The following is a 71,327-nucleotide window of genomic DNA, read 5'->3' as shown; positions in this document are numbered from 1 at the left end:
TATAGGAGAAATCGAGAGGGCAGAGTTTGAGTTCAGAAGAGATCTGAAAATATACAGCAAGAACAAAAATAGGGCCAGATAGCACAGTGGGTAAAATGTTTGCCTTGCACAAGGCCAACCCAGGTTGGATCCCTGGCACCCCATATGATCCCCCCCAAGCACTGCCAGAAATGCACAGAGCAGGAATAAGCCCTGAGCACAGCCACCCCTGCCCTCCCCAAGAAAGAGGAGGGAATTCTTTCTACAAATGGCCACTGATTTCATACCATGCCGAATCTACAGATGATTTTGTTTATGAACTCAGGTTTCCTAAAGTTAATTTGAATAAGCTATAACTCTCTGCTAAAGAGACTGTCCTGGAGCATTTGTTTCTGTGTCTGTTTTGGGGCCACACCCGGTGGACCCTGGTGCTGACTCCTGGCTCTGTACTCAGGGATCAGTCCTGGCAGTCTCGGGGGTCATAGGAGGTGCTGGGGATCACATCCAGGTTGGTCACATTCAGGGCTTGCTTGTTACCCGCTGTACTATCTCCGCCGAAGCATTTTTAACGCCTGGAGTTTTCACAGTCATTTCATTGTTCTCCAACTTTCACATCCTCTCTCTCCCAAGGACAGTGGCTTCCTGAATGATTGTTAATGATGGTTTTCTTTATTATATTTTAGACCATTTAGCAAAGTTTATTGATTTATACTTCCTTGTAATTAGTTGAAGTGATTAAAATAGCTTTTATGGCCCTCTAGAGATTGACTTTTTAAAGTATCAACATTTCCCCCAAATTGTGTGTGTTAAAACATGGTTAAATACTGCTTGAATTCAGTACTAAACCATCATTGGTGAAGCTGTGATTTTATATGGATTTGCTTTCTCTTTTTTTCTGTTTACATGATGCTATCATCCAATTACTTGGCAGCCAATAATAATAACAGCAGCCAACTTTCACTGCGTCGTTAGAATAAGCCAAACATTATACTATGTCTTAATGCATTATTTCATTTAATCCTCTTAGCAACCTTATGAGGCAGGGACTATTTAACTATGTAACTGACTAATTGAAACTTGGAGCTAAGTCACTCAGCTGATAATAGAAATCAGAAATTTGAACCTAGAGCCACTGTCACTTCGAAACTTCTTCTTTTAACCACCAAACTCCACTACTCACTATTTAGTAAGCTAAGGTAAGACCCTCTCGCCCCCAATTTACAGAGAAGTGAATTGGAAGTTCTTTAACTGGTATTATTTAAAAGGTACAAAAGACTCATTTTCAACAAAATTAACCTCTCCCTAACCTCACCTGAAACTAAGATTTCATTAGCAGAGTTCCTTTGCTGATGCAAAGGAAAGAGAAATGCTCCAAGATGATGCTACTTGAAGGAGCTTATTTAAGAGCTAAAAATTATAGTCTTAGAAAGAAATACAAGGGCTAGAGCAATAGCATGTCAAGTAGGATCTTTGCTTTGCATGTCCAACCCAGGTTTAATCACTGTGCCCCATGTGGTCCTGGGAAAACTACCAGGAGTGATCCCTGAACACAGAGCCAGAAGTAAGCCTTGAGCACTGCTGGGTGTGGCAAAAAAAGAAAAAGAAAAAGGAAAACACAGGAGTGAATCTTTATGGCATGACATTAGGCAAAGATTCTCTCTCTCTTTTTTTTAATTAGGAGTACTGCTATTTATTCGGCCATTGATTAAACTGGTTGTATTGTTCATGAACTTCACATTTACTTCTTAAAATTTTTTAAAAATTGATTATCTGTGAGATAGACTATTACAAAGCTGTTCATAGTTGGGTTTCAGTCATAAAATGATCCAGCACCCATCCATCCACCAGTGTACATTTCCCTCCACCAATGTCCAGGCTTTCCCCACCACCATCCCAACTCCCCACCTCCACCCCCAGCTTCCCCTATGAGAGGCACTTTACTTATTGCTCTCTCTCTCTCCTTTTCCTTTTAGGCAAAGCTTCTTAAACACAAGACCACAAGCACAAGGAACAAAAGAAAAAAAGAGATAAATGGGACTTTATCAAAATTATAAGCTTTCTGTGCTTCATACAATATCATCAGAAAGGGAGAAGGCAACTTAGAGAAAAAAGAGAAACTATTTACAAATCAGTTACCTGGTAAGGAGTTTCTAAGAGTTCTTCAAGTTATAAGAGTTCTTCAGAATATGTGAATAACTCTTACAACTTGATAATAAAAATGCACAAATGATTTGCATAGACATTTTTCCAAAGAAGATAGAAAAATGTCCAATAAATGCACGGAAAGATGCCTAACATAGTGATTCATGGAGAAAATGCAATTCAAGAGCCATGATGAACCCACTTCACTTCGCAGACCATTTCATGCTCACTGGGATGACTATTACCAGGAAGACTGATGATAACAGCATTAGTAAAGACAAGAGGGAAATTAGAACTCTTGTACATGGCTGGTGGGAGTGGAAAGCCAGGTAGAGTTTGGCAGGTCTTCACAAAATTAAACACAAAACGTTCCTATTACCTAGAATTTCTAGTTAGGAATTAGTTATATACCCCAAAGCACTGAAATAGGTACTCAAAAAATTATTTTTTTTCAAATACATATTTTTATACAAGTGTTCACAGAAGACACAAAAGTCAAAATAGTCAAAATAACCCAAGTGGCTGGATAAATATATAAGAAAATGTGGTACCGACATGGAATAGATTATTATTTATTATTATTTAGCTGTTAGAAGGACTGAAGTACTGACTCACGCTATAATATGGATGAATCTTGAAAATGCTATGCCACGTGAAAAAAGCCAGGCAGAAAGCCACATGGTTCATGATACAAATTCCACATTCAATGTTTACAAAATATCCAGTATCGACAAATCCAGAGACAAAAATCAATATGATGGTTTTCAGGTAGGGAAAGGATGATTTGGAGAGACAGTTTCATGAGTACAGGGTTTTCTTATAAGTGATGAAAATATTTTGGGACTAAATGGAAGTGGCAGTTACACAAAAGGTTTTAAATGTCATTGAAATGTCATTTTGAAAATGGTTAATTTTATGGTACATGAATTTCATTCCAACAACAAAATTAATCAAAATAAAATTTATCAAAAGGTATATAAGATCATATGCCAGAAAGCTCAAAATATTGCTGAGAGAAATTTGAAATATATGAAAATCTTGAGAAATACATTGAATTCATTATTTTTAAGATGTTAGTTCTATCCAAGTGTATTTATAGAGTCAATGCAACTTTAATCAAACTCCCAGAATAAATTTAGAAGAACCTGGCAAGATGGCTCTATAATTATTATTTTTTGTTTGTTTGGGCCACACCCAGAGATGCTCAGACTTACTCCTGGCTCTAATTGCTATATTCTTTTAGCAATTTTCATTTCTTTTTTACTCAAATTCTATTTTATTAAAGTGCATGAGTTACAAGTTATTTGGGGCTGAAGTGGTAGCACAGCAGTAGGGCATTTGCCTTGCTTGCAGCCAGCCCGGCCGAGCTGGGTTCGATTCCTCCACCCCTCTCGGAGAGCCCGACAAGCTACTGAGAGTAACTCTCCCGGACGGCAAAAGCCTGGCAAGCTCCCCATGACATATTCGATATGCCAAACACAGTAACAAGAAGCCTCACAATGGAGACGTTACTGGGCCCACTCGAGCAAAAATCGATGAACATCCGGAGGAAGGCTGGAGTGATAGCACAGTGAGTAGGGCATTTGCCTTGCAAGCAGCCAACATGGCCGATCCGAGTTCGATTCCTTCACCCCTCTCCAGAGCCCGGCAAGCTACCAAGAGTATCTCGCCCGCATACCTGTGAAGTATTCGGTATGCCAAACACAGTAACAATTGTCACAATGGAGACATTACTGGGCCCACTCTAGCAAATCAATGAACAATGGGAGGACAGTGACAGTGACAAGCTATTCATTGTTGTTTTTTTTTTTTTTTACCAACAGTGTTCCAACACCAATCCCACCACCAGTGTCTAGTTCCCTCCAACAGTGTTCCCAAATTCCCTCTCCTACCCCAGCCCCAGCCCCAGCCTGCCATCCCGACAGGCACCTTTTAAGTCTGGTTATTAAAATTTGGGTCTCTGCCTTTCCCCCACCCCCCACGGCACTGTGACCACCGCCTCAGAGCCTATTGGACAGCTAAGTATGAGCTGGCAGTGATGGGGTAACTGCGGCCTCATGGGATGGAATGTGGAAACTGCACATCCTTCCCGCCCCACCAAGACCTCTAGTTGCCCCCCACGAGTGGCTCTCCAGCATGGCCACGGCCCCAGAGGCACACAGACCTAATTCAGTATTTCTGACTCTATGGTTCTGATCTATTTCTTAACACCACTGATGTACATGAGTCCTGAGTCCCTTCCCTCTCACCCTAATTGCTTCTCATCTATCTCTTCTTCCCTGCCCCTTCTCTCCATTTCTTTTCTTCTCCTTACACTCTGGGGCCAAAGATGATCTAGACATCGTGTACCCCTGCCTTCTTATTTCCTTTTTGGTTCACACCCAGTGATGCTCAGGGGTTTCTCCTGGCTCTACACTCAGGAATTACTCCTGGCAGTGCTCGGGGGACCATATGGGATGCCAGGAATTGAACTCGGGTTAGTCACATGCAAAGGCAAACACCCTACCCACTGTACTATGGCTCTGGCCCCACACCTCTGCTTTAAACCATTGCATTTCCTCATCTAATTACTCTAAATTCTCATTTTCCTGAAGGAACTTGAATAGGTCGCCATAAACAAAAGCCACAGACTAATGCTTAACACCTATCTAAGTTGATTTACCTTTTTAAAACAATTTTTATAATTTAGGGACTCTGTGATTTACAATCGTGTCCATGTTAGATTTTCAGGCATGCAATGTTCCACCCCAATTCCATTACCAGTGTCAACTTCCTTCCACCATTCCCCTGGTTCTCTCCTCCCACCCAGCCTGTCTCCTTGCATGTCGTATTTATCCTTGTTACCTCGCATTTGCCTCTTCTTAACTACCCGCACCATTCCTCTCCTTCCTTGGCCTTTTCATTATTAAAATCCAAGGCCAAGAGTTTGCCCCACTTAACTCTGTTGTGTTTCTTAGCTGAGTAACTATAAATCACAGACAAGTGAGAGCATTCAGTATTTGACCATCTTCTGACTTATTTCACTTAACATAACATTCTCAAGTTTTATCCAAATGGCAGCAAATTGCATGATTTCAATCTTCCTTGCAGCTTTCTAGTAGTCTACTGTGTTTGTGTATCACACCTTCATTATCCACTCCTCTGTTAGATACCCGGGTTAATCCCATAACCCCAGGTATTGCCTTAAAGTGCTGCAAAGAATACTGGTGTACATGTACCCTTTCAAAGAAATGTTTTTGAATACTGGGGGTCATACCAGGAAGTTGTTTAAATACATAAGAGAAAAAGATACTACCTATGTTTCCTGCTAAAGGAGAAGAGTGTTCAACGAAAATCATGTGGTTTTTCTAAAGAAAAGGAAACTGCTTCTATAATACAGTGAATTTTCAGGGCCCTGAGAGTGTCCACTTCTTTCTAACACCTCTAACTCTTCTTCCTGATTTCTACTGGTCTCCATAACTATCCCCCACCCCTGCTCACTTTCTTATGTATGTGGAGTAGATTCAGAATAATAACGTCATATTTGTAAGAAGAGATAATTTCTTTTATAAAAGATGGGGGTGTTCGGGTCACACATGGCTGTGTACAGAGCTTGCTTCTGGCTCTGTGCTCAAGATTATTGCTGAGAGAGCTTAAGAAAACCTGATATGGGAGCTGGAGCGATAGCATGGCGGGCAGGGTGTTTTCCTTGCACGCGTCTGACATGGGTTCAATTCCCAGCATCCCATATGGTCCCCTGAGCACCTCCAGGAGTAATTCCTGAGTGCGGAGCCAGGAGTTAACCCTCTGCATCGCCGGGTGTGATCCAAAAAGAAAATAAAAGCAAAAAGAAAAGAAAAGAAAAGAAAAAGAAAAAGATAAAGAAAACCTGGTATGGTGCCCAGGATTGAACTGGCATTGATCTGATGCAAGGCAAGTGTTTTAAACCCTGTCCAAAATATCCCGCCTCTAAAAATCTTTTTAAAGGGCTGGAGAGAGAGAGAGAGAGAGAGAGAGAGAGAGAGAGAGAGAGAGAGAGAGAGAGAGAGAGAGAGAGAGGAGAGAGTTCAATGGACTGGGTGCATGCTTTGTATGCAGGAGGACATAATTTTGTTGTTTTGGGGAAATATCCAGTGGTGCTTAGAACTTACTCCTCACTGTGCTCAGGGAACATTCCTAGCAAGGCTATATGCGATATGAAGGATTGAACTCAAGTTAGCCACATGTAAAGCAAGCACATTACCCATTGTGTTATCTCCCTGGCCCCAGGAAATAGGGATTTAATCCCTGATACTATACCTGAACACCTTCTGATGTGACTCAAAAATAAAATTTAAGAAAAATTTAAATAAAAAAATCTTTTAAAAATACTTTTTTCTTTATGCTCGTTTGCCTTTTTTCTCAAAAACCTTATTTTACCCATACCATTAATAGTTTGATTATTTGCAGAAGTTTAGGGCCAAAATCATTTCTTTCCAAAACCCTGAAAGAAGTGCACTGTTGTCTTCTAGTACTAATCAGTTTCTTTATAGATAAATTTTCCTCCCTGAAGCTTTTAGAATTTTCACTTTAATAGGATTTGAAATTTAAGACTTAATAAGTTTTGAAATTTCATGATGATGTGATATTTTTAAACCATTTAACCTACTCAGTACCCAGTACATTTTCAGGGGAGAGGCTATTTGTGGGGGAGGAGTTGTATTTCTTGTTACCATTTTTATTGAAGTTCCGGGATTTACTGTATCTTCGTTATACTTTCCATGCACATATATTCCGACCCCACACCCATCACCAGAGAGCTCCCTTTCTCCCATCAGTGGCCCCATAAGCCCTTCACACCACTCACCTCCCAGATAAGCTCAATTCCATAGACAAAATCTACAGTTTGATGACTTTGCCTGGTCATCATTCCCTTACTATGTTTCTTTATAACCCACATATGAGAGATAATATTTTTTAAAAAATTTATTGTAGAGGCGGTGACAACTACACAACCTAGATGAATAAAGCTAAGCTGTGATATCACAAAATTATAAGTCAGTGATATGGTGATAAAAATGGTTTTGCAAAGACTCTATATATCTTTCTTTGGGAAAAAATTGTGTGTAGTATCAGAGACTTAATACAGGGCCTTTAAAGACACAAGGCATGTGCCTTACTATTGAGCCAAATTTTAGGTCCTAGTCCCCAGGACCTAAAATTTTAATTTTTTTAAATTATTACTCTGTGACCTTATAAAACCCCTATATTTCTGTTTTATTTTATTTTTTTCTGTCTTAAGGCCATTTCCTCAACTTTATTTTCCAGTGCACACTTTTAGAGGACTCTATATTTTCTTTTTTTTTTTGGTTTCATTTACAATATTTGCTTTATTAGTTATATTTTAGGAACTGGAATAGTATTTATTATATTGAGGTAACATATAAAATATAATTATAAAATAAACAAACCTCTAAATTTTTTAAAATTTCTTGGAAGGCATTAGGATGAATTTACTTATCCTGCACATATTCTGTCTTTCTTTCTTTTTTTTTTCCCTTTATTTTATTTTATTTTTTTTTAAAGTTGTAGATTTACAATTTTTTGTGCTTTGGTTTCAATTATACAATGATCAGATACCCATCCCTCCACCAGTGCCCATTTTCCACCACCATGGATAATATCCCTCCCACCCCCATCCCCCCATCCCCCCTGTCTCTGTGGCAGGGCAATCCCCTGTGTTCTCTCTCTCCTTTTGGGTGTTGTGGTCTGCAAAAGAGACATTGAGTGGCACACATGTTCAGTCCATAGTCTACTTTCTACATGCATCTCCCCTCCTGGGAGGATCCTCCAAACATCCTTTATTTGGTGCTCCCTTCTCTATCTGAACTGCCCTTTCCTCTAGGATACCCGGCTGGCCTCTAAGTTATGGAGTAATCCTCCTGGTGCTGATCTCAGCTATTCTTGGGTATTAATCTCATACTTTGTTACTTTATATCCCCCAGATGAATGCAATCTTTCTATGTCTATCCCTCTCTTTCTGACTCATTTCGCTTAGCATGATACTTTCCATATTGTACCACTTGTATGTAAAGTTCATGACTTCATCTTTTCTAACAGCTACATAGTACTCCATTGTGTAGATGTACCAAAGTTTCTTTAACCAGTCATCTGTTCTTGGGCATTCAGGTTTCTTCCAGTTTCTGGCTATTGTAAAGAGTGCTGCAATGAACAAACAAGTGCAGATGTCGCTTCGACTATACATTTTTGCCTCTCTGGGATATATTCCCAGGAGTGGTATTGCTGGGTCAAATGGGAGCTCAATTTCTAATTTTTTGAGAATCGTCCATACTGTTTTCCAGAAGGGCTGAACCAGTGGACATTCCCACCAACAGTGAAGGAGTGTCCCTTTCTCGCCACATCCACGCCAGCATCGGTTGCTTTTGTTCTTTTGAATGTGGGCCAGTCTCTGAGGTGTGAGATGGTATCTCATTGTGGTTTTGATCTGCATCTCCCTGATGATTAATGATGTAGAGCATTTTCTCATGTGCTTTTTTGCCATTCGGATTTCTTCTTTGAGAAAGTTTCTGTTCATTTCATTGCCCCATTTTTGGATGGGGTTGGATGTTTTCTTCTTGTGGAGTTTAACCAGTATTTTGTATATCCTGGATATCAACCCCTTGTCAGATGTGTATTCGGTGAATATCCTTTCCCATTCTGTAGACTGTCTTTGTATTTTGGTCACTGTTTCTTTGGAGGTGCAGAAGCTTCTTAGTTTAAGATAGTCCCATTTATCTATCTCTGTTTTCACTTGCTTGGCCAGTGGCGTGGCATCTTTGAAGATACCATTAGCTTCAATGTCATGGAGGGTTTGCCAACTTTATCTTCAATGTACCTTATGGTTTCTGGTCTGATGTTGAGGTCTTTAATCCATTTTGATCTTACTTTTGTACATGGTGTTAGGCAGAGTTCTGAGCCTATTTTTTTGCATGTAGCCGTCCAGTGATGCCAACACAATTTATTAAAGAGGCTTTCCTTACTCCACTTTACATTACTTGCACCTTTATCAAAGATTAGATGAGCATATGATTGAGGGGAGATGTCAGTGTATTCAACCCTGTTCCATTGTTCTGCAGTTCTGCCTTTGTTCCAGTACCATGCTGTTTTAATTATTACTGCTTTGTAGTACAGTTTGAAGTTCGGGAGGTTGATTCCTCCCATTTTCTTTTTCCCAAGAATTGCTTTAGCTATTCGTGGGGGCTTATTGTTCCATATAAATTTCAGGAGTGTTTGCTCCATTTCTTTGAAGAATTTCATGGGTATCCTTATAGGGATTGCATTGAATTTATACAATGCTTTCGGTAGTATTGCCATTTTGACAATGTTAAGTCTCCCGACCCATGAGCAGGGGATATCTTTCGATTTCCTCATGGAGGACTCTATATTTTCAATATTAAAAATGTAACCAACAGAATTAGTCCCCCTGCAAAAAAAATTAACCCTCAGTTTAAATGCCTCTCAAATCATTTTTATTATCCCTAATTAGTCTTCTTCCTTTCTAAGTTCTCTTTTCCCTCTGAGGATAATTTTGCTGATTTTTTCATCTTACTCTTACCTTTTCATACTAGGTTGGAGCGATAGCACAGTGGGTAGGGTGTTTCCCGTACATGCAGCCTACCTGGCCAACCCGAGTTCGATTCCTCTGCCCCTCTCAGAAAGTCCAGCAAGCTACCGAGAGTATCTTGCCCGCGTGGCAAAGCCTGGCAAGCTACCTGTCATGTATTCAATATGCCAAACAAAGTAACAACAAAGTCCCACAATGGAGACGTTATTGGGCCCACTCGAGCAAATCGATGAACAACAGGAGGACAGTACAGTGCTACAGTGCTACTCTTACCTTTTCATATTGCTGGTTTTCATTTTATGTTCGGATGCCTATTTATATTTAATGATAATCAAGTTGAGTGTATCATTCTATACATGGTGTGGAGAGAACTGTCTAACTGGAAGTCCTAGGTGACAAGAAGTAGGGGATTGTAGGATGACATTGCTTTGTCCTTCCTCCACAAGGAGCTTAGGTTTATCTGGTTACACCCATCACAGTGCTCCTGAGGCATTTCCATTCCATTTTGTTTATAGTCGAAAGGTTGGTGGTTTCTGATCACCCAGGGATGCCAGATGTGTAAACTCAAAAAGGGGGCACAGCACAGCAGCGGTGGCTCTATCACTCCCGCTGCCCACATTCGGTAGTCTCACCCTTCTTCCCTCACCCTGGGGAGGTCGATGGCGATGGGCAGGCAAGGAAAGGAACGAGGGCCAGGCTGGTAGGTCTTAGTCACAGTTTATTCCAATCCTCTCTCCATCCACACCAGTCTCTCTTCTCTGCCTCTGCCTCCCCTGCTTCTTCCTCCCCCATGCTACTTCATTCTCCTTCTCCATACCCCTTTATCCTCCTTCTCTGGAGTCTAGATTCTGATCCCTCTTTATCTTCCTTCTGACCCCCCAGCCCACTCTTACAGTACAGTTAAATCCCAAAGCACAAGGGGTTGGGGTAACAATTACACATAGGTGCGGTCATAATCAATAGGGGTAGAATTCTTTCCCTTAGGGAAAGTCGCTCCTAGGACAGATCCTCGCTCAGCAGGACAACCCACCCTAGAGCAGAATCCCATGGGTGTGTTTCTCCTCTCCTTGTCCGACAAGCATATAAGCATATATAATATAAATCATTTTGTATGGATACAGTAAGAAATATCTTAAACTTATAGAATTGCTCTCCTAGGGCCATCTCGATCTCAGACTACGGTGCTCAGGCCAGATAGTCTTTCCCACCCCTAGTAGGATCCTAGTCTCGTCGTTACTTTTGGATCATGACAGCATTTGTCTATGATCAAACTCTTAACTTATAGTTAAGAATCGTGGCACTTTGGCCTGGCCCATTTCGATGCCAGGGTAGCTCACCGCTTGCCTTGAGTCCATTCAGTCTCTCATCGGGACCCTGCTTTTGGGGTGTTAGGAACTAAGGGTAACTGAGGCTTAAGTCGAGAAAGCAGATGCCCCGGAGTGAATAATATTCAAAGCCAATTAAATCCTAAGTTACAAAGCATAATGCTAACGGTCTTCCTGTACCCATACAAAAAGGGCATTGCTTTAAAGTAAACTGTTCATAAGGCAAAAGGAGAGGAGAAAGGCAATATTTCACTCATACATATAAAATCATAGATTTCTGAGGAATCTAACCTTACAAATTAACAGAGTCTAATTAGGGGGAAAACTGATTAACTGGTTGGGGAGGAGAGCATAGGGAAGAATTTACAGATAAACACAATGGAATGGAAATGCCTCAGGAGCACTGTAATGGGTGTAATCAGATAAACCTAAGCTCCTTGTGAAGGAAGGACAAAGCAATGTCATCCTACAGGGGATCAAGAGCTTAACTGTATCTTCAACTATAGATATAGATCAGAAGTCAAGCCCACAGCCTCCCAAATATCAGAGAAACAGCAGCACTAGCCCAAGCTACAGTATAATAATCTCTGAACAGCCAGGGGAGGTCCCAGCAGCTCTCCTTCTAGCTGCCGGGGTTCGGGGGGCCCCGGGCAGCTTGCTCAGCGTGGGCAGCCTGGGTCATGGGGCAGACAGTGGACAAAACAAGGGCCAAGCTGTTTGATTGATCAGATACCGTTTATTCCATCTCCCATCTCATGCGCTCTTTTTTCCTAGCCCCTCATTCCTGGGTCCCATCTCCCTGGATTCTCCTCCTCCCCACTTGTCTCTCCACCCCTACTTGTCTCTCTCCCCCTTGCCCTCTGGGCCCAAGGTAGACTGGTCTGGTAGCAAAATCAACATAAGGAAGCCCTTCCTGAGTGCCCACCAGGTTCAAAGGAAACACCACCCAGGAGGTATTCCAAAGCCCTTCCTGACTGCCTAAGCAAAATACCTCTCCTTTCCTCAGTCCAATAACTCTATCCAACATCTGAATACTAGTTATTTTTGTATGGACACAGTAAGAGATACATTGAGACTTGTAGGGCAGCTCTGCCGGGAACATCTTGTCACAGACTCAGACTACAGAGCTCAGGCCAGATTAATCATTCCTAATCCTACCAGGGTCCAAATCTAGCTATTACTTTTTGGATCATGACAGTATTTGTCCATGACAAAGTTCTTAACTTATAGTTAAGCATTATGGCACTTTGGCCAGGTCCATCTTGATGCCAGGGTAGCACATAGCTTACCGCTTGCCCTGGTTCCATCCAGTCTCTCATCAGGACCCTGCTTTTGGGGGCGCTAGGAAGTAAGAGCAGCTGAGGTTTAGGTCGAGAGAACAGATGCCCAGGAGGAAAATAACACTGAGAGTCACATTACAAAAGCATAGCATATACTGTCTTCTTGTGTCCATACAAAAAACATTGCTCTGAATAAACTATGCAAAGGACTTAGGGAGAAGGGGAAAACAATATTTACAAGTAAACAGAGTACAAAGTTTACAAACAAACACAGAGGAATGGGAGTACTGTGATTTGAGCAACCCAATAAACCTAAAGCCACCTGAGGCTGTTCAGGAAGGACAAAACAATGTTATCCTACAACAGGAGGTGCCTCAGCCCTTTGAACACAGTGTCCTCAGAGAAAAGTCCTGTCCAGGGGCCATGAAGACTGTGTGCCATGCTGTCTAAGAGCATGGGATTAGGGACTGGGAAAGATGTTTCACAGACAGATTGGGATTGGGGACTGGGAAAGCTGTTTCACAGACAGATTGTCAGTATACCAGGTTTTAGTGCTGCTACTGCTTCCTGATTCTGAAGCAGGAGGCTTTGTCAGTCTTCAAATGGTAACTTCCCTTTCCCTCTTGCCTCATTCATGACTTTCTTTGTGGCTTTGTCCGTTGAATGCCACCCATACCCACGCATCCGTATACATACACATGTATATTGACATATGCATTCACATCTATAGTCTTCCAGAGTTTATCAGAGTTGCTAATGTTCCTGCCTAACTTTACTATGACAAAGATATTTCTCTTTTTTGTTTTGTTTTATTTTATATTAGGTTTTTTTTTTTTTTTTTTTTTTTTTTTTTTTTTTTTTTACTTTTAGACCGCACTCAACTGTACTCTGGGCTTATTCCTGGTTCTCTGTTCAAGGATCACTTCTGATGATGCTGGAGGAACCATATACAGTAACGGGGACTGAACTGGGTCAGCTGCATGCAAGACAAAGCACCAAATCTGCAGCCTATCTCTCTGGCTCCTCTATTTCCTTTTATGAATTTCTTTTATAATTCAATGAAGTCTCAGGAATGAATGAAGAGAAATGCATTCTATTGGATTGACCTACTGCATAAGACATCCAATTGTTGTTCAAGGTCATGAATATCTTAGTTCAGTACATTCTCATTGAGTCAAACATAAATCAATGAATGAAGATTGAAAGAATGATATGCAGTTGAGTAAGTTACTTCTCTAGTCTTTTTCTATTTCTCTGGTCTTTTTCTATTCTGCTTTTATTTACTACGTGAAATTTTGAAAATAAAACTAGTCAGTTATATGTAGCCATTTAGGATTAATCCCCTTTAAAAATAGATATTGTGACTCATTCTTATTTTGTAAGGAAACTTTCCATTTCCAAGAGCCCTATTTCCAGAAATACTTCATAATGCACAAGCTTTCAGCTTGCAAATGGTTTCATTTGAGTCCATACCAGGAATAGCTTGTATGAATCCATAAACATGAATGAGGCTCTTGTGGGATTTTCCTATTTTGGTCCAATGCTTACCTCAAATAGAACCCATTTGGGTGAATTCTGCTGCCATAAACCCATTTAAATTCAAGGTTGCCATTGTGAATAACAGGATTAAAAGCTAACATACATCAGTCATCATTGATTCATATCTCAGACATAGACAATGAAAATATATATTAAAATATATGAGAATTAAAATGTTAAAAACCAACCATTTATTTTTATCATTCTTCAAGATGAGTTGTAAATTTTTAATAAACAACAGGCATAATCCTTATCCTTAAAACTATTTTTTAATGAATGCAGGAATAGAAATGCTGAGATTTTAAAATAGGAATAGAAAGGCAACAGTCCCTACTCATTGAATAATTATTATAAGATCTAACTGGGAAAAATATTTTCCTTACCACTTACCTGCTATTTTTCACTGAGTCAGTGGAAATTTTTAGCATGTTTAAATAGTAACTATTTTCTTTAATCAGCATCATTTTTGTTTGCATCTTTTACTGACAGTTCAAGCATGTGGGTGGTCACTGCTACTGTCACTGTCCTCCCGTTGTTCATTGATTTGCTCGAGCGGGCCCAGTAATGTTTCCATTGTGAAACTTGTTGTTACTGTGTTTGGCACATCAAATATGTCACGGGCAGCTTACCAGGCTTTGCCGTGTGGGCGAGATACTCTCAGTAGCTTGCCAGGCTCTCCAAGAGGGGCAGAAAAATTGAACATGGGTAGGCCACGTCGTCTGCGTGCAAGGCAAACACCTTACCCTCTGTGTTATCGCTCCAGTCCCATGTGGGTGGTATTCAAGTCAAACAGGACTGTGGGGACATAATCAGCAAAATTTGTAATATGGAGGGAGTTCTACAGGACAACTGGTCCAGTTTTCTCAAAAAAAAAAAAAAAGCACTATAGCACTGTTCTCCCATTGTTCATCAAGTTGCTCAAGCAGGCCCAGTAAAGTGTCCATTGTGAGACTTGTTGTTACTGTGTTTGGCATATCAAATATGTCATGGGTAGCTTGCCAGGCTTTGCCATGGGGGTGAGATACTCTCGGTAGCTTGCCAGGCTCTCTGAGAGGGGGGAAAGAATTGACCCTGGGTCAGCCGGGTTGGCCGCATGCAAGGCAAACACCCTATAGATGTGCTATCGCTCCAGCCCAAATAAAAAATGCAGGGGCTGGGCTTGCCTTGCATGTTGCTGATTTGGACTCAATCTCTAGCATCTCCTCCAAACAAAAGTATTGTAGAACAATCACCCCCAAAATCCAGTGACTTAACACAGCACCCATTTATTCTCATGGTCTGTGGTTGGAGAAGGGTTTCCTGATCAAGCCTGGGCCTGATTAAACTGGCTTGATTATGCTCCAAATTTCTCTCACTCTGTCCTAGAATTGGTGAACTAGCTCAGAAACACTTTTTGTCACAGCAATGTAAGAGGCACAAGAAAGAAAGCAGAAACAGGGGCGGGGAGACATGGCATGTTTTGCATGTGAGAGGTCTTGATTTGACCCCCAGGACTGCCATGAGTAGTCCTCAAACAAACAAAAAGCAGAAACATTAAAGGCCTTTGGATGTCTGGACTCAGATTTGGCACAGTTATACTCCCTCATACAATTGGCCAAAGCAAATCCATATAAGTGAATTTGATATCAAAGATCAGCAAGATGACAAGACATAGGCGTTCCTACAGAGAAGAATAAAAATTTCAGTTTAAGACCCAGGGTGATAGTAAGAGATAAAAGCATTTGCCTTGGACATGGTCAACCCTGGTGGGGCTGGAGCGATGGGACAGTGGGTGGGGCTTTTGCCTTACACGTGGCTGACCTGAGTTCGATTCCCAGCATCCCGTATGGTCCCCCAAGCACCGCCAGCAGTAACTCCTGAGCGCAGAGCCAGGAGGAACCACTGAGCATCATCAGGTGTGACCCAAAAGCCAAAAAAAAAAAAAAACCAACAAAACAAACAAACAAACAAACAAAAAAACAAGCCATTTTAACCCTGGTTCAATCTCTGGCATTGAACAGAAAACATATGGTTCCCTCAGTACAACCAGAAGTGATCCCTGAGTATAGATCAAGAAGCAAGCTCTGACCACCACCAGATATGGCCCAAATCTCACCCCTCAATTATTGTTTTTCATTTTAATCGTTGATTGCCTCGAGCAGGCCCCAGTAACGTCTCTTTCATCCTAGCCCTGAGATTATATTCATGGCTCTTTAGGAGAATGAGACCCATCATTGTTACTGGTATTTGGCATATTTGGTACGCCACGGGGAGTTTGCCAGACTCTGCCCTGTGGGCAGGCTACATTTGATAGCCTGCAAGTTTGTCCAAAGTAGGAATGAGATAATAAGATGTCATAATAAAAAATTCTGATAAGATGTCGCGGCCGCGGATGTGGCCGCACGGTTCCGGGATCTGAATTTTATAGTCTCTGAGTCTTGGCCGCTGATGGGATTACACGGCGCCAGGGGGCCAGGTGGTGGGTGTGACCCCCGCCTGCTGGAATTTGGAGGATCTGGATGGAAGATGCTCGACTCCAATCCGAGTAGGCTTGGAGGTCTCGGCCCCGGAACCCGCGTGGCTTTGTCCCACTGCCAGTACCTTCATGTGTGCGGAGAGTGGTCTCAGCATGGTGGTGGCTGGTCCTGGAGGTCTTCGGCTGCCGGAGCCCCAGTCGGGGCGGGAAGGAAAGCTCAACCCGTTCCCCTCCAAGGGGTCCCGGCGAGGGACACCCAGGCGTGGGGGCAAAAGACTATTTTTTTTAGTTTTATACAATTTCTTCGAAGTCCTACTGCCCCAGTCCATGCAGGGGAATTTTAACTTCCAAAGGTCAGTGTAAATGTTGTGTCTACCCTACGCACAATTTCTTTGATTCCTGTCAAAGGAATAAAAACTGGACTTCAGCAAGATGGTCAAAGATGTTCCCTCTCTCAGTCTTAAGAGAAATGAGAGAAAATAGAAGCAAATGATGACACATCTGTGTCTGAAACTGAAAAACCAGTTTCTTTTTCAATAGTAGCATCTGATAGGCTGTTTAACATGAGTGCCTGCACACGTCTCTCACATCAGCTCAGAGGTAATCGAGCAGCTGTTCTATTTCTTTTTTTTTCTTCTTGGGGTGAAGGGGAATTTGGTATTTGGGCTCCACCCAGCAGTGCTCAGGATCACTCCTGTCAGAGTTCTGGAGACCGTAAGTGGTGCCTGAGATTGAATCTGGTTGCTGTGTGCTTGGCAAAGATAGGCACTATCTCCCAGGCCCCTGCAATTCTAGTTGTAAATGGCCTGTAATCAGCCTTTTTTCTCCTAAACTACTAAGATGCAAAATATGCATTTTACCTTTTTCTTTGGTCAAATTGTCCCCTTCCCTTTCCTTTGTGTCTGGAGATTTTATTTTTGTTTGTGTTTTGTTTTGCTTTAGATATTGAAGTCACACCTGACTGCTCAGAGCTTACTGGTGGTTCAGGGGTCCCTCCTCAAGGTGCTTGGGGACCAATGAGGGAGGGGAAGGAGATTAAACTGGGATTGGCCTTGTGCAAGGCAAGCACCTTTAACCCCTGTGCTTTCTCTCCAAACCCTGTTGCTGTTATTTTGTGATGACTGGGGCATCACTCTTAGTTGTGGTGCCCACTGGGTGTTGCTGTGATGCTCACCCACACAGTGATTGCAGGGACATCTTACTCCTTCCCAAAGTGCTCAGATATCTTTTCTAGTTGCGATGCTCACTAGCGGTTGCCCACTTTAGTTGTGGTGCGTCACATGTTCGTGGCTGCAGTGCTCAGATCACACATTGCTGGGATTCAATTGGAGATGGTCTGACACCTGGAATTGTCAAAGTAATGAGTCAGGCTTGCGAAGCAAGTGCTGCTAGTTTCTAAGCTATCCCGCAGGCTCACAGGCAGAAAGACAGACTTTTGTTAACAGTGCTGGGGAATAAAACCCACACTACCAACACAGTGTCTCGCCTCACACATGCAAATCAAGTGTTCTACTGCTAAGCTATATACCCAGCCTGCTACATCTGGTTTGGTTTGGTTTGTGTTGGGGAAAAGCATACCAAGCAGTAGTCTGGGTTACTCCTGGCCTGGTGCTCAGGAGACTTTCCTGTAGTCCCACATACAGAGCCTGCACTCCAGCACTTCCAACTTCCAGACAATAGTTTTCACTGAGACAGCATTTAATAAATCTTTAAGGAATGTTCAGACTTCTGCCCATCCTTAAGTAAGGACATCAGAGGAACCGTGTTTTCTTAGGATATCATCTGCTGTTATCAGCTTACACTGCAAGCCTGGCTTTTTGACAAATAATGAATCAGACAAGTTGGTACTAGTACTTGCATACTATCTTATATTTTAAGCTCTTTTTGCTAGATCTAGAGATTTGGGGGAGGAGGGGCTGAAGGAGCCTCTGAGATCATAATCACCTAATTTTGTAGATGAACTCACAGAGGCCCAGAGAGATTAACCCGATTCTTTGAACAATGAAAGAACCAGATCGCTTGAGTTGTCACCCAGGGGGAAGCAACGCAAAGCAGTAACGGTGAGCGGCTTTAATTTTCAGCCGCCACCCCCCCCCCCCCCCCGCCCCATCTGGGCATCCTCAATGACTACATTCAGGATCCGAGTCAATTTGTTATTCTCCGTACTCTCAACATCTGAATCAGAGGTCCCCAAACATATTGGTTACCTGCTCCCTTTTCAGAAAAATTGAAAAAAATCACTCAGCGTGATTCCACCTTCTTTAAGTGAACAAGCAGAAAGTGCTCCTAGTTGCACAGAAGGACCCTATCCCCAGGGTTTTTTGCCTGCCCAGGACTTTGGGGAGCACTGGTCGAACACAATTCCCATATACTCCAGTTGGCTCCTGGTACTGTACTCCCTTAATATGCAGACAAGCTAGCAAAAGCAGGCCCTCTGCTCTGCCAGCCTGTGCTTCGGGGATGACCTCTGGAGTATGGTCTGTCCCCCAACCCCATGTGTGAAGCCTGCTTCATCTCTGTCCACTCACCAGAACAACTTTTCTTCTCTTGCCAGTGTCTGAAGCTGCAAGGTCTGCACAAATTGCAGGGCTGATGGGTATATGTGTGTGTGTGTGTGTGTGTGTGTTTTGGGCCACATCTAGCTGTGCTCAGGGGCTTACTCCTGACTCTGTGCTCAGGGATCATGCCTGGCAGGGCTTGAGCCTGGGTCAGCATATACAAGGCGAGCACCTAAACCCTATACTATCTCTCCAGCACCTATGCACTGTTGTTTTTATTTTCTTGATCTTTCCATGTCTCTCCCTACCTGACTTGCACTAAGGGTTAATTTTTAAGTTGTTGTTTAAGTATGTCAGTATCTCAGTTGGAGTGATACATTTCCTTTTCCTGTCATCACGTCATCACTAACTTGTGTGTGTGTGTGGATGTGTTCCCCCCCATCCCCCGCCAGTTTTTTCAGGCATTCAATGTTACAACACCAAACTCACCATCAATGAGTCAGAGAGAGAGAGACAGACATAGAATGAACTCCACTCATTTGTGGAATATAAAGTAACAGGATGGGAGACTAACACCCAAGGATAATAGAGATAAGGGCCAGGAAGATGGATCCTTTGCTTGGAAGCTGACCTCACATGCAGGGGAAAAGGTAGCTGGGATAGAGAAGGAACCATTAAGTAAATGATGCTTGAAGGGCTTGTTTGGGATGGGAGATGTATGCTGAAAGTAGATTATGGACCAAACATGATGGCCACTTACTACCTGTATTGCGGATCATACCACCCAAAAGGAGAGAGAATAAAAGGGAATGTGCCTGCAACAGAAGCATAGGGGATGGGGGCAGTGTTGGGAGGGATACTGGGAACATTGGTGGTGGAGAATGAACACTGGTGGAGGGATAGGTACTCAATCATCATATGACTGAAACATAATCATGGAAGTTTGTAAGTCTGTTACTATATCTCAAGGTGATTCATTTAAAACAATTTTTAAATAGTAATTTTTAAAAAAATATGTGACATTTGTTGAGAGGTTCTAGCAGCCAAAGACCTCCAGAACCAGCCACCACCATGCTGAGACCACCCTCCACACGCATGAAGGTACCGGCAGAAGAACAAAGGCATGCGTTTCCCGGGGCTGAGATCTCCAAGCCTGCTCTGATCGGGGCTGAGCATCCTCCACCCAGATCCTCCATCTTCCAGTAGGCAGGGGTCACACCCACCAACTGGTCCCCTGGCGCCGTGTAATCCCATCAACAGCCAAGACCCAGAGACTATAAAACCCAGCTCCCGGAAGCGCGCGGCTGCGCGACATCTTATTATCTCATTCCTACATTGGACAAACTGGCAGGCTACTGAATTTAACCTGCCCACATGGCAGAGTCTGGCAAACTCACCGTGGTGTACCCAAGATGCCAAATACCAGTAAAAATGATGGGTCTCATTCCCCTAACCCTGAAGAACCTTGAATATGGCACTTTTTAAAAAATCTCAGGGTAGGAAAGATGGAGACGTTACTGGGCCTGCTTGAGGCAATAGATGAACAACAGGATGGTCGTGATGTGACATTTTCAATTCTTCCACCTTGGCAGGCATAAAATAATTTATTTTATATTGCTTGTTAAAACAAAAGGGTAAGTGGATTTATCAGTAACAAAATTTATAAAAGTTGCTATATCTCACAATGATCTGAGGATTAAAGTCATTGAAGATTTAGTGAGCCATTGGTGGCTAGTTGAACCTTCTGTGTTACTGGTTTTGTTTGTTGAACTTAGTGAGCTTCTAATGCAACTTTCCCATCTAATTTATTGTGCTCCTACTGGGCTGTCAGTATTGTGGAAGTTGGAGGTGTTCTGTGACCATGTATGTGGCCCTAGAGTTTTCGGTCTCAAGACCGGGGTACTTGTGTACTCAGCTTGACGTGGTAAGTTTTCTGAGTTAGTAATGAAGTAGTAAATCTGTTGGCTCTAACATTTTTGAGGGGGAACTTAACTATTCTTTGGTTTTGGTTCCTATCTCTTCCAGCAGCACACACGAGGTTCCAAATCCCTTTCTGGGGCTAATGTGCTGCTTTTCCCTTTTCTATGTTAGGAGGTCCTGAGAAGGGAAGGATTTATATTTGCATATTTGTCCTCTGGAGTGATAGCATAGCAGGTAGGGCTTTTGCCTTGCACGCGACCCGGGTTTGATTCCTCTGCCCTCTCAGAGAGCCTGGCAAGCTATCAAGAGTATCCTGCTCACATGGCAGAGCCTGGCAAGCTCCCCGTGGCATATTTGATATGCCAAAAAAAGTAATAACAAGTCTCACAATGGAGACGTTATTGGTGCTTGCTCAAGCAAATCAATGAACAACAGGAGGACAGTGACAACGGGAGGACAGTGCTATAACAGTGCTATATATTTGTCCTCAAGCAATATCTAAAACTTAACACCATTGGATTCACCTCTTTCTGCTACTAACCAAGGTATCACAAGTGATAAAGTTCAGTTAAAGTAATGAAGACAGATTTTAATCAATTATACAGTAACTGCAATAGGAAGAAGATGGGGCAAGTTCTCTTGAAGGAGTTGAGGTCAGAATTGATTGGCACTTTTGGGGAGGTGAGTTTGAGATACTCCAGCTCTATGATCAAACCACAATCATCAGTATGGTAGGTAATGCTTCTAATCTCTTAACTATTTCTGTGATCCATTAGACTGGCATTTTTAAAAAAATTTTTATTTTTTAAAATTTTTATTAGTGAAACACCATGGGGTACAGTTGTAGATTTACAAATTTTTCTGGTTGGGTTTCAATTATACAATGATCAAACACCCATCCCTCCACCAGTGGCCATTTCCCACCACCACAGGTCCCAGTATCCCTCCCACCCTCCATCCCCCCATCCCACCCTGCCTCTGTGGCAGGGTATTCCCTTTTTTTCTCTCTTTCCAAGACTGGCATTTTAAAGGGAGAATGATGAGATAGAGAGAGAGGGGTGTTCAGTAGAGAAGAGAAAATTTGCAAGAGTGATAGGATAACATTGATCAGATCAAATGTGTTTGTCCCCTGACAATTCTAAGTCAAATTTATTTTTCCACAGAGGCTGGGAGAAAGGCCCGTGCTTCCTAAAGATCACTCTTTGTAGATCCTGAAGATAGAGGGTCTTTAGGATATCTCCAAGGGACCAAGGAAGGATGTATCAACTTAGTCCTTTTAAGTAAATTCTTAAGAAACTCCAGCGGTAGGGCGTTCGCCTTACAAGCGGCCAACATGGCCGACCCGAGTTCGATTCCTCCGCCCCTCTCGGAGAGCCCGGCAAGCTACCAAGAGTATTCGATATGCCAGACACAGTAACAACAAAGTCTCCAATGGAGACGTTACTGGGCCCGCTCGAGCAAATCGACGATCAACAGGAGGGCCTTAAGAAACTAGGCCAGGGACATAGTCTCAGGAGTTAAAAAAGACCAAAAGCAATTTGTATTGGCTGCGTTGAACTAAGTCACACAGGATTAAGACTGGGGTCCTCCTAGGGATTTGGGTCTTGAGCCCTTTGAAACTGTTGGTGTTTAAGTCTTTCAGGGTCGTGCTAGAGGGGTGCTTGAAATCTTGACACCCTGATTGAATCTCAGTTGGTGAGAGGGTTCAGAGGAACCTGGTTAGAATTTGATCGTAATGTCAAGACATTTTAATTATAAAAATATTTATTTGCTAAAGCCTCTTCATCCATAAAATGAGAAAATTTAAATCTCATACCACTCTTAGCAGCACTGGTATACTATTGTCCAGCTGAAATATAACGCAAGCCTTACATTATCAAAGCCCCATAAACACATTTTTTAAAAAAAAAAGTAGAAATAAATAGTAAAAATTAATGTCAAATTAATTCCAACTTGGGCTGGAGCGTTAGCACAGCAGTAGGACATTTGCCTTGCACGCAGCCAGCCCGGCCAAGACGGGTTTGATTCTTCCGCTCCTCTCGGAGAGCCTGGCAAGCTACCAAGAGTATCTAGCCCGCATGGCAAAGCCTGAAAAGCTACCCGTGACGCATTCAATATGGCAAACACAGTAACAACAAGTCTCACGATGGAGACGTTACTGGGGCCGCTGGAGCAAACTGATGAACAACGGGAGGACCGTGACTGTGAATGTCAAAAATAATTACTGTCCAGTTGAAATATAATGCAAGTCTTACATGGTGTTATCAATGCCCCATAGCTACACTTTTTTAAAAGTAGAAATAAATAGTGAAAATTAATGTCATTACTTTCTTTGCAAAGAAAGTAAGTTCAGCGCTGGTAGATAGCTCAAGGTTTAGGGTCACACGCCCAACCCATCCTTCCAGGACTGGGTGAACTCTGGTGATGTCCAGAATGATGTCCAGAATCATCTTAACTTTCAGATCAATGTCACTGGAAGTGGCCCCTGGGCTCCCTGGGTACTGCTTGGGAACTCTCCCCCTACCCCCCAAAAAGAAACATAGTTTCTACATGTAATAAACAGGCTATACATTCCATACAATTTCCATATGTAATTAACAGATCAAGACGATTTCCCACTCTTGCTCTCCTGCTAAATTCCAAAAATCCGGTGTTTGATGGGATCACAATTTGGTTTTGATGAGGAGATGAGCTACACCCTTCAGCGCTCAAGGATTACTCTCCTGGCAGCAGGGCTTGGTGGGGCGGGGGAGGGGGTTCATCCTCGGTACCAAGAATCGAACAAGGGTCCACGATATACAAAGCAAGCGCCTTAACCCTGGGTGCTATCGATCCTGCCCGGCCCCTCACTTTGAACCAACGGCAGTTAAGAAACGCACGCTTGGTGTCTTGCACGCAGCAAACCCTGGCTCCCCGTGTATTGCCTCGAGCACCGCCAGGAATCATTCCTGAGCGGAGAGCCAGCAGAAACCCCTGAGTATTCCCGTGTGTGGCCCACCAACCAACAAAGCCTCCCACGCTAGGCCCGCACGGGTTAGCCCAAGTCCAAGCAGTAGCTAAGCGGCGTCTAAGCCCGGCGGACGCCGCGTGGGCGGGCCCTGGCCCGGCGCGGGCGGAGCTTCTGGGAAAGGCATTTTGGGCCTCGCCGGCGCCCGTAGTGGACCCGGCCCGCCGGCGCCACGTCCCTCGCGGCGGCCGCGGCGGCGTCGGTTGGCCTTTGGGCTGCTCCGTGTGGCCGCGGCCATGGCCTTTACCCTGTACTCGCTGCTGCAGGCGGCCCTGCTGTGCGTCAATGCCATCGCGGTGCTGCACGAAGAGCGTTTCCTTAAGAACAGTGAGTGCGGAGGGCCGCGTGGGGGGGACGCGGACTGCAGTGGGGCCGCGTGGTGGTCACCGCGGGGTGACGCGGTGGGCTGGCGGCCGGGGGTGGGGGTGGGGGTGGGGGTGGGGTCGGCGCCGGACCCCTGTCGCCGCACCGGTTTCGCACGCAGCCGTGGGAGTCCCAGGTCGCTGGGCGGGTCCCGGGGGTCGCGGTGCACGCGGGAGCGGCGCGGCGGTGGGCTGCGGACGCCCCCCCGGGCCGCGGGGCCACTGCGCGGGGTGGGGGTGGGAGAGAGGGGTGGGCACAGGGCAGGGTCCCGAGCCCCGGAGTCTCTCGGGGTGCCGTAGGGGCGTGGCCCATTGGGAGCTCCGGAGAACAGAGCCAAGTAGGGGGTGGGGGGAGGGCGGCTTGGCCCGGGGTTTGAGGGAGGAGACTGGCATCAGGACCCCCGGCCACCTGCGAAGTGGCTTTGGGGGATGTGTCCGGAGAGCCAGGTTGCTGGAGTCCAGAGAGGGAGCTGGTACAAGACCGGCCCACCCGGGGTCTGCTGGAGACCCGGCACAGGCCACTTCTGGCCCTATCCCCCCACGCCCGTGGGAGAAGACTCTGCCCAGCGCGCATCAGCGGACACAGCCAGCCAGACTTGAGACGCAGACCCACCTGCAAGCACCGTTTGCGTCCCCTTGGCAGTTCCAGGAGGAAGGGGGTGTGTGCAGGCGTTAGCGTAGGTGTCAGGTGCGGTCCAGCAGAGCTTAAGTTACTTCAGTGGTCCTCCCCGTGGCAGCCGGTCCAGGTGAAACAGTGGACAGCATTTAGCGAGATGGCGGAGTGTTTAGGGCAATACATGCGAACTGGCGAAATCCAGGAAACATTTTTTGGAAGGAAGAGCTTCTAACCTGGGATGGTCCAAGTGAGTCAACCGTGAACCAAGTGCCCGGGAAGGATTGGAAGTTTGGAGGGAGCAGGGAGATGAATGGAGCTTAAGTACTGGTGTGAAAACTGGGGCAGATCTTATTCCAAAGCAGTGACCGTGGCCAGATTTGTGGCCCATTTGCAAGATCCTGCAGAAAACAAATTGGAAGGAGAGAAGAAGAGCAGGAAGTGCCATTCCTAGTTGAACAAGTGGAGTGGGTTTGGTATCAGCTGGGTGGTACGCTAATCGTCACAGTAACATCTTATTACTTAGCACCCTGTGCCAGGACTTTTAGCAACTGCTTTACCATCTGTTAACTGGTCCGCTTCTCACTCAGTCCAGTGAGACTGATCCTGTTCTCACCCCAACTTCACAGATGGGAATCGGAAGGCGGAGAGAGGGGGCCCTAACTTTTCTATCACCATACAGCTAGAAAGCATCAGAACTAGATTCAGACGTAGGCAATCGGGCTCCTTGCCAGTCTACAAAATGGAAAAGTAGGAAGGACCATGCTGAGGGTGGGATTGTTTCCCCTCTTGCAAATGATTTATTGAAGTGCTAACTCTTGGTACCTGTGAGTGGGACCTTATTTGGAGATAGGTGCTTTGCAGGTAAAGTTAGGTTATGATGAAATCACGTGGATTCAGGTGGGCCCTGGATCCAGTGAAGGGTGCTAATAGGGCTAGAGATATTCATGCACAGAGTTGAAAGAGGCTGATCTTGGAGCAATAGTTACAGGACCAAGAGTGCCCAGGACAGGAGATAGAGCGGTAGTATAGAGGGTAGGGATCTTGCCTTACATGCGGCCCACCCCATTCGATAATTCCCCAGTACCGTATATGTTCCCCAAGCCTGCCAGGAGTGATCCCTGAGCACAGAGCCAGATGTAAGCCCTGAACACCACTGGGTGTTGCCCTCGCCCCCACACCACCCCCAAAGTACTCAGGATTGCCCTTGGACAGGAAGAGTGGCATGAATATTTTTTTAGTACCTCCAGAAAGAACCAACTAGACCAACACCTTAATTTGGGGCCTCTGATCTTCAGAACCATGAGGAAATGGAATATGTGATAAAAATTTGTGGAGTTTTGTTAAAATAGCCCCTGAAAACTTGCACATCAGAAAATATTTTGAGGGACATGTAGGTACAATATTGTGTCTAGATATTGTATATGAGAAAGTAAAGGGAGGGAGGGGAAAAAAGTAAAGAAAACCACAGCCTGTTGCTTATATCTTGGTGTTCTGTCATAAACAATGGCGTGAAACTCCTTCCTTTACTGAGTCATTGTCCTGGAGGAAAATGATCATGGGAGTGAACAGGAAGGTGGCACATGATGAAATAAGCTCCAGGCAATCTGAGTGTGGATTGTATCTCTGAATGTTTTAGTGTGGATACGGGATACTCAGCCCGACTTGGGTCTGCAGAACAGAAGCTAGAGCAAGTACTAACTCAACTTTTAAGACTGTCTACAGTGACAGTGCTACTGTAGAAGGTAAATGAAATTTAGTGAGGAGATGAAATAGCTCAAAGGGCAAGAATTGGCTCCAAAGAAAATTGCTGACCAGGATGGTCCTGGGAGTCTCTTCCAATATTTAATGTTTAGGTTGAGTGGGATAAACTGACGAAAGACAGGGTTGAGTGAAGAGAACATCTCGAGTGTGGGGTTTCGCCCCTGCAGGGAATGTTGGAGAGAGACATTCTTGATTTGTGGCCTCTTTGTTTTGTCCTCTTCTGTCATAGGGAAGAAGAGAAAGAGGAAATCAAGACATCCCGGCACCCCCTTATTTTGTAGGGCCATAGTTCAGTCAGATTGGACTTTACCCTTGCATCTCATTCACCTTGTTACCTCTGAAGCCCCACTCTCCAGTTTCTTTGGGAGTTAGAACCTCAGATTATGATGGGTGCGATAGAGGCAGGGGACATGAACCATTACTTGATTGGAGGTTTAAATGACTAGTTCAGACCAGTGTAATATTAGCATTTAGAGCAGTGGAAACTGTTTAAGTCTAAGTATTAGCGGAAGAATTCATAATTTGGAGTGGAGGGGTTTGTCTTAAATCAGGTTGCAAAGATGTGTTAAAGAAATGAGTAAAGCAACCCACAGACCTTGTCTGATAGTCATAGCATGAGCATGACTATTTATAAAACATTCATGGGGGCTGAAACCATAGTGCAGTGGGTAGGGCATTTGCATTGCACACAGCTTACCCATGTGTGATCTCTGGCATCCCATATGGTCCCCTGAACCTATCAGTAGTGATCCCTGATGCAGAGCCAGGTGTAAGCCCTGCATGGCATCCAGGGTAACCTGAAAACGAAATATTGAGAAAAATCACATAAGCATGAATAAGCTCTTTAAATACTCCTGAAACTCATTTGTTGAGATTAAATAGAAATTATGACCTTAAACTATGTGAAAATTAATCTAAGTTTATCATATTATTCATCTTTTAAGATAGTTAAGGAAAAAAAAACTTTTCAGTGTTGTGTGTGCTGTTTACTAGGTACTTTCATGTCATAGTAGTATTTGATTCATGTTGAAACTAACTGTTCTCTACAAGTAAAGCATATTCATTCTCTAACTATAAGGTAATTCATCTTAGAGGCTGGAAAGCCCTTAGAACTGTAGCTTGTGCTTTTCCTTCAAAATGTGTCTGAAGTGTGGTGCCTGAGGTAAGGCACTTGGTGTGCCACAGATTCTACGGCACTGTATATGATCCCCCAGCACCATTGGGGGTAAACCCTGAGCCCAGATCCAGAAATAGCCCCTGAGCAATGCAGTGTGTGATCCAAACACCTACTCCCCCCCGCCCTCCACCCCCCCCCCCCCCCCCACACACACACACACAAACACACGTATCTAGAGCTAGGAGATGGCTCCAAGGACTGGAGGATGCAGAAGCCCAGGCTCAGGTCCCCAGCCACACGTGGTCCCCAGGCACGACTGGACTCCTGAAAGCAAAAAGACCCTCAATATATATCCAGCAAGGCTGCTTGCTGAACCTGCATAGATTTTTGTTTTGTGTGGGACTTGAATGTCCTAGCATCAGAGGAACGTGTTCAGTGTTCACAGTTGGTAACTTTTCCCATTTTTTTTTAAAAAAAAGTTTTTTGAGTCACCATGAGATGCAGAGATACAAAGCTGATCATGGTCAGGTTTCAGTCATAGAGTGTTCTGACATCCACACATCCTTCTACCAGTGTCCATTTCCCACCACCAATGTCCCCAGTTTCCCTCCTGCCACCCTCCTACCAGCCTGTCTATATGACAGCTGCCTTGCCTTCTCTCTCTCTTTCTCTCTCTCTCTCTCTCTCTCTCTCTCTCTCTCTCTCTCATCTCTATCCTCTTTGGGACATTATGGTTTGCAATACAGATACTGAGAAGTTATCAGGTCTGTTCCTTTACTTGTTTTCAGCTTATAGTTCTTATCCAGAGTGATCGTTTCCAACTATCTTTGTCATGGTGATCCCTTCTTTATCCCAGCTGCCTTCTCCCCCAGCTTTTGAGGCATTCTTCGAACTGTGGACCAATCCTCCTGGCCCTTGTTTCTACTGCCCTTGGGTATTGGTCTCATTTTATAGCCCCAAAACACACAGCAAAAATGCTATCTGCACTCCAATGTTCTTTGCAGCACATTGCAGCACAATAGCTGGAATCTGGAAAGAAGTGTTTTGAGAAGAGATGAATGGTTAAAGAAACTAGGGTACATCTACACAATGGAATACTATGCAGCTGTTAGGAAAAATGAAATTATAAAGTTTGCTTATAAATTGATTATAAATTGATGGACATGGACAATATAATGAGGAGTGAAATGAGTCAGAAAGAGAGGGACAAACATAGGATGATTGGACTCATTTATTAAAAAATTTTTTAAAAACTGAAAAAAATACTTTCCCCATCCAAATCCATTCCTGGATATCATGGATTGATGGCTGTTGCTACAGGCAGCTTTGACCATTTCTTCACTGCCAAGCCCCCAGCTATGGAAGCAGCAAGAAAGTCGTGAGATAAAATCTCTTTTCCCTAAAAATGCAAAGTGCTTCAAAGCTCTGGTCAGATTGTTTTTTTTTTTAATTTTACTTTATTTATTTTTAATTTTTATTAATGAAATACCATGAGGTACAGTTGTAGACTTACAAATTTTTGTGCTTGGGTTTCAATTATACAATGATCAAATACCCATCCCTCCACCAGTGCCTGTTTTCCACCACCACGGGTCCCAGTTTTTTTTTGTGTTTTTGTAGGAGTATTGCTATTTATTCAGCGACTGATTAGCTGATTGAATTGTGCATGAACTCCACCTTTGCTCGAGCGGGCCCAGTAACGTCTCCATTGGAGACTTTGTTGTTACTGTGTGGTGGAGTTCGCATATTCAATATGCAAACTCCACCTTACTTTTTAAAAATTTTTTATAATTTTATTTATTGAATCACCATGAGAGCAATTACAAAGCTTTTGGGTCTAAGTCTCGGTCATACAGTGAAACACCCGTATCTTCACCAGTGCCCATTCTCCACCACCAAAAACCCCAGTATACCCCCATCCCACACCCTCCCCCTACCTGTGGGGCAGATGATTTCCACATTACTCTCTCTCTCTACTTTGATTACATTCAATATTTTGACAGCAGACCCACCATTATTATTTGTGATTTTATTCCAACACTCAGATCTGCTGAAAAGGCAACAGTAGACAATTTGTTTTCTTTTCCTGGTTATGAATAACATGATGTCGTGTGACTGCAGTAGTGGCCGTGGGATTTTGAAATTCCGAAATTTTAACACTTAAATCTGGAGGGATTTCTGCCAAAAGCCACTGGGTTTTGAGATCTGCTCCTGAGTCTCTGGGATCATGGCCGTTGAGCAGCTTGATGAGGAGCCAGAGAGGCCGTTCGTGGGTGATGACTTGGGGTCTTGTTGGGGTGGGGAGTACAGGCCCGCCTCCCCCACATCCCATGAGGCCCTGCGTGTCTCGTCACTGCAGGCCCAAATCTGACTGTCCAATGGCCTCTGAAGGATGATGGCCACTGAGCCGCCTGGGGGAAGCAGGCGGAGGGACAACACCCTTTCCCCCCTGGGGTGGCCCAGCGACAGTAACCTACTGCGGGGTCCGGACACATTTCTGCCAAAAGCTGCTGAGTTTTGAGATTTGTTTCTGAGTCTGTGGGATCAAGGCCGTTAAGCAGCTTGATCAGGAGCCAGAGAGGCCGTTTGTGGGCGATGACTTGGGGTCTCATTAGGGTGGGGAGGACAGGCCCGGCTACCCCCCACCCCCATCCCGTGAGGCCCAACAAGTTTCGTCACTGTGGGCCCAAGCCTGACTGTCCAATGGCCTCTGGAGGATGACGGCCACCAAGCTGCCAAGAGGGAGCAGGCGGAGGGACAACACCCTTTCCTCCCTGGGGTGGCCAGGCGACAGTAACGTACTGGGGGTCCGGACGCATTTCTGCCAAAAGCCACTGGGTTTTGAGATTTGTTTCTGAGTCTCTGGGATCATGGCCGTTAAGCAGCTTGATCAGGAGCCAGAGAGGCCGTTCATGGGCGATGACTTGGGGTCTCATTCGGGTGGGGAGGACAAGCCCGGCTCCACCCCCATCCCATGAGGCCCTGTGTGTCTCGTCACTGGGGGCCCAAATGTGACTATCCAGTGGCCTCTGAAGGATGGCGGCCACTGGGCCGCCAGGGGGAACAGGCCAAGGCACGAAACCTATTCCCACCTGGGTTGGCCCAGCACCGGTAGCCTACTGCAGGGACTGGACGCATTTCTACTTAAAGCCGCTGGGTTCTGAGATTCGTTTCTGAGTCTCTGGGATCATGGCCATTAAGCAGTTCAATCAGGAACCAAAGAGGCTTTGCCTCCAATTATATAGCTGAGCCGGAGGTGGTTTGTGGGTGTGTTTCCCACATACCTAACTTTTGGCTGTTTACTTTCTTGGTAAACTTTGCCCCAAGTTTTTGGGGTCTAGCCAAAGGCACAGCAGCAATTTTGGGGTATCTGGAAGTCTGAAGGCGCCATGAGGCTGCAGATGCACTCACCTCACAGGTACAGATTGACCTGCTGGTGGCACCATACCCCCACCGGGTCCCAGTTTTTTAAGTAAACAACTGAAACCCCAGAAGTAGCAGTTTCAAGGAGACACTTTTTAATAATAAAAAGTAATTCTTGGCTCCTGGTCTATTAATAGTAACTTTTGCACTAACCTATGGACCATCTAAACAGGTGATTTTGCTTTCTTACCAAAATTCAGTTTTATTTCCCCCCCTTCTAGTGGAGTAAAAATAGAAACCATGCTAACATTAACTGAGAGCTTACTAGTTTTGTTGTTATTATTTTGGATTATTTTGGGTGTTTGTGGTGGTGGGGTGGGCTCTGTGTGTGTGTGTGTGTGTGTGTGTGTGTGTGTGTGTGTGTGTGTGTGTATTTGAGGCTACACTGGGCTGTGCTCAGGGATAGTTCCTAGTTCTGTGCTCAGGGAACCATATAGAGTCCTGGGGATCCAGGGATCCAACTGGAGTCAGACACGTGCAAGGAAGTGCCCCACCTCTGTTGTATCTCTCCAGCCCTGAACTTCGTGTATTGAAATTATGGAAGGGGTTGCAGCTCCAGTAGGCCTCATCCTGAGCTTATTCTTTGGAAGCAGTTAATTTTTACTTTTCCGTGTTTTGAGTCATTGACTTACAGCTTAAGAAGTGTTATTACTTATACCTGGAAGCAGAGTCCTTCATGGAGGCACCACTACTCCCCTCCCTCCTTCCCTCTTCCCCTGCCCTATCTCTTTGTGTCTGTCAGTTATTTGGAATAGTCCTTGTATGACCATGTATGACCAATATTCATTATATGAGTGTGAGTGTTGCTCATAGCCAAACAATAGAAAATAATAACTCTCACTCTTCTAGAAAGTTCTTCTAGTGGATTCATTGGGATCCTGGATTGCAACTATTTCTTTTTCCTCTTTTAGTTAAACCAGGGCCCCCCGAACAGCAGGGGTCTGGCAATGCAGTATCCTTGTCCGCAGTGCAGTGCTGCTGAGACCTAGAGATGCTTAGGGGGCCTGTGGTGTGTGGTACCAGGGATCATACTGAGGGCCTCGTGTGTGCAAGGCATGTGCTTCCCTCTAGGCTTGTCTCCAGTCCTTTTTACAGAGTTTTGAAGATCGTGTTCCATTTACTTTTCTCATTTCTCATTTCTCTGTTAGTAAATCTAATGGCATTCTGTTGCCCATGACATTTTTTTTGGTAGGAAATCTAAGCTGTCTGTAAAAGCCATTAGGGTTTACCTCTTTATCTTTAGAGCCATGCTCAGAGTGGGCCCTTGGTCTAAAGGTCTATCATGCCTTTCAGTTCTGTGATATTCTTTCTAGTATTTATTATACCTGTCCATCTATGTGTCACTGCCTCCCTACCCCATCCACTTTCTGGAATACCAGTTATTTTGCCAGATTTTTTTTTTATTCTTTTTTGTTGTCAGAGGGTGGGAGGAGCTGAGCTGGGAGCATCCCAGCAGTGCTCAGGAATCACTCCTGACTGCTCCTGTGGTGTTGGGGGTTGAACCAATGTTGTTTACATGCAAGGCCAGCACCTTCACCTCTGTACTGTCTCTTCAACCCTCTCTTTACCATCAACTTTGTCTTTCTGGTAAGTTTCCTGAACCTTGGGGCCACATCCAGCCTTATTCAGGGACTACTCCCCCGCTTGATGCTTGGGAGTCACACCTCGTGCTTTGGGGGACCATATGGTGCTTGTATACCAACCCAGGACCTCACACACACAAGCTCAGTGCTTGAACCCTGCACCTTATCCCCAGCTATCCACCTTCCCTGGACATTGTTTTCCCACAGGAGCTGTTCAGAGCAGAGTTCTGCTTTGGGTGAGCACAGAGAGAGTGCAGCTACTAGGGCTGCACCTGGTGATATCTTGGTGGCTATTCAGAACCTCTCTACCACATGAGTTTTTTCCTTCACTGAGCTGTGAGCATTGATGCTTCACTGTAACAGTTGCTATTTAAATGCTTCATGCTAATTTAGCAAAACAAGGGCTCCTTCTTGACTCAAGAATGCTCCCCCCCCCCCTTTTTTCAAAATAGCATCTGTTTTTGTTGCTTGGCAATAGTAGCTTTTCTTGAAATATGTTTGTTTTATCAGTAGTTTCTTCTCTTTCTCCAAGTCTTACATTTTGTCTTTCCATGTTAAGAATTGTTTCTTCTTGGTTGTTAGTTTGCTAACAGTAAGATGCTGGGAAGTTCATTGGAAGCTTCTCTCTTTGTGGTTGGTGCTTGTTGGTTGGGCCTCAGAAGTGACTGAAGAAGTTAGATATCTTGAGGAGGATCCTCCCAGTGTTGGCATATCTGAAGTCTTCCTGGGAACCTGGCCAATCTCCAGACTGATTCTTTTAACTTCCTGCCTGCAGAACATAAATGTTTCATGTCCAGACTCCTGCAAGAGATGGGGTGGGCCTCTGGTACTCGGTGTATGCCTTTCATTCAGTCCACCCTCCCTGGATGTCCATACATCCCGTCCGTAGCTTCAGTGGCTCAGTTTCTGCTGCTTTCCTTCTGGTAGGGTCTGAAAGAGAAGGACAGTCTTCCACAGGGAGACAGTGCTGGAAGGCAGGCAGCACTCACTGCTCTTGTACATCCTTGTTTTTAATCCACTCTTTTTCTATCCCTGTTGCCCACATTGGCATTTGGAGGTTCTCTTGCTTTTCCGATGACAGTCACAGCACCACTTACCTCTGCTTTTTATCTGCTTCCTGCAGAGTTTATTTTTCAACTTTCTCTATTAAATAACTCCTCACGTTTATTTTCCAATTATTGATTGACTTCTCTTGTCTAGAGATAATCACTCCTTCTCTTATTCATTTATTGTTCTTTTCAGTAGGACTTCTGGAGAAAATGGAGAGTATGTGTTCATTGATGGGGCTTGGGACACCGGCCCCCAAATAAAGACATATAAAGTGTCTTACTTAAGTGGGAGGCACTTGAGAAAATGGCAGAAGCAAGATCACTCTGTGGGCTTGCCAGATGGTACAGCAGTCGGCGCTTGCCTTGCTTGCTGCCAGCCCCAGTTAGAGCCCCAGCACCCTGTATGATCTTTGAATACCACTGGGTTAATATCTTGGCACAGAGTCAGGAGTAAGCCTTGAGTCCTGGTAGGTGTTGCTCCCAAACCAAAGATCACTCTGCCCTGCCTCCCCCATTGCCCTATTTTTCCTGAAAGCAGCTCTAAGGTACCTTTTCTGAACAAGAATGAAGGAGCACCTTTATCTCCAGAGGAGTTTAGAAGGCTACACAGATTTTATTGCTGTTTCAACATTTGAGACATGTTGAACTCATTGTCCACACTGCTGTACCTTGTCAGTTCTTTAAAAATGTGTCTGTGGGGCCAGAGAGTGGATGGGGTGTTTGCTTTGGGGTGGCCTGGATAGTCCCCAGCACAAAACGGCTCCTGCAGCACCTCAGCTTCCTGCCCTTGCACTGAACCAGTGGCCCAGTTGGCTGAGAAACACTGGGAGGGACCCCCAGGCCTCCTGAGCACGGGTTGAAGGTTGAGGGGAAAACTCCACTCCCTTACCTATTGAAAGATTAAATAAATATGACCTCTCTGACAGGGGGGCAGTCATTTTGTGTTTCCCGCATGTTTTGAGGAACCATCTGGAATCACATTATAAACCACATTATAAACAGTTAAAGGTGAGGACTACCCCTTGGAACTTAAATTGCAACAGGAGTGCTGTTTCCCAAAGAATGTAGACTGAGTGAAGAATGGGGAATGAAGAAAGCAACATCAGTAAAATGTGTCAGGTAGTAGAAGCAAGTTGGAGGGGCCAAGATTCAGATCGGCATTCTGAGATTGTCTTTAGCTTGATTAGATTTGTCCATTAATACTGAAATCGTTCTCTCTACCAACCTCCCAAATCCCATCAACCAAGCTATGATTGAGTGATTAGTTCATGGTACTTTATATCCCTTAAATATGAAGAGGTAGTATTATTTGGAAGACTCAGCTATGATCTTAGAATTTGTCCTATTCAATCCTATTAGACTGGCCCCCTGAACTCCTCTGGGTGACCCAGTGATTCTGCAGCTCTAGATTCTCAGGTCCTGGCATTGAACCACTGGGAGGGGCCTGGGGCTTCCAGAGCACTACTTGGGAGGACCCTCCCCACCCCCAAATAAAATGAAAATAAAATCAAAGTGGAAGTGAAAATAACTTTATAATTGCTATCCAAAGTAAAACATGAACTTTATGGTATCTAACTGTAATAGTTTGAGCCTTAAGAATTTACATTTTATGTCCCTAAATAAAGACTTAAGCTAGTCTTTTAGAAGATGATCAATAAGGGAGAAAGACAAGTGTGCAATAAATTTTAACACAGCTAATCATCTTTGTATTGTGCAGTTGGCTGGGGAACAGACCAGGGAATTGGTGGATTCGGAGAGGAGCCAGGAATTAAATCTCAGCTAATGAACCTTATTCGATCTGTAAGAACCGTGATGAGAGGTAAGAAAGAAAATTAGTGCACATTCTTTTAAGTTTTTATTTTGTGGTTTGGTAAGTAGCAAAACTTCTTGAGTACGAATACCATCACACGCCATTGCTTTCTCTTGAATGTGGCTCTACTAAAACGTTGATTGGTTTCTTTCTTAACATGCCTCTGTCTAAGCCCAGTGGTATGAATCGTTGGACACTACCCCTCGGCTGGTAAACAGTGATGTTCTTTCGGAAACTTGCTGCTAAGCAGTCAAGTTGTCTAGAGTGGTGGTTTTCAGCTGTTTTTCCACCTAAAAACTGGCATTTGAAAACTACTGATTAGTACCTTCCTTTTAAAACTGTGACTTCTTTTACATTTGTTTTAAGGGGCCAAAGTGACAGTACAGCAGATAGGGTGCCTGCCTTGCACGTGGCCAACCTGGGTTCGATTCCCAGCACCATAAAGGATCCCGAGCCCTCCAGGTGCTATCCTGAGCATAGAGTCAGGTGTGAGCCCTGAGCACTACTACGTAGTGGCCCAAGAGGCAAAAACTAATTTGTTTTAAAATAAATTTCTTTATACTTTCATTGTCAGTAAATATTTGTTTTGTGTACCTGTTTTTATTTAACTGTATACCTGGGGTCTTGTAAAAGTTTTTTTTGGGGAAAAGTTTAATGAAGTCCTGCTCTAGAATTTCAGGAGAAACATGAAGCTCCCTTGTCTACCATTCTTTTGGGAATTAAGCAGCTTGCGGCCTTTTATTTAAAAGCACTGCAATTAGACTTCTCTTTCTCCTGTGTATATGTATCTTTGTCTGTCTTTTTCTTTCTGTTAGCTGCTTTACCCAAGCCTTAAGATAGAATGACAAATAAGTTCAGTCTTGCTGTGCTGTCAAAGCTGCAATGGCACATACGCTGCCCAAGCCCACGTGCTGCTTGCGCACACATCGCTGAGCATGTGTTGCTATCTCCCCTCTTGAGACGTGTGCTTTCCTATCCAATGCTGGGATGTGTGTACAGGCTCCTTCATCTTTGGGGAAGCCCGCGTGCTCTTGAGTGCATTACTCTCTACTCTCTCCCACTTTTTCTTCCTCTTCCCCTTCAAAAAACTCCGGATAAAATCAGTTTTACTTCAAAACAAAACAAAACGCCAAAGCTGCATCACTGCCATTGAATCTCCTTTGCCCGCTTTCTCTCATTGACAACCTAGATGTCTACGGGCCCAGGCTCCCTGTTCCTGAGGCCTCCCTCATGGGGGTTGGCCACTAGCCTGGCACTTTCTGTGGGAGACAGTCATCTCCCACTCGCGCAGGCCGGCTTCATGATTTGTGTTTCATGAGCCAGTGCATCAGTATATGTGCAAATGTTCCTGTTATTTACATTAATTTTATCCTGACTGTTATGATGTTAGATAATTGTTGTCCTTCCTGGAAGCTAGTAATAATTTTTTTCTTTTTTCTTTGTAATAACCAACTTTTTTTTTCTTTCTTTCCAGTGCCATTGATAATAGTAAACTCAGTTGTAATTGTATTACTTTTGTTGTTTGGATGAAGATAAGTGGAGGAGATGGAGACTCAGAGGAAGAGATGCCAACAGAAGTTATTGTTTTGGTCATTATTGGGATATGCATAACTTAGCTGGATGACTTTGCACTTGACAAAAATGTAAAGTTGACAATAAAACTAGAGTCCCTATTTATCTGATTTTAAAAAATATTGCACTTCAGTTTCATTGCAAAACGATCAGATCATCAGAGGCCGTACCTCTCCAGGAGTGGAGTACATTTGATTGCTGACCGACTGTAATAAAGTTAATGCTATGGTAAAAATTGTTGAAAGGGTACAAAGACTGTCACTTCTGTGCTTTCAGAGATTTTTCTCTCTCACTTCTCAGGGATGAATTGTTTTTTTTTAATTTGAAGTTCCTTGTGGATTAGCTATGATGCAAGAGTGATGATTATTCTAAATAAAAATTTTAATAACGTTTAACATAACTACATATAAAATGATAAATATGTAATTTGGATGCTTTTATTTTGAATCCTTTGGTTAAATATTTTGTCTATATATTGTCTTGGTTATGAAAAATTCAAATTTATAGTAAATACTGAGAACCATTATTCCCTGGTTTCAGGGAGATTTCTAATTTTATAAGTGAGATAGTCACATGAAAATTGTGTTTTCTGTTTTAAATTCTTTCTGTGCATTTGTTGATTTCTGAATTAGCCTGAATGATGAGACCAGAGCAGTATATTGTCATTGGTAGAAAAATCGTTATATAGAGTCTTTGCCCCTTCTAAAATTATGGCTTATTTTTTAAAGTAGCATACTGCTAGTTTGCAAGAACAACCTGAAAAAAAATTACAATGAAACTATACTAAATAAGAAAAATTTATTGTAGAGCATTTACTTCTCCCCAAAATTGAGTTTCCATTTCTTGGAGTAGTGTCCAAAAATCACATTAAGGGGTGTGATTATTTTTTTATTCTGTTGTTGGAATTCCTGTGCTGGACAAATTTTGTTTTTTTTGTTTTTGTTTTTATGTGTTTGGCCATTCCATCATCTATGCTCCTCTCATAATATTCTTTTATGCAGGAAAACACTATATAAATTGTTTTCTGGAAATATCAGTTATAATATTTCAAAGGGATAGAGTGGCATCTTTGTTTATAGGAGAAAATTTGTAAATAAAATTAAATTTAAGTCAAGCTTTTGTTTTGTACCTCAGTATTTTCCTGGCCTTGTTAACTGAATTAATTTCATTTTGTATAAAGTTCTTAGATAAATTCTTCATGGGCACATAGTCTGTTTTTCCCCCCAAGGAATGAACTGAATTTCTGGCATACCTCAAGAAAACTTCTGATCAACTTTTATGACTTAACTTCTACAGCTTTGGAGTAGGTATAGGACCTGCTGGCCATATCCTGTGAGGGATGGATATGGTCTGAGTTGCAGGCTTCCAGCCAAACCGAAGACCAAAACAGAAATTCTTACTTGATTTGTATGAATTGCTAATGTATGTCGAACTTAAAGGCAATGTTCTTTTGGCCTTACAAAGAGCTGATGATGGATGGGTCCCAAGTTTAAATCATTTAACAGATTTAAAAACATAGTCACTGGAGGGCGCATTTACATCTTTACCTGCAGAGAGCCAAATAGAATTTGTAAAAGAAGTGACCTTGGCCTGCTGCCATTTCCATGCAAAGAATATAAGTCTATCTTCATGCTGGTTTAGTGTTCAAGTTCACATGCCACTAAAGAGCCTTTGTGGTTGGGCAGCATTAGTGTATTTTGGTTCAGGGCTGTTTGAAGAGAGCAAATTCTGAACAAAAGCACTTTACCTTGGGGGCAGAAGATAGTACAGCAGTAAGGTGCTTGCCTTGCAGGTGGTCAACCCATTTTCCATCCTGGGTACCATGTATTGTCCCCTGATTATCCATGAGTGTGGCCCCAAATGAAACAAAGTTTCACTTCTTGAGGCCAGAGAGTTGTCTTGCACATATCTGACCATGGCTCAATCCCCAGCACTGCAGATGATCCCCCAAACACTGCCAAGAGTGATCTCTGAGCACAGATATGACCTGACACCACCTTCACTCAGAGAAAACAACAAAAGAGGCCACTCATACAACTCTAGTATTAATGAAAAAGACAAGACTAACCTCTGACCCAGTGGGGAGGAGAGGTAAAAGTTCCCTAGAATAGCAGATAATGAGAGCCCCTATAATTGCAACACGGAGCAAAAGAAATGTTAGATGCCCTTCTGGTGAACAGTCCAGTTCAAGGGGTTTTTGGACAAGCACCTTTGTGAACCTAACTCAAAATTTAGTAAGAATTTAATGACAGAAGTTATTCAAAGCCGATTTAGGACTTAGGCCTGGAGACCATGCTCAGATTTCTCTGCTTGCCCCCACCCACCTTCTGCTTGACCTTAAGTTTTTAAAGGTAAATCTATATGCACAGAGAGAACCAATTAATCTTTAACAAAGGAAATTTTTAAAAAAAGACTCAGGTATAGGGTTCTCAGTTAAGTAAAAGTTGATTTCTAGCAGACTTAATTGATCAAGTGTTGGTAACTAAGCAATTCCTTGTGTTGCAAAGGCAGTTCAGTTAGACCTACTGTACTGGGCAAGAGGTAACTAGCAAAGATTATTTGAAACTTTTACTAAGAACCACCACTGAATCTATGAGATCTTTTAGTTCATGCTCCTTCCAGCACCTCACGTATGATGAATGTACTCAGATCTTGGACTTTGCTCACATAGTCTTTGCTTCTTGGATTGGTGTGTTCACAGCAAGCCACTTTCTTGCTGATTTCAGTCTCCATAACATCACCTTGTTGAGACTGAGACCTTTGCCTAAGCATGTCCACAGGTTCTTTATGTGTAAACTATAACATGGAGGTGTTTCATTTAGTCATATCCAAAGCATGCGCAGAATCTTTTGTAATTTTTTTTGGATAAAGGGGAAACAAACGTGAGAGGAAGAGAAGGTTTATACACATTCCAAGATGCTGCCCCTTGGGGCCCATAGGGAAGGCCTGCGGTAGCTCTCCGAAATGAAAAAGGGATGTAAAAGTTTGACAGCCTATTGTTTGGGGTAACGGATGCGGAAAAATAGGGACCTTGACATCCCATCTAGTTGCTAAGAGCATTGCATGCCAATGCTATTCAAAGAGCAAAACAGGAAATGACTTAAGAAACGGTGCTATGTCAGAAATACCATCAGAAGGACTTAGGAACTACTCCTCCAGAAGGGGCTGGAAAGAAATGACAGGTTGTGTACTGCCAAGTAAATTAATAATACGAGGCTCAAACTGGTCCTAGGGCTTGGGAAACGGAGATTGCTCAAAAGAAGAGAGTTATGGTTCTTAGGTCCAGCAGGACACACCCTTAAAGGCGCGGATCTCGGTCCACGTGCTCCTCTGGTGACTGAAGAGCACGACTTGGTCCAGGTCAAGGTTGTCCCAGCACAGGAGGGAAGCCGGGACGGATGGGGCGGAAACGGATCCGGAGGGGCGGGACTTCCGGCCTCTCCACCCCAGCTTCCGGCGCCCGTCGGGAGGCTGTCCTGGAGGTCGGACGGCGCGGCCAACCTTGCTTTCCCTGCTAGGCGGGAGTCTTTGCTTGAGGACTGCGTGCGGAGCGCGGGTGAGGAGCCTCGCCTAGAGGACCAAGGGCATGCTTGTCCCGAAGCCGCTTTTCTTTGTGAGCGTGTTGGGTGGGGGGGCGGAGAGGGGAAACACACGGGCTGCCCGCGAGGCCACACCTCCTCGGGGGACACAGGCCAATCCGCGTGCTCTCCGCGAGGATGGTACCGCCTCTTCCGGCAGGAACGCCCCCCGCCAGCCGCTCCCGCGCAGGCGCAAAGCGGGCGCCCGGCCCTGCGTTCCGATACCCCCCGGGACGCTCGCGTCCCCTCTTTGCTCTGGGGCACCTTGAGGGCCACCAGAACCTATGGTCCTGGCCTTTCTTCCTCGCGAGTCAGCCTGGCGTTTGCCAGGTCCTGGAATTCGGGTGAGGCAGATGGCAGTGTCCACCTGCAGGCCCCTGGCCACCCAGGAGGGTGCGCGGGGCGGTCTTCGGTGCCTTGATGATACCTGGCGAGGCCCAGGGGCCAGATGTGTGGTGGCGGGGACCCAACCTGTCCTGGCCAGGTGCAAGGCCAGTGCCTTCTCCGCTGTGGACATTTCTGTTCCTCTCTGATGGTACAGATGTGCGTATCTCTCAAGGATAGAGATGAATAGACTTGCTTGTTCTCAGAGTGTGGTGAATTCCAAGCTGGTTGAAAGTGATTGCTTTTGTTACTATCAGTATGTAGGTATATATCAGTATGTAGAGTATAGGTATATATCAATATAGTATATATATCTTGAAAAAATTTTGTAAGTTTTCACTTTAAGGTTTTTCCATTCTCTTGGTTGATGCTGAAATCTCATTCAGCTTTAAATATACCTCTCCTTAATTACCAGTAAGTTTTGAACATATCCTCATTTGTTTATTGGTCTTTTCTACTGAGTTGTTTGTAGTCTTAATATTCATAGTTTATGTTTCCTAAGTTTCTCATCTTGGTGTTAGAAATATGTCTTGCAGTCTCTGTATTTTTAATTATCTTTCTCAGTCACAAAAATCACAAATCATCTTGTTATTCGTCGATTGCCTCGAGCAGGCCCCAGTAACGTCTCCTTCATCCTAGCCCTGAGATTATATTCAAGGCTCTTTAGGAGAATGAGACCCATGATTGTTACTGGTATTTGGCATATTGGGTACGCCACGGGGAGTTTGCCAGACTCTGCCATGTGGACAGGCTACATTCGGTAGCCTGCCAGTTTGTCCAAAGTAGGAATGAGATGTCATAATAAGATGTCACATTCGCGGCCGCGCGGTTCCGGGAGCTGGTTTTTATAGTCTCTGAGTCTTGGCCGCTGATGGGATTACACGGCGCCAGGGGGCCAGTTGGTGGGTGTGACCCCTGCCTACTGGAATTTGGAGGATCTGGGTGGAGGATGCTCAGCCCCAATCTGAGTAGGCTTGGAGATGTTGGCCCCGGAACCCACGTGGCATTGTCCCTCTGCCGGTACCTTCAGGTGTGCGGAGAGTGGTCTCAGCATGGTGGTGGCTGGTCCTGGAGGTCTTCGGCTGCCGGGGCCCTTTTAAGTCTTTCTTAAAGTCTTTCTAGTACTTAAAAAACATGGTTGAATTTTTTTCTTCTCAAAATATAGCTGTATCTGCCTTCTTATCCTGCTGAAGATACTTCTTTTTCTTTGGAGGGAGGGGGTGAGCAGACCTGACAATGCTACTGACTCTGCTCAGGCACCACTGCTGTTAGTGCCCAGGGGACCCTATGGGGTGCCAGGGATTGAACCCAGATTGACTAGGTGCAAGGCAAGCACCTAATTGTACTATCTCTCCTGCCACATGAAGGGGCATTTCTACATTTTTTTCTATTTTTGTGCCATATCCAGTAGTTTCCAGACTTTCCTCCTGGAGGTGGTCTGGGGACCTTGCAGTGCTAGGGGTCAAACCTGGGCCTCTTGCCTACATCCAGCCGGTATGTATGTACCTGTCCCTCAAGCTACATTTTTAAATTTGGGTGCAGTGCTGGGAATTGAACCTAGAGCCTCACACATGCAAGACAAACCCTGTACCACCGAGCTACATTCCCTAGTCCATGCCGTTTCTTATGTCATAAAATCAAGATGATTCTATCCTATCTAAAACCTTCACAGTTTTGCCTTAAACATATACAATTGTTTTTTTCCTGGAAAAAAATAATTATGCATGATATAAAGTGTTTTTTTTTCCTCACCTCCTGTGAATAGGAGAAAATGGAACACCATGTAATTGACATTTTTTTTAGGGCTATCTTATTTTTGTCTTCAGTTTTGGGGCTCACTTTGGGTTTATTAATTTCTTAAGTTGTATATCTTTTGGGTACAAAGATGACTGACTTGGAGAATTGGTAGAAGGGAGATCAGGAGTCTCTGCTTCCTGAAAGGAAGACACCCACTGGAGAATACCTAAAGACATAACAATGAAGGTTGTAGGATATTCTTATGGGTCAGGGAATTGGACCCAGCAGGGAGGTAGGCCAATGAAGAGAAAAATTAAGGTCTTATGGGGAGGAGGGGTATCAAGTGTCAGTGGTTCTATGAGTATTCCAGTACCGTGACTGAGGCTTCATCTTGCCTCCTTTCCTAAATAGAGAACAGAATTAGGCTTTAATCAAAGATGAATCAGTGCTTCTGTTCATCTGTTCCTCAGAGTAGATTATTCTTCTGTTTAAAAAATAAAATAAGTGAATAAATTTTTCCACCAAAGAGTATGCTCTTTTGGTGGGACAAAGGGGATGTCAAACTGGAAAGTAAATGGTTAACATCTCCTTACCCCCTCACCGTCCCGCTTGTATTTTTTTTGGGGGGGGCACACCCAGCAGTGCTCAGGGATCGCTCCTGGCAGATTTGGGGGACCCTACTGGTGCAAAGGATTGAACCTGGGTCAGCCGTGCACAAGGCAAGTGCCCTACCTGCTGTTCTGTTACTCTGACCCCAACATCTTTTTTAATAACTTTCCGTCTTCCTATGGTTTTAGTTCAAAACAGATAATTGAAACTAAATGTGGCAAAAATTTTACAAATCAAATTTTGGATTACAAAAGTTTTTTGTTGTGGTTTTTTGTTTTTGTTTGTAAAAGAAAATCAGTGTTGGACAATGAGCAGTGTCTTCTGGATCTGAGTGGCAATTTTGAAGACTTACCACTTTTTAATTGTCCATTGTTTTCTAAACTGTCATTTTAATTTCATTTGCTCTCTCCCAGGAAATGAAGGATGGCAGCGCGCCGTGCACTCAAAGCTGTTTTGGTGGATCTCAATGGCACACTTCACATTGAAGATGCAGCTGTGCCAGGCGCACAGGAAGCTCTTAAAAGGCAAGCTCTCCTCCAGGTTCAGCTGACAGATAACGCTTGTAAGGGCCGTTCTGCCAGCGCAGATCATTAGCTAAATAGATGGCCTGAAGATGGCATTTCACCAGCTCACCAATGGCTTTGGGGGTAGCGGGAAGATGTATGCATTGTAATATCCTCCAAACGTTCTCCAGCCTTTTACTGGGATTGACCTTTAACTTCGTCTTTCAGTACGTGTGTGTGTCTCACGACATTTTGAGATTGATAATTCAAGGTTATAAAATGTAGAATTTTAAAAATTGCAGAACAGATGGCCCTGGAAATAATCACAGTTGAATCCTGGAATTGCAAAGTGAAACACATACATCCACAGAGACGTAGTTCTGCCCGCTCCCTTCTCACCTCAGAGCTAGCACTGAAATTTAATGAAGGGGATTGGAATTTTAGAATTATTTCATCAACTGAACTTCATGCTTTTGGATATCAGAGACTTAATGTCAGTATCGTATCACCACAGCACTAAATGCAAATCTAGACAGAGACTAAGAGTATGTAGTAAAAGCTTGTTTAGGTGAATAGAAAATGGGTGTTGGTCTTGAAAAAGTGAAAACTTACCAGAGAACTAGTAGCTGATAATCAAGCATCTTCCTCCTGAAATGATTTGAGGCAATTTCCAAAATCAGTATTACCCTGTAGTATCTATCATTTCCCAGCTTTAAAAGCACTACTGCTTTTCAGAAATTATAGTTAGTGGAATGGAGAGGTGTTTTAGGGCAAAAGATTGACCCAGATATCACACTCTCAAGGAGTTCACTTTCCTTGTGGGGAATCAATAAACATAAAGAGAATCGTGTATCCGGTAGGAGTCATTGCAAGGGATCAATCTGGTTAAAAGTCATGATGTTCATTTTGTAGGTAGGCAATATATTTAAAGTCAGGGGCCATGGCTGCAGACTTGGATGTTCTTGCCCTCCCCCTTAGTTAGGCTTTCTAGGAAAAGTGTGTCCATACCCCTATCGAACAGGGGCTTTTACCGCCATAAAGATAAGCTTTCTACTTTGAATGAAAAGAAAAATCTATTTATGTCTGGTGAATAATGACTGATGAAATGATAGTTATTTGTATAGAAACAATTAGTGACTAGGAAAAAAGGAAGGTTGAAGGGAATGCTTTTTATTTTATTTTATTTATTTTTTATTAGTGAATCACCGTGGGGTACAGTTACAGACTCACAGACTTTTGTGCTTGTGTTTCAGTCACACAATGATCGAGTACCCATCCCGCTACCAGTGCCCATTCTCCACTACCAATGATTCCAGTATCCCTCCCACCACCCCCAACCCATCCCCCCACCCCACCCCGCCTCTGAGGCAGGGCAATCCCTTTTGTTCTCTCTTTCCTTTTGGGTGTTGTACAAGCGGCCATTGAGTGGCCATTGTGATTGATCTATAGTCTACATTTGGCTTGCATCTTGAAGGGAATATTTTATATTAAAATAATGCGATTTGGGGGACCATGAGATAGTGCAGCAGATAGGGTGCTTGCCTTGCACACAGCAGACCTAGGTTCAATCCCATGCACCCCATATAGTCTCCTGAGCCCCAGCAGTGATCCCTGAATGCGGAGCCAGGAGTAAGCCCTAAGCACTGATGGGTGTAGCACCAACATATAACAAAACAAAGTGTTTGTTTGGGGTGCTGAAAAGAGTACAGTGGGTAAGGTGCATGTCTTGCATGCAGCTGAGCTGGGTTTGATTCCCAGCACCACGTATGGTTCCCTGAGCGCCTCCAGAAGTGATCCCTAATCTCAGAGCCAGGACTAAGCCATTCTCTAATTGGCCGAGAAGAAGGAAAAATAATACCCTGAGCTATCTGCTGTTACATCACTACAGAAAATCAAACCATAAACCAGAAGAAAGATGGGAATCTTGTCTCAGCTCAGTGCTCCCCAACTGATAAACCTAATAAGCAAGTCACTGACTCCTCTTGGCCTCTGTTTCCTCATCTTTAAATGAGAGTGAGGGCTGGAGATCTTACAGTGGGTAGAGAGTTTGGCTTGCACAAGGCCGACTCTGTTTAATTCCTAGTACCCCAAATGGTTTCCCAGTACAGTCAGGAGTGATCCCTGAGCAGAGAGGCAGTAATACCCTCAACACCACGGGGGTATAGCCCCAAAACCAAGAAACAAAATAAAAGTGGTGGTTTTACTAATAGTTCATCCCTAAGAAAACTTTCCCCTCTCAGATCCTGTGACGAGCTACTCCGAATTTTGTTTTGTTTTGTACTCTATTGAAGCCCTGCAGTAAAATCACTGAGAGTATAAGAAAGGCCCAAGGAGGAAAACGCTGCTTTACAAGTGGACTCTGCAGACTTTGGAGACAGCAGCTCCTCACGTGCAAATAATTTATAACCACCTCTGGATTGATTACCCAAAAAGACAAAAACAGACCAAGCCAACCTGCTGGTTATTAAAACATTTGCTTGGTGACTTCGTCTTTTATTCCTGCTCTCAGATTGGGAAGTTTGGTGGAGCCAGAATGTCAAGGCTGCCTGTTAACGTCTGGATTTGACCCTTCCAGGTTACGCAGTGCCTCTGTGATGGTCAGGTTTGTGACCAACACAACCAAAGAGAGCAAGCAAGACCTGCTGGAAAGGTTGAAGCGGCTGAATTTTGATATCTCTGAGGATGAAATATTCACTTCTCTGACTGCAGCCAGAAATTTAGTGGAGCAGAAGCAGGTCCGGCCCATGCTGCTGGTTGATGAACGAGCGCTGCCCGACTTCAAAGGTAGAGATTTGGAAAGATTCAGAAACTGTTTTGTTTGTTTGTTTTTTGTTTGCTTATAAATGATCATTAAAGCGGGATGTTGTCTTAAGTGTTTTTCCTTTTTGGTCCCACGATTGATTGAGAGCAGCTTGTTGAATCTTGGTTGGTACTTTTCAATCCTGTTTGACTGCGCTCCATTGGCAGAGAAGTATGATTGATTGTAACCCAGGCTTGTGTTTGTGTGTGTCCCAGTGCTTCCTCTCACTGTCGGAGAAGTACTCCTCTCATTGGTTTACTTATATCTGCTTGACTTTGATACTGCTTGGAACCCTTAAAATTAGTTCTGCAGTCTTATGAATCATGACCTTGAGAAGTCTTATCTTTTTTTTTCTGAGTGCTTATGTCACCAACTTAATAAAGGGTTCATTTGTTTCTGTTTGTTTTCAGTTTGCAGGGACTAACTTGCTTTCCATTTTTTTAAATTGTCTTTTAAATATATGAAGTATTTTAATGATTGCAAAGGTAAGACTATATGAAAGGTACTTTGAGAGAGATTTTTTGTTAAGGTTTCAGCTGTGTTTTATTATGTATACATGCTATACATATGAATTTGATTTTTCAATTCTTATAGAAATTTCATTAAATGTATGGACAAGAGCACAAATTATACAGTCTAATGAATTTCCAAAGTGACTATACCAGAACTAAATCAAAGAACATAACAATACCAGGACCCAGACTGCGCTTATATTCACAACTTTCATCTTCTAGAATAATCATCCCACAAGCATAAATTTGTTTACCTTCATTTAAAAGTATTTTATTATTATCAATGACAATATTATTATTATTATTATTATTATTATTATTATAACAGCTAAGGGATCATGTTTACAACAGTGTTTGGTATTTATGATTTGGATGTACAGTTACTTCACCTCACCCAGGCCCCCACCAATCCTTCTGTTAACTTGTAGTCTGCCTCTCTGTTCCCCTCCCCAGCCCTGCTGGGTGGTCTCAGTTGTGTAATAAAAGGGGGTCTGCCCTCACTCCATACCATCTGTTCCCTTGTGTATACCGCAAAGGAATGAGGTTGTCTAGCACTTGCTCTTTGCCCTTTGACTTGTTTAGCCTAATGTGATGCCCTCTGGTTGCATCCAGGTCGCGGCAAGCTGTAGGGCTCCATCTTTTCTTACAGCTGCCTTGTATCCTGCTTTGTATCCCACCGTTCTATTATCCCTTCATCTGTTGTGGGCCGTATTCTGACTATAGAACTACGCACGGCTCTGAACATAGGCATGTATATATATTACTTCTGTTTGAATCAGTGTTTTGTGTTTGGGGGTAGATGCCAAGAAGTGGACTCGCCAGGTAATATGGAAATTCTGCTCTTATATTTTGGAGAAAGTCTCTGTGACTTTTTTTGTAGCGCCTGAGCCAGGCAACATTCCCACTGGCATGCAGGCGCCTGGGGGTGGAGGGTGGGGGTGTAGGGGCGGGGGGTCTTCTGTACTGGCCCCCTCACTGGGGTGAGATAACACATACCTCAGTGTCATTTTGATTTGCACTTCCCTTATAAATGACGATGAAAACATTTCACGTGCCTGCTGTCCATTCAGGGAGGCGTCTTTTCATCTCCTGTCCCTATTTCTGCCCCTGAGTGGGGTGAGTGGTTATGACTTCACCTGGTGTTGCTCACGGGTTGCTCCCAGCCCTGTGCTCAGGGGTCACTGCTTAGTGGTGCTGAGGGGGACCATGTCATACCAGGGCTTGAACTGGAATCAGCTTCATGTAAAGGCCTGGACCCTTTGTGCCATCTCCCTGGCCCTCGTATCCCCATTTTTTTGTGGGGTTATTGGGGTTTTGCTGTGTTGAACTTTGGAAGTGCTTTTCATATCTTGGTATTAGGGCTTTTTCCAGTGCATGGTGTATAAGTATTTTCTTCTGTTTAGTAGGGCGGTTTTTTATTTCAGCCTGAGTTTCTTTTACCATGTAAGACCCTTTTAATTTGATATATTCCCATTGATTCATTTTTGTTTTTCTTGTCTTTCAATGACCAATGGAGTCAGGTCATTGAAAACTCCTGAGGTCCATATTCCAGACTGTTTTCTTCTCTTTTTAAAAAACACTGAAGTGATAATGGTTTATGAATGAAGACATTTATGTGTTAGGGGTACTGTGTCACCACCCTGTGCCCCTTGCCAAGCTACAACCTACATTCCTTCACCATGGATGGTCCTGTTGAGTGTGTTGATAGCTGATTTTGGCCTTGCTTCTTTTGACTTATTTCACTGAGCATGGCCCCCTCTACTTCCAACTGTGTTAGAGCAAAAGGGCAAGCTTTTCTCTTTTCTTATAGTTGAAAATACTCTAGCACTTGTGCTGTACAGCAATTTCACTTTCTTCAAGATTTAATACTCTTGGCCCACTCACAGAGGAAATTAGAAATCTGGGTTATCTGTTTTCTCTATTCCTTCCCCCTCACGTTTTGGTGGCATTGATAAGGAACATGATTAAAAGCAGTCGATAAGGAAGGCAAATAGAAATCAGCGTGAGGACAATACACAGAGCCTTTAGTCAGACTCAGAATAACTCAGAATAAGCATGGTTTAGTTGTCCGATGTGTCCGATGTGTCCTGTCAAGTACCAAGGTCTTAAAACATGCCTGAATTTGTAGAATAATGTTTGTGAAACCAGAAATAGATTAAGCATTGTGTAGAAAAATGTAGACTCCGGTGCTTTCCATATGTATCTTCAAGGTGTCAAACTCCCCTGTCGATTAGAGTCTAATTTCCCTGGCCTTTGAGATTTTCACTCTCTCATCAGTTGCTATTGATCTGTTAGTTCATTGGGAACTTGAGCCTGTTCTTGTTGATTGTAATCAGGAAAGCTTTTTGAAGCTAGAAATTGTTACTTGTTTGAGACCATCAAGGGTACAAATTTCAACTCAAATTTTCCCTTTGCTGAGTTGCTAGCTATAAAACCAGACCCAAAGAATATGCAAAAGAACTAAATGCTAAATGCAAAAATGCTAGAGAACTTTTTTTTTCTTTCAGGGGTCACAGACTACTTTCAGAGTACACTGAGCAGGATGTTTCTCAAACTTCATATTTTGTCTACAAAAAAAATTGGTACTTGGTAATTAAACTGCTTTTTTTAGAGGTCAGAGCAGTAAGCACAGTGGGTAGGGCGCTAGCCTGGCATGCAGCCATCCCAGGTTCGATCCTGGCATCCCATATGGTTCCCTAAGCACCTCAAGGAGAGATTCCTGAGTGCAGAGCCAGGAGTAACCCTTGGGCATCTCCAGGTGTGGGTCAAACACCAAAAGACAAAAAATTTAAATAAAATAACATGCTATGTTTAAAAATAGGACATTGCTTAAATTACATATTTTGAACCTTTTTCTTTTTCTTATCTTTTTTTAAAAAAAAATGTTCCCAGGGCTACAAACAAATGATCCTAATGCTGTGGTTGTAGGATTGGCACCTGAACATTTTCATTACCAGATTCTGAATCAAGCATTCCGGTAAGTACTAATTTTTCATGGGATCATATTCTCTCTTTCCTTTCTGGAGTCTTTGTTCTGTAAAGCTATGCATGTTTTATTGCTGGCCACTGAGATTACACGTGAGAATGGGCATCTTCAAGGCCACATCAGCTCATTATCAAATAATATTTATTGCTATCTAGCATTTAAAAAATCAGTTTAAAGTGATTTGTTAAAGGTCATTGGTTTTTTTCTGGTTCAGAGAATCAATATTATAGAAAATAAATTCCTTTAAAAACATGTAATTTTTTTTTAATTGAAGCACCAAGAGATACACAGTTACAAAGTTGTTCATGATTGGTTCAGTCATACAGTGTTCCAACAATCTCCCAAAATGGAATTTTTAATGCTACTTGGTGTTTCGGGGTTTTATTTGTTTGCTTAGATGATTTTTTATGTTCTTGGGCCGCCTATTTGGCTCTGTAGAAAATAAAAATAATGGGACTGGAGCGATAGTAAAGCAGGTAAGGTAAATACCTATCTTAGGTTTAGTCTCTGGCACCTTGTCTGGTTCCGCAAGCACCACCAGGAGTGATTCCTGAGTGCAGAGCCAGGAGTGATCCCTGAGTATCGCCAGGTGTTTCCCAAAACCCCATCTCTCCAAATAAATAAGTAACACATACTTTTTAATTCTTATTTAAAAAAACATTTAAAAAAAATTTCAGGTACCACTATTTATACAACTGTTAATGATAGGCTCTCATGCATATAAAGTTCCAACACCCCATCCTCCACCAGAATGTCCCTTGCTTCCACCCATCCTTCCACCCATGGTAACCTCAATTCTGAATACCATTTCTCAGATTAAAGCTACCAGTTTGGGACTGGAGAGATAATATAGTGGGTAGGGCACGTGCCTTGCACAGAGCTGACCTAGGTTTAATCCTCAGCATCCCATAGGGTCCCCTGAGTCTGCCATGAGTGATTTCCTGAGTGCAAAGCCAGGAGCAACCACTGAACATTGCTGGGTGTGACCCCATAAAACAAAAGAAAGCAATAACACTACCAGTTTTATTGTTAATCTCTGAAGGAAATCCAAAACAGTAAAGACAATGTGTCTTCTAGTGAGAATCCAGACAGTGGGGAAAGGTGACACATTTGGGCCAGGGATATACTTTTATGGGCCTTGCATATGTGAGGCCTAGGTTTAATCCCTGCAACCCCCCCGCCCCCAACAAAAAATAAATAGCCAGAAAGCTTTCACATTTGACCACATTTCCAAAGAAATTATTCTGTGAGTGATACTGTGGTCTGATCTGGGGAAGTGACAGTGGGAGGAAGAAGACCAGAATCTGGAAGTGTCACCAGGCCTTGATAGATAAGGGAAGTTAGGGGCTAAGCAGAGGGACTGGGGCTGTGTGGTGCCACATAAAGCAAAGAAAGAGAATGTGAGAAGGGCTCCAGCCCTAGCAAGAGAGAGCAGGCCCAGCCTGGAGTATTCAGAGGAGATATTCAGATGACTGTTGGGAGAAATTCAAAGAAACACGACTAACGTAAAAATATTACAAATCTTGGGTTGTGTATTCTACTTCATCTTTGCTGCAAACTGCCCCCATCTCATACCCCCACCCCCAAAACAAGCATAGTGATTGACAGTACCTTCTAACATAATTAAATTAAAGTTTGACTGGAAATCTGCCGTTGAGTAAGATTGTGATCTTTCTCCCCCGCCCCCAGGATTGTTCATTTTGTTGATTTTTCATTTTGCCTTTTACTTCTTGTCAAACCAATTCACCGTATCATTAGGTTTTGAATTTATGACAAGTCCTTTAAAAATAATGCGTAGATGATACATTAAGTTAACTTTTAAAAAATTAATGGAGGGGCTAGAGCAATAGTACAGCAGGAAAGGCACTTGCCTTATGTGAGGCCATCCCAGGCTGGATCCCTGGCACCTCTTGGAAGAGTCCCCGCGAATCCTTCCAAGAGTGATCCCTGAGCACCGAGCCAGGAATAAATTTGAAACCTAGTTGAGTGTGGTACCACACCCTCCAAATAAATGAATTGATAAATTTTGGCGTTTAACTGCAAGAATAGCTGTATAAACCCCCTTTTCTTACCAGTATGAAGTCACTGTCACTGTCCTCCCATTGTTCATCGATTTGCTCGAGTGGGCCCAGTAACGTCTCGATTGTGAGACTTGGTTGTTACTGTGTTTGGCATATCGAATACGTCATGGGTAGCTTGCCAGGCTTTGCCCTGTGGGCGAAATACTCTCAGTAGCTTGCCAAACTAGTATGAAGGTCTACAAAAATAATTTTCTCTTATGTTTGTTGTAGAATTTGGTGTTTTATTTAGACACCATGACAGACAACAGCATTAGTGTTTCAGGACTATATCGTCCCCCCCACCAGAGTGTCAGCGGCCCCCAACCCTGCCACTGATTTTACATCCCTGCTTGTCCTTGTCCCCTCCTTAGCAGACTCAGTTCTATAGGCAAATTCTCAGGGTCTGTTGTTACTGGCCACTAAGAATTATAGAATTCATGTATCCTAGAATTAGTATATTTATAGGAAATGTTAAAGAGACAGAGCTCAGGGGGCCTCTAAACACTGCCAGGTTTGGTCGCCAAACCAAAAATATATATATAATAATTGTTAAAATAACATTGATATATTAACAATATATTTATTATTATATTATTTATAATAGAGGGGCCAGAGTGATAGTACAGCAAGTAAGACATTTGCCTTGCATGCAGCTGACCCAGGTTTGATCCCTGGCATCCCATACGGTCCTCTGACCACCGCCAGGAGTGATCCCTGAATGCAGAACCAGGAGTCAGCCCTGAGCATTGCCAGATATAGCCGACTTCGGGCTGGATTCCTGACACATTCCTGGGTCCCAAAACAAACAGTAATAGAATAAAACTCCTTACAGCCTCACACATCCTAGCACATTAGGTGCTATTAGTCTGACTGGCCCTCTTTTCCCTGTGAACACGTTAGAGTTGGGTCATCAGCTCCTGTGGGGGATAAGTTTCTGTTTAATAGTAAAAAAACACTGCCAGTGCCCAGTGTCCATTTACTGTAGTTATCGCTGAGATGTCTTTGGCTGTGCCAGATAACGTGACGATGAACTCAGGGTATGTGGTGTTAATGTTCATTCCCCTTCACCTGCTTTACTTCTATTAGCTCCCTGGAGGAGCTGTCTCACTCCTTTCGGAAGGTTTTTCTACTGTTCTAGAATCAGTGTGTTTATTTGAAATAGAGATTCTACTAATATGTCCTCGTTCTGTGTTTACCCCTCCTACCTTTTTTATTCATGTCTTTTACTGAGGAATTCAAGAAGAGATCGATTGATTTTAGCTAGTAATTTGGAAAGGACATATTTAATAGGAAGTTGCGAGGACTCTGTCTTAGACATTGCTAGACTCAGGGTAATAAAAATGTATCTTGACATAATACTGACTTTGTAATTGCTCGGATGCTGTCTAATTAGTACACTTCCCTAACCATATTGATTTTTTCAAACACTACATTTTAAAGCATTATGGTGATCTTGTAGGTCAACTCTAATTTCACAAATGCACTTAACAGCTGGGTGGAGAGTTAACAAAAGGATTTTAGGTCTTGCCCTTCTTTGCATATTGATGTCTCCACAGAGACTGTGCCTTCCAACCAGTGACTACAGCTGTTGGACTTATAAGTGGTAAATATAGATATCTCAGATGAACTACTGTGGAGGTAAATTACTATTCATGTTGATAATGAGAATCAACACTGGATCTGAAGCCCCATTGCATAGCTGCCTTGAGTCTCAGCTCCCAGGTCATGTTGCCCTTTGGCAGATCCATCGACCCTTCACATTTTACTGCCTCTTAGTTACTCTGCTTGGAGTAAGGGGCCCCCAGATGGGTAGTACAAATAGTGTCTCGAGTTGGATGAGACTGAAAACATTGAACTTTAAAGAATTGATTCGGGGAAGAATTTGAATCAGTTATAAAGGCCCTCCCGTTGATCATCGATTTGCTCGAGCGGGCCCAGTAACGTCTCCATTGGAGACTTTGTTGTTACTGTGTCTGGCATATTGGATACGTCATGGAGAGCTTGCCAGGCTCTGCCGTGCGGGCGAGATACTCTCGGTAGTTTGCCGGGCTCTCCGAGAGGGGCGGAGGAATCGAACTCAGGTTGGCCATGTTCGCTGCATGCAAGGCAAACGCCCTACCGCTGTGCTATCGCTCCAGTTATAAGGAATAGATAATGATTTGTGTTTGGATATTAACCTTAAGTGTTTCAGGCTTTATCATGAGCTCCTTTCAATGTTCTATAAATATGCTAACAACTCTGCATTAAACGGGCCATTTTGACCGTAAGTCTGTGGTGCCCTGTCTCTTTGGTCCTCTGCTGGGGACGCCTGGGGACTCCGCTCTTGGCCACCAAGTGTGTTGTGCCTCTGCATTTGGAACTCACAGTTTGCGTTTGGAATAAGAGGTGCAGATCTTAAGAACAACAACCAAATATTGGTGTATTTTTTTTTCTTTCACCTACTACTAAAAGCCCCAAAGAGTAATGTAGTGGACACTCATATGCCTGGCAACCAGATGAGAAATGCAAATTATCAAGACATTTTTTATATCCCCTGCCTAAATAAATTTGGGAGAGCCCCAGTTTTATAGCTACCATCTAGAAGAAATGTACAAAAATGTCCTTGTATTTGAAGTTGAGTGACATTACAACTTACAGATTTAAATGCAGAAGTTGTAGATTCCTTAAAATTAATATTTTGAAGTTTGTTTTGTGACTTCCTTAATTGTTACAAGGTTCAAAAAATCTCTAAAAATATTGTAGATATGCAGAAATTTGTCTGTTTGGTTTTGTTCTTTTTTTGCTGGGGATGGTAGGAAGGGGTTAGCCAGAAACTCTTTTCACCCAAAATGGTTCTGCTGGATATTGTTTTGCTTTGGCAAGATTACTTCACTATATTCCTTAGAAAAGAAAGAAGAGAAAAGGAATGGGGAAAGGGGGACCAGTAACCGTCAAACGGCTTATGTTATTGCTCATCTGCATGGTAATTCCTGAATCCTTGATCAGTATCAGCGTCCTGAGCATGAGACATTCCGGAACAGCATCAGAGTTGAACTCTGCTAGATATAGTCGAAGCTTCTCTCCATTTTGAAAGGGCTGACTGCTATGTAGCCTTTTAAGTACAGGCTATAAAAATAAAACACTTTGGACATGAGAAATGGTTTAAAACAATAAGAACAGAATAAAGTTTTGGATGATTTAGTAATATAAGTACTTTTATTACTTAATTTTGGGGGGGAACACACCGGCTCAGGGCTTAGTCATGGATCTGTGCTCAGGGATCACTCCTAGAATGGCTTGGACCGTCTGGGGTACTGGTATGGAACCTAGGTCAGCCACATGTATTGTAGGTGCCCTACCCACTTTACTAGCTCTCCAACCTCTTCCCCTTTTGTGTGTGTGTGTGTGTGTGTTGCTGCTTTTTAGAAAAAGTTGTGTAACATGCACAATAAGATATACATACAAATTATTAGTAGGCAACTCAGTAACATTTTATACATACTTATACTTTCTTTACCCCTATTCCCATCAAGGTCATTTTCAGAATCCGGTAAAATTACCTCTGTCTTCCCAGTCTGCATTTCCCTTTCTTAAGACTGCTTTGACTTTACTACTGTTGCCAGTTCTAGATCTTCCCATGAATGAAATCATAATATCGGAACATTTCTGATCCAGTTTTGAGTTTTGTCCAAGTTGTTGCATGCAACAATATTTTGTTTTTGTTTTGTTTCTTTTAAAAATTTTTGTTGTTGTTCCAGTCTGTGGTATGAATATCTTACCATATATTTATTTTTCCTGTTAATGGGCCTTTGGGTTATTGCCAGTTTTGGCTGTATCTGTATAAAACTGCTGTGAATATTATTCCTGTCTTTGGGGGGACATACATATTCATTTCTCCTGGGTCCACGGCTGCCTGTGAAATTACCAGGTAACAGGATAAGTGCTTGTTCTGCTTTAGTAAATATTGCTAAATAATTTTCCAAAGTGATTGTGCGAGGTCATATTCTCCCACTAGCTATGGATGTTTCAATTGCTTCGTCTTCTCACATTTCTCTTGCTAGGGATAATTGTTGCCATTCGTATATGTGTGAACATTGTTATCATACTGAGTTCAATTCATATGTCTCTGGTGAATAATGTCTAGAAACTGATTCATATGCTTATTAGTCCTTGGATGACTTTGTGATATGTCTCTCCAGTTCCTTTACCTTTTCTGATTGGGTTGTGTTTTTCTGATTAATTGGAGACAGTGTGTTATGTGCTAAATATATTTGAGTTTATGGTTGGGTATAGGCGTTACTGATACCATATTCCCATCTGAGGTTTGCCCCCTTTACTCTCTTAAGAGTGAGAACTTGAAGTTCTTGATTTTCATGGAGTTCAGTTTGTTTTCTTTCATTCCCTTAAGAAATCTCTGTCCACTTCATAATCTTGAGGATATTCACCTGTGTTATCTAGCAAAGCTTTATTGTTTGGCCTATAATAGGTCTAGGGTCTATTTTGATCTTGTGTGTGAACTATATGAGATATAGTCCTTTTTTTTTCCCCCTACACAGATATCTAGTTATTTCAGCAACAGTTATTCAAAGATCCATTTCTTTCTCTCACAGAATAACGGTGGTGATTTTTTTGTTTTGTTTTAAGGCCAAACCACTCAGAAGTGGTGCTTGGGGGTCACTGTGGTAGATCATGCAGTTGGTGCTAATGGTCAGACCCAGGCTTCCTGCGTACAGGTTTGCACAAGCCTGTGAAGCTCCCTCTGCCCCCAGCAGTGGTGACTTTGCCTTAAATTATGTGACTGTCTATCGTTGTTTCTGGATTCTTTATCTACTTATGTGCTGTTCCACAATTACAATACACTTTATGGTCTTTGTAACTTTAGTGCGAACCTTCAACTTTACTATCTTCATGGTTATCTTTCCTATTCTGCTTCTTTTATGCTTCCATATGAATTTTGAAGTCCATCTTGTCACTTCCCACAAAAGAAGCTAACTGGAATTTGATGCTCTGATAAATCTCTGGATTTAGGTAGTTTTCATCTGGACAGTATTGTTATTTAGTCTTTAGGCCTATGAAGGTAAAGATCTCTATTTCTTTAGATTTCTTTGAATCTTATTTATTACATCTTCTCGACCGTGTTCTATAGTTTTCAGTGTATGAATTCATCAACATCTTCCTACATGAATTCAGCTTTATGTTGTTTGATGTTATGACTGACAGTTTGTTAAATTTCGTGTTTAACAGCTTATTTGCTAGCACATAGGGCTGGAGCGATAGCACAGCGGGTAGGGTGTTCGCCTTACAAGCGGCCAACATAGCCGACCCGAGTTCGATTCCTCCGCCACTCTCGGAGAGCCCGGCAAGCTACCGAGAGTATTCGATATGCCAAACACAGTAACAACAAAGTCTCCAATGGAGACGTTACTGGGCCCGCTCGAGCAAATCAACGATCAACGGGAGGGCCTTTACCTTTACCTTTATAGGGATATAAGTGATATTTTGGTAAGACTGTGTCCTGACTGCTATTGTTGAACCACACCCACTAGTGCTGGGGGCCGGGGTGCAGCCCAGCTCAGCGCTCAGGCGTCCCTCCCCACATTACACAGGGCAGCCAGAGTATCTGAAGATTTGGTCCGTGGTTTGTTTAGCCAACATTGAAAGAAGTGTTGGGGGGAGGCTTGGAAGTACGGCATGCTAGTGAGGAGAGCTGATGGCAGAGGGGAGATTGGATTCTGTGTCATGAGAAAGACGGCCAGACCCAGTCCAGCAGGGGTCACAGACTATGTGAAGTGATGAGAAAGGAAGAAGTAGCCTGGAGATGGAATGCCGGACAGAGGCATTAATTTTGATTGTTTTTTCCTTTTTTTTTTTTCTTTTTTCTGTGCTAGGAATCAAACCCTGAGCCTCACCCTTGCCAAGGATGAATTTTATCACCGAGCCATCTTCTGACTCATTTGCTTTACTTTTTAATTTGGATTTGGAGGAGGCAGGCGGGTCACATCCAATGGTGCTCAGGGGCTACTCTGGTTTGATGTTCAGGGGTCCCTTTTGGCAGAGCTGGAGGTCATGCGTTGTCAGGGCTTGAAGCTTGATCTCGAGCTTGCGGTGCAGGTGGCCGCGGCTGTTTGGGCCAGTAGTCCTTTTTAAGTAGGGAGGTAGGCAGGGTCCTGTGATGGGCTAACCTTTAAGCTGAGACCTGACCAAGGAGCAGAGGGTTGCGGTGTGGATGAGCAGATGTGCCTGTTTCAGGAGACGGGAACACAGAAACACCACTTACGTGGCTGAAGCAGGAACTGGGGCAGCCTTTTCTTAGGCATTGAGGAGTGACTCTTGTAGATAGTACAGGTGATTTGACTTAGCAAAGTAGAAGGACAGCCTTGTCTTTCACGCCCTTTCCACCAAGAAGTTACTAAAGGGCCACAAACAGGGAAGGGCCCAAGCCCCATCTGTGTACTTCCTAACTCTGTCCTAGGGCAGGAGCAGAAAGCTCGGGGGACCGGGTTGGGAAGCATTTCAGAACTCCGTGAGACCATTTGGGGATATGCTTTTTGCTTTTATTTTGGAATTGGAAGTCTCCAACTAAGCTAATGAGTTGGGATATGGGAGAGTGAGAGAAGTTAAGTGGGGCTTTAGCAACTGGGTGAGTTTGTTGAGATGGGGTATTGGGGGACATGCTTTGGTTGGGGGTGGTCGTGGGGTGGCAAGAGGAACACTGAGCAGTGTGGTGTTCAGCATACAAGCCGTGTCTGGACATTCCACTGCCGGGTAATTGCATTTCCGTGCACCATCCCCAGCAGAAGTGGTGAAAGCTGAGCACTTGCAGAAACAGGAAATCTGTTTAGAAAGGCAGTACATAAAGGACCAAACATGATGGCCTCTCAGTATCTGTATTGCAAACCATAATACCCATAAGTAGAGAGAGAGTAAGAGGGAAATTGTCTGCCATAGATGCAGGGGGCGGAGGGGATACTGTGGACATTGGTGATGGAAAATGTAAACTGGTGGAAGAATGGGTATTTGATCATTGTATGACTGAAACTCAGACAGAACCTTTTGTAACTGGAGCTCACAGTTATTCAATTAAAAATAAGAAAAAGAAAAGAATTAAAGGAAGAACCAATTTTTTAATAAACATGAAAGTTCAAAAGTGAAAAAAATATATTTTAAAAAAGAAAGGCAGTACAGTATTTGGAGGAATGCTAGAGTGGTTTCTCAGAAGTCATGAATTGCAACACTCCTGGACGATGTGATTGATTTTAGCCAACATTTCTGAATGATTCATAATAAAACGGCACCTTCCTTAAGATTTATTTTTGCAAGGGAAAGAGGGCTCGGGATCACACCTCGCAGTGCTCAGGGGTCACTCCTGGCAGCTCTGGGGGCAGCTGACCATGTGCACGGCCTCCTCCTTATCACTGTACTGCCTCTGTGCGACTCTTGGAGGTCTTGAGACCTTTGGTGTTTTTCGTAGCACTCTGCCTAAAAGTTTTGTACAGTGGCCCCAATCCCCCAGCGGGGAGACTCCATGGCATCAAGAGCTGCAGGTCTTTACGCTGCGCCTCCTTCCTGCTCTCATCTCCCCTGCTCCTTGCACAGCCTCAGTAGGCCTGTGATTAAGATGTTCCCTGGAAGTTCTCAGATTCAAGCTGATACTTTATTTCTAGTAATGAGAACAACATTGTCTTTTTTATTTTTTCTTTCAATAAATATAAAAACACTTGCGTGCTGGGATGTTTTTTTAAATAAGTTTTACATGTTTAACTATAAAAGGTATTTTCATCTGTGTCCTAGAAGATGTTTTGCCTTTCCACCCATCCTTGGCTCTTCAGAGGCTCCGTCCAGCTGAGCGGGGGAGAGAAGAGCTCTGGGAGCAGAAACCACTTCCCTGCGCAACGCTTGCTCCCCCAGCCTCGCAGCGCCCCGTCCCCACTTAGAGACACGTAGAGACACCCCCGGTTTCAGCCCTTCCAGGGAACGCACTGAAGTACTGCTTGGGAATTAAGTATACACATCAGTCAAGCCGATAAGTCTTTTCCTCAGTTAATATATAATAAAATATTAACAAAGCAAATCAAATGAGTTTTTAGTTTAGCTGTATAAGTGGAAAGCAATTTTGAGGTCTGTTGCATAAAGAATTCCAGTTCCGTGGTAGAGCAGCAAATAAATGGGCTTGGGGGCTGGGTGACAGGAGGGGCGATAGATAAATCATCCGTTATTATCTCATTGCTCTCGCTGTGGTTCCTCAAGGCCACTCTAGTGGCTTCATCGGGGCTCTTAGCAGTTGGATTTCAGGATCAGCTTTAAGGAAGAAGTTGGTATGAATATTAGCGAATGAATGTGAAGGCTCTGCCCTGTTCTGTGAGCAATTTGTAGTAACTAACAGCCAGGCCCTGTAATCATCCAGGACTGGTTTTTCACTTAATAAAATATTTAATCACAACTGTCTGAATTCTGCATCTCCCTCAGGAAGGCAATCCCCCGCCCACTGACAAGAGTAACTTAACAGTTTCCTAGCCGAGTGCTTAATTACTCGGAATTGTGAAGGGTAAGACGGGATGATTTCTTCCTCGGTGAACATACTAAATATTTTTAACGAAGTCAGTGACTTAAAGTGAGTTCAGCGGGTGAGGTCAGTGTAACATTGGATAAGAGAGAGCAGTTGCAGGACTGTGCCATGCCCCCGTGTCCTGCTGGGTGACAGTAGATCTGTGTTTCTACCCTGTGACCCACGACAGCTGCTGGGGTGGATGGTAGGTGTTGGGGGAGTGTGGGGGCATGGGCGTGATATGGTGGCGGTGTGGTTTTGGGTTTTGTTGGGGTTTTTGGGTGTTTTTTTTTTTTTTAATGTGGTCGTATGTTTGGCCTGAATTCCTAATGAAGAGCTTTAGCTGCATGTAGTTTGAATGGTAGTGGACTGGGTGAAACACTTCCATTCCTTTGGGCAGGAGAATATTTGCCCAATATCAGGAAGAAAGGGAGAGGCTCTTCACGGTCAGGTCTGTTCCTCAAAGCTTGTTGGTATTTTCTTGTGGGGCGGAGGGTGTGATGGCCTGATCTGAGAAGTGACATCAGAAGTCATCGAAAGCTGAGTACTGGCAAAAAAAAAAAAAAAAAAAAACTGTTTGTAAAATGTTCTGTGTAATTTTTGAATTAGAAAGACGCCTCTAGTATGGAGTCTAGGACACAGGGAATCAGGTATTTCGGCAGGTAGCAGAGTCTGCCTCCGAAACAGTAGTAGTGCGCGGTTGTGAATGGCTAAGAGCCTCCTGCTTACCATTAGGGAAGGTTGAAACAACTTGTCTCATTAAGTTAAGCTTCTTCCCTTGAGTGTCTTATTTAGCTTTACTTCTCTTAATTCCTTTTCCCCCGGTGATTTGGGTAAAGTGTCTGAAACCACTAAAGGTAAAAGGTTGAAGCAATCCCAAATTTAATAATCTATCACCTTTCTTTAGCGTATCTGAGTGTAATTCCCAGCAGTTCTAGTGAATTCATTAGAAGACAGCAAGTCATTAAAAGTTAATAAGAAACTGTTTGTTTCTGTGAATGTGAATGAAACTGCTCTGCAAGGCCGACGTTCTCCGGCAGTCGCGAGTGAGCGCCTGGCTCGCACCCGATCCCGTGTTCTCTGTCTCTCTAGCTTACTCCTGGACGGGGCGCCGCTGATCGCCATCCACAAGGCCAGGTACTACAAACGGAAAGATGGCTTGGCCCTGGGGCCTGGACCCTTTGTCACGGCCTTAGAGTATGCCACCGACACCCAGGCCACCGTGGTGGGGAAACCAGAGAAGACGTTCTTCCTGGAAGCGCTGCGGGGCACCGGCTTTGCGCCCGAGGAGGCTGTCATGATAGGAGACGTGAGTAGGAGAACCCGGGCAGGTCCTGAGCTCAAGGGTGCAGGGTAAGCGCACACAGGAGCTCCCTGCAGAGCAGGCCAGCCAGTAGGCGTGTGGGAATTCTGATTGGTTTTGACCTTCTTCGCAGCGCGAGGCACCATACACAGTTCAGCAGACCCATCCAGGCAAGTCAGTTAAAGACATGCTTGATGCTGTGCTTGGAGCCAGCTGCTCCAAAGTTTGTAATTTTTTTTTTGAGTATTCTTCATGCGGGGAACAGCTCGTTCCGAAAGAATCCTCTCAATATTTTTTTTTTCTCCCTTCATGTGTGTCTTGTGGAAGAACTTCCCAGTCAGCCACAGACAGCAGAGCATATGGATTGCTTCCACCCTGTGCACGGCAGGGGTACCGTGGACGGCAGCCAGTGGGGCACTGTCCTTGCCCGCATCCAATCCAGATTTGCCCCCTCGGCACCACATATGGTCCCCTGAGCTCTGCCTCACTCAGAACCAGGAGTGAGCCCTGAGCACCGTGCTGGGAGTGCCCCTGCCAAGAAGCAAACCCCAAATCTAATCGACGTGTTTTTTCCCAAGTGTGAGAGGAACATTAGACACACGGTGCATCTGAAGAGGCTGAGGTGGTTCGGTCTCATCTGTCAGGTACAGGCAGCTGGAGAGTGACTGAGCTGCAGGACAGACAACTCCGGTTTCAGCTCCTTTGCAGTCCACAGTTGAATCATTCACCGCAAAAGCTGCCACAGGCGGGGCCAGAGCAATAGCACGGGTTAGGGCGTTTACCTTGCACGCAGCTGACCTGAGTTCAATCTCCGGCATCCCTTATGTTACCTCAGCACCGCCAGGAGTAATTCCTGAGTGCAGAGCCAGGAGTAACCCCTAAGCAACACTGGGTGTGACCCAAAAAGTAAAAAAAAAAGCTGCCATGGGTATAGGAGGCTTTTGGTTTGTTGGTTTTAGTTTTCTTTTTGGCGGTGGGTTGAGGGGGCAGTTTTTTTGTTGGGGGGTCACACCTGGCGATGACAGGGGTTATCCTGACTCTATGCCCAGGTGCTCAGGGGACCACAGGGGATGCTGAGGATCGAATCCAAGTCAGGCACTTAGAAGGCAAGCTCCCTCCTCGCTGTTCTGCCTTCCCGCCCCTATGAGATTCTTTTTTAAAATGATTTTTTAAAATTACATTATTTTTATTTTATTGAGTCGTTTCACAGTGGGCTTAAACTTTGTCTTCCTAGAATGGCGTCCTGTGGTCTTAGGAGGAAGTGTCCCTGCTCAATTGCTTGAGTTCTTGCTGCGCCACATGGCCGGCCTTCCTCCGACACTCCCTTCTTCATGCTCTGCCGCCTGCCCATGTTAACACTTTCCCCTGTCCTGTCAACCAAGTTCCTCCCGGCGCAACTTTGTGTCAGGTCTCTGGGGCTTTTCTGGCCGGGTCACAGGCCCTGAGCTCACTGGCTTCTCTCTGTCCAGGACTGCAGGGACGACGTTGGCGGGGCCCAGAGCATCGGCATGCTGGGCATCCTAGTAAAGACCGGTACGTGTGTCCTGGACAGCAGGAGCATCCTCACTGCTCACAGGCTTGTCTTTACATGGTGGGCAGTGGGGGCTGGTGCTGGGACATAAAGTGCCTCAAACTCAATCACTGTAAAATCACGACATCTTCATAACAACTGCAGCACGGCACTGTAGCACTGTCCTCCTATTGTTCGTCAATTTGCTCGAGCGGGCCCAGTAACGTCTCCATCATGAGACTTGTTGTTACTGTGTTTGCATATTGAATACGTCACGGGTAGCTTTCCAGGCTCTGCCGTGCGGGCAAGATACTCTCAGTAGCTTGCCGGGCTCTCCGAGAGAGGTGGAGGAATCAAACCCGGCTCGGCCGGGCCAGCTGTGCGCAAGGCAAATGCCCTACCGCTGTAGTATCGCTTCACCCAACAACAAAAAAGTGAAAGTTTAGAAGTTTTTGCAGAAATGGCCAGGCCATTTTTATTTGTTAAAGAGAATTTATCTACCACACTTGACTAACATGTAAGAAATACCATGTAAGAAATGCTCAGAAGCACTTTCTCTTTCTGCCCCCCCCCCCCCCCCCCCACACACACAATAAATAAGTAGACTTGAGCTCTCAGCAGTATGGGTGGGTCTGTGCTTGTGACACTAGGAAGACCAGCTTTCGGAGGGTCATGCCCCCGAGGTGGAGATGAGCCTCTATCTCTGTCCGCCATTGTTAGCCTCTGTGTGGTTCCAGCCAGTGAGTTACAGTGCTCTGTAAAAGCAACCTTTTTTTTTTGTGCCAACTGTAAGTTGATGATCTATTTATAAAACTTAAAACTTCTTTTTTTTAGTAACTTCTTTTTTAATATATATATATATATTTTATAAACATAACCACCTTTTTGTGTCAGTTCTGTTTAGGAACTGTTTCCCATACCAGAATCAGACCCTTAAATATACCTACGGGAAAGCAAGGAATTTCACAAGTTCCTCCTGATCCATCCAGGGACTCCAGTGAACAGTCTCAGCTCTACATTAACCAACTCTGGCCAGGGCTGCTGCTTCCTTGGGCCTGTTAGTGCTGGGGTCGGCTGGTCCCGCCTTTCTCTCACCCCATGGATGCTGTGTGAGGAGTAGAACTCTTTCGAGCTAAGAGAAGTGGGCATGAGAACTGCTCGTGAGCTTAACACAGCTGCACTGGGCAATCTAGGCGCTGTCCTGGATGGAACGAAAAGGCAGCGCCCAGCCCTGGCCTCGGTGCAGTGCCGTTCTGAAGTGAGAGCTCATGAGGACGGAGCACAGGCATCTCTCAGGAATGGAAACTCGGCCTTGAGAAGTCAGATAGTGGAGGAGACTGAACTCATTTCCTCAGTTTCCTGTAATGCTCACGGAGCTGTCTCCCAGGCTGTAGGCTCCTTCTCTGAGACGAGTTTTGCTCTTGTGTATTTTTCCAAGAAACGTACCTTTTTTTTTTTCTTTCCTTTCTTTCCCTGGCACGCTAACTGATGTTTTACAAGGAAGCATCAATAGCCTTGCGCATGCCTCCAGGCTGGTTTCCGCTGACCCTGCCTTCTTGGTGGTGACCAGCCTGTCACAGTTCATCCAGAGAGGCTGAAACCAGTGACTTTGAGAAACAGAATCTAGTGTGGTTAGTGAAGCATGCAGGCCCGGATTGCATGCTCAGGCTGTTTGGACCCGGAGGGAACCTCACTCAGGGGTGCAGGCCGTCACTGTCGCAGGTCCCAGGGCCAAGGGCGTTGTTTCCCTGGAGCTGCCTTGAGCGTCAGAGTCTGTGTCAGGCACGGGCAGGGCTGTGTAGCCCCTGTGCTCCCGGGGTGGTTGCTTGGTCTTCCTGCAGGTGCCTTGGTTCACCAGCTTCCTTTGCCTTGCAGGGAAGTACCGAGCTGCGGATGAAGAGAAGATCAGCCCGCCGCCCTACCTGACCTGTGAGAGCTTCCCTCACGCCGTGGACCACATCCTGCAGCACCTGCTGTGAGACACCGTCTCTGCTGCCCGGCCATCTGTCCACCGTGAATGGACCCCTCCCCTCCTCCATGCCTGTGTAGACAGACACACTCGCACCGGCTTTCACCATGCATTGATTAGAGGGAAAAAGTCTTGCCCCTCCCTTTTGTTTTAATGACGATGAGGCCCAAAGAGAGGTGGGAGCTGGGATCTTTCAACTGCTCCTTTTGACATAGCCACCGGATGGGCGGGGCAGGTGGGGGGATGACTCCCTTAGGTCACCCTCTGTCCCTCCCCTCCTCGAATGGAGTTTTTTTAGACCACAGAAGAACGTCTGAAAGGGGACATTGGGCTGTAGGCTTGGGACCCTTCAGCTGTGCCAAGTGGGGTACAAGCCGGAAGCAGCAAATGGACTGTCCCAAGTGGTGGGTGACTCTGCCTCGACTGAGGCTGCTCCCTGGATTGTCTGCTGTGTTGTTCCCTCACGGGCGACCCCTCCTCCTCTTCATTAGCCAGAGGTGACTAATTTAAATTTAGAGCCTGATTTTAATTTAAAATAATATTTCCATTAATAACCTATTCATTGCAGATACCTATTACACTGGGTAACAGTTGTTTTGGAAATTTTATGTAAAATTAAAACTATCAGTATTTTACAGATGTTTTAATTAGACATTGTTATTAAGAGGAACAGTGCAGAAACTAAAATCAAGCCTTTAATGTCTTACAGACCATGCATTTTTGGAGTTAGTGTCCGCCGGGGTCCTATTAGCTGTACATTTGCAAGATTTCATTATTTTTGTCTCTGACACTGTGGGAAAAATATTTCAGGCGCTATTGGGACAGATTCAAGCTTTTATGTACTTGGTTACTGCAGCTGTAAAATGAAATCTTGTCTTGTAGTGCGGATTATTCTTCTCGTGTTAACCCGCCCAAATGAAGGGGACTAAGTGGGTAATGATTTTCTGAGTGTATTTGCATACCGTGATAATCCTGGGCCTTCGCAATTGTTTTACAGGACTCCTGGGCATTGAATGATCCGCATGTAATTGTACATCACTGTAGCGTTCACCTTATTGAAGCACACGCAGGCGTTAACGAGCTGTGGGCGCTGACGCTTGCTCAGAGATCAGCGTGGTCTGGGCTGGGGAGCGGGGGGCTCAGTAAACGGCAGCTGCCTCTCCTCGTGGCTTGACGTGGCCTCATTTCTCGCCACTGCAGATCCTAGAGTTGTGCTGGCCACGCCCCATGCCAGACCAGAGGGTGGACGAATGCAGTGACCCAGAGCACTGTGCCAGGGCCCTGGGTAGCCCCTGACTAGCCCTGTGACCTGGGGCAAGTCCCCTCACCTCTTCATAGGCCTCCTTTTCCCCTTTATCTGTGCAGTGAGAAAGAGCGTTGGCATCACCAGCCACCTCGGCTGTGGGTTCTGGTATGTGGTCTCAGAAGAGTGCAGGCCCATCGGAGGCGTGTTCATTCACAGTGATGTCAGTGCGAACGCAGCTGCACTGCCTACTGCCAGCAGCATGGAGAACCCAGCTGGGGACAGTCTTCCTGAGCGCCCTTCCTGTAGCCTTAGAGAGGGAGAGAGGACACAGGGGCTAGTGTAAGGAATTCAATGTCCTTGGGCACCTGTGGTGAAGATCCTTGACCACCATACTTGCCCATTTCCCCAAAACTGCCTGGAGCAGCACCCATGTCCGTACTAGGTGTTTGCAGAGAACCATTTTTGCATGTCTGGGGTTCTCTGACATGCCACCTCAAAGAAGCCTGTGGGGGTGGCATTGATGCCCGAGGTCTTTTCTGGCTTTATGCAATCCAGCGCTCAGGCCCATGTGCCAGACCATATCTCTTAGGGCAGCCGGGCGGCATGGGAACAGCAAGGCCGTTTAGCATCTGGGCGATGTCTCAGACCCTCCTTCAGTGCCAGCTTTCACCCTCACTCACACCTCAGCTCATGTTGGCCCCACGGCGGATGTGCCTGAGAACATAATTACTGAATATCACTCTGGGGTGGTAGATTGTACCTCCTTTCCCTGGAAGGTGTGTCTTCTGGTTGGGAACTGAAGCCTAGAAGTGGACAGGTTAGGATGGAATACTCTGAAGCTGTAAGAAAGAAGAAATCATGCCATCCGCAGCTGCGTGGATGGGACTGGGGATATCAGGCAAGTGAACAGCCTGAAGAAGGATCTCCTGGGTGGGATCGATACAAAGAAGCACAGCAAGGGAACCACAAGTGACAACAGAACTGGATACTTGATTACAGAATTGAACTGACCTAGCGGGGCAGGGGAGAGAGGTACTAAAATCTGCAGAGCTGTACCAAGTTGAAGGTGCTGGCATTAAACAATCCTCACCCCCACCCCTCTGTGCAGTGAGCACAGAGCCACGGAAAGTGGCAACACAGTGTGTAGCAGACCACAGCTTGGGGGTCTCTGGCCTGTGCTAATTTGGGCAGGGGCACACCTGGTGGTGCTCAGGGCTTACTCCTGGTTCTGGGATCACTCCTGATGGGGCACAGGGGAACCTATGGGGTACTGGGGATCAAACCCGGGTCGGCTGTGTGCAAGGCAAACACCCTTCCCGCTGTACTATCACTCTAGCCCTCTTGTGCCATTTTAAAGAAGTGTTTGACTCCTTCAGCGACCATGAGGAACGTGTCAGCCATGATGGAGTTTGAATGGAGTAAACAGGCAACAACACACATGCACGATGAACTGGCACAGAGGTTCCCAACTTATGGGGACCACGGCACCCCCTTGCAGGAATAAAGGCCACAGAGCGCTCCCTGGAAATCTTTAAATGAACACAGAGAAAGGGTCTGGAACTATACTCGGCCACCCCCAATCCCCCTGGACATTCCAGCACCCCCTAGTGGGAAGCCCACTCGGGAAATGGGGGCCACCACTAGAGATGTTGGGGAGCCAGGAGGAATAAGCGATTCAGAATGAAGTTGGGGGACTGGGGCCATAGTAGAGCAGGCAGGGTGCTCATCTCACACAGAGCAGGTGGGTTCAATCCCTGGCACCAACTATGGTGCCCTGAGTTCCACCAGGAGTAGCCTCTGAGCACAGCTGGGTGTGGGCCCAAAACCGTAAGGAAAAAAGGTTGGCAGCCAGAAATTAGACAGGACTAAGGCACTTGCCCTGCATGTGGGCAACCCAGGTTTGATTCCCAGCAACCCATAGGATCCCTCAAGCACAGCCAGGAGTGATCTCTGAGCACTGCCAGGCATGATAAAGTTCCAACCCACCCAAAAAAATAAATAAAAGAATGAAGTTGAGATTATTTCAGCTAAATTCCTTCCAATAAATTCATAAGGCTTCCAATGGAGTGTAGGTGCTTCCAGAAATTTCAGGAGGTTTCAATTGCCAGACACTTCACTCGTTCTCTGGAGTGGCAGATGTGGCAGCATGAGGTCAGGGGTCCCTTGCTGGGTGGCATGCAGCAAGGCTGTGTCCAGCTTCTGTTTCTGTCCTCAACTCCACTTCCTGCACCCCTTTGCTTGAGTTCTGTAGGCTTTGACACTGGCCGCTGCTTAGAAAACGTGTAGGACTACATTTTCTTCAAACACATTGCCCGTCTCCCCATAAATTTAGATGTGTACATATACTGTAAAAATAACCATAAAATATACCCACATGTGTCTGTAACTCTATAAACCACCCAACCCCCCCATCTCCCCCAAAGAGGAGTAAAGGTCTAATGAAGACATAAACCTGCCAGGGGCACCTGCAGAGAGTGAGGTTGGGGGTCATCGGTGGGCAAGAGGGTGTAACCATTTGGAAAATGCAAAGTGGGTGGCATGTTGATAACAAATCAGTGGCAAGAAAACAGTCAAAATTTGGAACCAGGGGCTGTAGAGAGAGCACAGCGGGTAGGGCGTTTGCCTTGCACGTGGCCAACCCGGGTTCGATTCCCAGCATCCCATATGGTCCCCTGAGCACCGTCAGGAGTAACCCCTGTGCATTGCCAGGTGTGACCCAAAAAGCAAAAAAAAATTCAGAACCACCCCAAAAGAATCGGGGCTTGGAGGCCCTGGGGAAAGAGGAAGGGGCTGTGGGCAGCGTCAGGAAATAGGGAACTGTTGAGAAGTGCTTAACAGAATGACTGGAGCCCCGCAAGCCCCACCCAGATGGTCATCCCCAGGTCACACGGGAGCATGGAGATCTGTGGGCCAGGTGAGTGGGTCTCTGCAGTGTGCACAGTGGCGGTGGATCAGCAGCACAGGCAGAGCCGGAAACGGCAGGAGGTGCCAGGCCTCTGTCTCTACAGCTGTCCCACACATCTTCCCCTCGGAACCCCCAGGACAGAAGGCACGGGATGGAACTCCAAGTTCATCCACTGTCCCACTGTCGTCAGGAGGCAAATGACCCTAAGAGCAAAAACCAAAGAGCCCTGCGCAGGAGTGAGGTTCAGGGAGTGAGCGAAAGGTCAGAAACCTGTCATGAAAGTGTCGGTGCTCTGAAGTGTCTCGGCCTGGGTGTGTTCTCAATACAAAAGGACCTCATTTCCAGCCATCCGAGCAGAATCCAGTGACATCAGAAAACATAGGGATAGCCAGAAGCAAATAAAGTGACCCATAGCTACAGGAAATGGAAACTGGACGGCTTTCAACAGAACGCTCTCCCCCTCACCCCCACCCTGAAGCACAGACTGTGGGAGGGGGGAATCCCACAGCAAACCAGCCACAGAGCCGGAGCCGGAAATATCCCAGCTGATGCTCACGACAAGATTCATCCTGGGGAGAAATACCTTTCAGAGGCTTTCCTTTCATTACGTGTAAATTTACTTCATGAGGTATATTTTCAGTTTGGCAAAATTTTCTATGAGATGGCATTTTAAAGAGGCATTTGAGAACATTCTGCTCAAAGTAAAACCCCTCCAGAATGCTCAGTTCCAAAGAATGGAACGAGCCTCCCCATGGAATGAGCCTCCCTTCCAAATGTCATCTTCCTGGAAAGGTTTCCCTTCCAGAGCCAGCTGCCCCGCAGGGTTGGGAACAGTGGAGTTGCAGAAGGACGGTCACTTTGTCTCAGGGACCGTCGATGGCATGAGAGGTGGCATTATTTAGTGGCAGCCTTCCGATGTCACCAAGAGTTAGCTGTGGGTTTCTGGGAGATGCGTCAAGCTGCTTTTAACTTCTGAATCAGATTCTTTGCCGAAGGCTTGCTATGGGCCAGGACATCCAAGAAGTCGGCAGTGGTCACTGTGTCCAGCCGGATCCCAAACAAATGGCTGCTCTCTAGATGGGAACACAAGAGTAACTGCGCAAACATTGACCTTGATGTTTGCTTTAAACCTGTGGCAGAGAGAAAAAGGAGGGGAAGAGCAGGGCTTCCCCAGGAAGCCTGAGATGCTCTTATCCCCTACTAAGCCCAGACATGTCTGCGGGGCTGGGAAGAGGAAGGGGTGGTGTGAGAGATGGGCTTAGGGGCCACAGCTGAAACCACCCACCCAGAAAGTGCTGTGCATGTCAGCCCTGCACTGTGCTCGAGGCAGAAATACTCAGCTACCTGGGGGCAGGCAGAGTGGGGATGAGGCATTTGGGTTCAGGTCCCCTGAAGCCTGCCTGAAGTGATCCCTAATGCAGAGCCAGGAGTAAGCCCCGAGCACCACAGGGGGACGGCTCACCACATGAGATACCGGAGATTGAACCTGGGTGTGCACCGCACCCTACCTGTTGTACTATCTCTCCAACCTGCTTCTCATTCTTGACAAGCACTTCGAATAATTTGACTTTCCAGTGGAGCCAGTGGCATGAGATTGGGGTGTAGCTACTTGGATAAGGCTTTGCTGCTGATCAAATGGAATGATGGGCAAGATTAGAGCTGATGAGCTTCTTTGTCAAGG

General features: G+C 44.6%; 2 protein-coding genes across 2 annotated transcripts; both read left to right on the top strand.

Moving 5' to 3' along the window:
* The first annotated feature begins 23,872 nt into the window (after positions 1–23,872).
* Positions 23,873–38,134, top strand: IER3IP1 (immediate early response 3 interacting protein 1). Its single transcript, XM_056138125.1, has 3 exons — positions 23,873–24,054; positions 35,356–35,457; positions 36,923–38,134. The coding sequence occupies exons 1-3, from the start codon at positions 23,964–23,966 to the stop codon at positions 36,976–36,978; spliced, it is 249 nt and encodes an 82-aa protein (XP_055994100.1). The 5' UTR covers positions 23,873–23,963; the 3' UTR covers positions 36,979–38,134.
* Positions 38,135–40,445: 2,311 nt separating this feature from the next.
* Positions 40,446–66,435, top strand: HDHD2 (haloacid dehalogenase like hydrolase domain containing 2). The gene is made up of 7 exons (XM_056138124.1): positions 40,446–40,576; positions 43,742–43,852; positions 46,407–46,615; positions 50,036–50,120; positions 61,806–62,022; positions 63,486–63,549; positions 65,402–66,435. The coding sequence occupies exons 2-7, from the start codon at positions 43,752–43,754 to the stop codon at positions 65,503–65,505; spliced, it is 780 nt and encodes a 259-aa protein (XP_055994099.1). The 5' UTR covers positions 40,446–40,576; positions 43,742–43,751; the 3' UTR covers positions 65,506–66,435.
* Positions 66,436–71,327: the final 4,892 nt, after the last annotated feature.

Source organism: Sorex fumeus, unplaced genomic scaffold (genome assembly GCF_029834395.1).
Source record: "Sorex fumeus unplaced genomic scaffold, SorFum_2.1 ptg000128l, whole genome shotgun sequence".
NCBI lineage: Eukaryota > Metazoa > Chordata > Mammalia > Eulipotyphla > Soricidae > Sorex > Sorex fumeus.
This window is presented reverse-complemented; position numbering and strand designations above follow the sequence as displayed.

What these genes read in the sequence shown, in the direction of transcription:
- IER3IP1 (XM_056138125.1), top strand. Translation starts at nt 23,964, where the DNA reads ATGGCCTTTACCCTGTACTCGCTGCTGCAGGCGGCCCTGCTGTGCGTC. An exon ending in AGAGCGTTTCCTTAAGAACA is followed by an intron (nt 24,055 to 35,355) that starts GTGAGTGCGGAG and finishes TGTATTGTGCAG; the next exon opens with TTGGCTGGGGAACAGACCAG. An exon ending in TGTAAGAACCGTGATGAGAG is followed by an intron (nt 35,458 to 36,922) that starts GTAAGAAAGAAA and finishes CTTTCTTTCCAG; the next exon opens with TGCCATTGATAATAGTAAAC.
- HDHD2 (XM_056138124.1), top strand. Translation starts at nt 43,752, where the DNA reads ATGGCAGCGCGCCGTGCACTCAAAGCTGTTTTGGTGGATCTCAATGGC. An exon ending in ATTCTGAATCAAGCATTCCG is followed by an intron (nt 50,121 to 61,805) that starts GTAAGTACTAAT and finishes CTGTCTCTCTAG; the next exon opens with CTTACTCCTGGACGGGGCGC. An exon ending in AGGCTGTCATGATAGGAGAC is followed by an intron (nt 62,023 to 63,485) that starts GTGAGTAGGAGA and finishes CTCTCTGTCCAG; the next exon opens with GACTGCAGGGACGACGTTGG.